Consider the following 68,735-nt stretch of genomic DNA (forward strand, 5'->3'; position numbering starts at 1 on the left):
CTGCTTTGCTCAAAGCTAGAGACATATCTGCTCTAATGGACATGATATTATCAGGGACCTGGGTCTGAGGGACCCAGGTCCCTGATCAGTTGGTGACTTATATTATATTTTGTGTTTTTGCTGCACTGTGCTGCTGTCCCTGTTTTCCAGGCTTATATGTATAGGCAGGTGTGTGTGTGTGTGTGTATGTGTGGGTGCGGCCCTGCCAGGTGACTGACCACACCTGAAAATTATGCCACGCACCTGCAGCTGATCAGCCTCGTCGGGGGAGCTATTTAAGAGTGTGATTGAGATCCCACCAACGCTGGATCATTGTGTGAGACTCCACGTCAGTTTTCCTAGTAAGCCAAGTTTTGTGAGTTTATGCCTGCTGTAGTTGAGTTTCTTGACAGCTGCCTTTGTTATTTCCTCCCAGAGGAGTGTGGAAAATGAGAAGGCAGCAAGCGCAGGGTGTGCGGACACACGGGAGCGGAGAACATGGAGCACGGACTTTGGGAGCAGAAAACACGACCCAGGAATCAGGGGAACGCACGGGGTTTTATTGGTGTTTATATTTACTTCACCGTAAATAAACGCACTGCTTTATCACAAGAGTGCAGCATTTGGGTCCTGCTTTCCCACTGTTTGCCATGAAAACCGTGAAAGAACGATCCAGCCAAACATGGACCCAGTGGACTCTGAGGAGAGACTCAGGAAATGGACAAAATTAACAAACTGTGTGATTTGTGGTTGGAGAAGCCTGGAGAAGGGCTGCGTCGTGCTGTGGAGAGGTGGCTGCAGGAAACGCTTTTTAAATTTTCCCTGACTAATAGACTGCCTCCACCCGATCGTCATGGATTTTCTGTTCATCACCCTCCATCTCCCTTCTCCTACCCAGGCTACTCACCAACCCAGGCGTGTGGTAGAGTCACAGCCTGGCATTCTGCCTGACATCTCTGGACCCCTGGAGATTGTTAAGCCTGCTATGCTTCCACCGTCTTTTCCACTGTCTGCAGCTGCCGTACCACTCTCTGTTTTACCATATGCAGCTGCTGCACCACCATCATCTGTTCCACTGCCACTCCACCACTCTAGTTGCCACTCCACCACCATCACAAACGCTTGTGGCAGCGATGTTGCTGCCAGGACCCGCTCAGTCCGAGTCAGACGCCAGTGCACTGGAGGGACCCGCTCAGTCCGAGTCGGGCGTCAGCGCGCCGGAGGGACCCGCTCAGTCTAAGCTGGAGGTCAGCGTGCCAGAGGGCCTGCACGTCCATGTCCAGCACATCCACGCTGCCACTGGACCCATGGCAGGCCACCCGAGCTATTTTCTTGCCGTCACCATCCACCAGGCCGACCGCCAGCACTGTGTTGTGCCACCGTCAGAACTGTGGTGTTTTTTGGGGGGTTTTTCTCTCTCTGTTTTTGGGACCGTTTTGGCCCCGCTGCTGGAGGTGTAGTTGGACTTTGGAACTGTTTGGGATAGGGCTCTTTTTGTTTGAAGATTTGTTTCGAGCCCGCCATACTGGACCTCCCACTGCCCGCCCGGGGTTGGTTGAACTTGGTTTTTGATTTATTGTTGTTTTTGGGCCGTTGGGAGCAGTAGTAGTAGTAGTAATAATAATAATAATTATAATAATAATGATAACAATAATAATAATACATTTATAGGCGTTTTAAGACCCTCATGATCACCTTACAATAACACAAGAGCAATAGCAGCAATATAATGAACATGGCAAAATAAAATTTAGACATAAGGTAAAACAAAACAAAACACAAGCATAAAAGTATAAAAGCTGAGCAAGGTAAAAATGGACTAAGACAGATCAGGTGTATGCAATTCTGAATAGATGGGTTTTGAGACGTGATTTAAAAGTGGTGAAAGAGTTTGTGGTCCGGCTAAAAGGGGGCAAAAACTTTTTAATGGCACAGAATGTGCTGCAGATCAGGAAGGTTGGACTTGATGATCCTCTCAGCTAAGTGGACCACCCTGCTAAGTTATTATATATGTTATTACACTAAGAATCTCTAGCACGTGTAGAAGTCTCCGAGTCCCACCCAACACAAGCGGAAGTTTCAAGTCTTTCAATCCACTGATAAGTAGAGCATGGCTATTCACCTAAAAAGTGAGTTGGGCCAGATTTTCAAACCGAGGAATTTATCTGGGCCAGATGTTTTTTTTGCAGCCAGTAAGCAGCAGATCATGATCAATTTCAAACCCACACAACTGTATTGAAAAACAAGTCATTTTTATTCTCTTTTCCCCTGTAAATCTGGTGACCTCACACAAATGTACACCAAAAGGTCCATTTAAAAAAAAAAGAAAAAAGAGGAGCTATAACCAAACTTTTTTTTTTTGCACATTTCAAATAATAACAAAAAAACATTTTTGATAATTCCCTTTCAAATTAAAATAAATATTTTGCTGACCACTCACTTTTCCTGCCATGGATGGAGCCCCATCCGTCACAAGTATACAGACACGCTTCATTTCCAGACCATTTTCCTCAAAAAAAAGCTGAAATCTTCTCAAACATTATTTCGCCAGCTGTGTGTCGCTGTAACGGTAGTAAGCCGACCAATTTGGTGTACAGGTCCTGCAGAGATGGGAGTCTGCAGCCAATCACCTTCTCAGCAGAGCGCACAACACGCTGCAGTCTCTGCTTGTCCTTGATAGTGGCTCCAGCGTACCACACGGTGATGGAGGAGGTGAGGATGGACTCGATGATTGCGGTGTAGAATTGCATCATCGTCCGTGTTGGCAGGTTGAATTTCTTCAGCTGCCTCAGGAAGTACATCCTCTGCTGGGCTTTCTTTATGACGGAGGTGATGGTGGGCTATAGACATTACATCAGTTTTCTTCAAGTCATCTAACAGCATTTCAAACTCGTCTGAAGCAAGAACTTCAACTCTACGAATATTTGAACTGTCTGACGGGTATGTTTTTAATAGCAGATGTCACACATACTTTAATTTTTTCGTGACATATCACCGCATCCACCTTGGCCAGCATGCAGTATTTCACTGTTTCAGAATCTGTGAAAGGCCTTTTCTTCTTCGCCAAGATCCAGCAAACAAGAAGGGAAGCTGCTGCAGCTCTCTCTTGGGCTGTAAATGACCCTCACCATGGTAGTACAACTCCGGTTGTAAGATTATTAAACTTGCAATTAAACTGTACTTTTGCAGCCCTCTCCTGAGATTGCTCTGGAAAGTTTGTGCAGGAAGTCTGCTGTTTGTCATTGTGGTGCCTTCGTAAGTACCGCAACACACTCACTGCAAATTAAACACATAGGTTTGGCATTTGGATTTGGCAGTAAAATTAATAAGTATTTGTCAGTCCAGGCAGGGTTAAACCGACGGTTTTCACTGTCAATTTTATGCTTTTGGACTGAGAAAGACATGCTGTTGTTGCATCATACATTACGATGATAGTTTAATATGTTTACATCACGGTGCATTGTGGGTTAAATATTGCTAGGCTACTAGGCGTGTTGTATTCACAGTCTACACTACGCTGTAGGAATTTTTAAGTTTTCTAATTTTTTTTAATTTATTAATTTTTTGCGTTTTCTCTGTGTTTCTGCCAGGACCACAGGCAGCATTCTGGGCCGCATGTGGCCCGCGGGCCGCCATTTGAATAGGTTTGCAGCAGAGTCTTGATGGGTTTTCTTCACCAGTGTGTTAACACAGTAGGACCATTTCATGTCCAGAAAGATGTAAGGAGCAGATTTTTAGTGCAAAGTTTTCCATGTTCCAGCAGGAAGTAATGTAGCGACTTATTCTGTTTTACAGCAGGAATTTTGAACTTAGATTTTACTTTAATTCATTTCAGCTGCAGTACACACAAAGGAAAATGAGTCCAGCAAGTTATATGGGAGCATTCATCTCATATTATTCTGTTCCTACTGGCTATAGGAACAGAATAATGTGAACACTGTGAAATGCATTCATATGCAACACCACATACTGTGGGTCAGTGAAACACAAATTGGGGGGGGGGGTTGTTTATTATATAGGAATTGTATCTGTGTTATCTGTCATGTAGAGAAATCATTTTTTCTTTGCTCTTGGAGAAATAAGCAGCACTTCAGCATTTTTATGCCTACAGATAAAAAATGAGTCAGTCACAGGTCTGGGCTGATATTTTCAGAATTGTTATTGGCCTGGATTTATCCATTAAATCCAACATCTGAATTTTTTTCTCTCCCCTGATTCATACACCAAACATTGTTGTATTAAATTCTTATCTTCTCTGTCACGGGGGGATAGAGTGCCTTGTATTAGTTAGGCACACAGATGGTAATTCTCTATTACTCTAGTTTAGATTTGTCTGTATTTTTGAGCCACTGTCGAGCTGCTGAGTTTCACAGACCTGCTTCACACAGACACCAGGAAGTGGTTTTCTTTTGTTGCAAGTCTGCAGGTAGCAATCTGGATGTGTGATGTTCTACGAACGAACTATAGTGTGGCTTTTTCCCTCCATTTCTTGAGGGGACGGTGTATTACATAGAGTGTGTTTTCACGGTTATTTAAATGAAACGTGGCAGAGACAAAGACCATTGCAGATCAGTTATTGTTTAAAAACACAGCTGGAAGGACAAGTACATAAAAGCTCCAGTGAAATGCTGAATAACAGTGACAATAATTAATCAGCATTAGCCACTGCAGAGGGTAAAAACACACAGAGTTTATCTGAAAAGGCCCGTTGATCAGCCTGTTTAATCATGCATACATTTATTATTATACTGCATCACAGTAAACTTGCATTTAGTATTTTTCCATATACAGCATGTGGCTTCATGTATGTGATAGTTTTGTACAACTTGTGGTTATATTTTGCAGTAAAATATGCACTTTTTAAAAATGTGAGTATTCTGATAGTGACAAAATGTGGAAAAAGGCATCGCTCCATCTTCATCAAGATGGACTTCTATAGATTATAGTCATTTGAATGTTTTGTAGCTTAGTATTTGCATGTGTATTATTTCCCCAACAGACACTAATGTGGTGAACATGGTGTTTGATCGTGAGGGCACTGTGAAGGGTCTCTGTGGAGCATCAGAACATTTTTTAGAAAAGACTAATGACTGGTTTGTTTCAGTGCTGCCTACAGGATGTTGACCTCTCTGGAGTGAGGCTGCAGTATTCTGAGGGTGACGATGAGTCTGATAGCTCTTCTAAACCAGGGGTAGAACAGAGCATAAATCACAGGGTTCACACAAGAGTTTGTCAGCATTATCCAAGAGAATAGAGCATAATAAGGCAAGCTCGTAGAGGTGTCCACACCTGCAAGGGAAGGATAATAATAAGGGCAGAAGCACATTAGAAACACAGCTATCACAATCCCGAGTGTCCTGGCTGCCTTCATCTCTGATTTTTTAGCAGCTGGAGCTGCTCTCACAGCCACCTGCGACCGAATGATTCGCACCTGAGAGACAGCAACCACAAACACCCTCATGTACAGAACAAACATTAAGGCACAGGGGCCGACAAATGACAAAAAGAGATCTATTGTTCCTGAAGTGTAGCTGATGAACACCACACACTCCCCATGACAGGAGCTGAACCTCTTCGGCCACCTTAAGTGCTCCATGAGAATGCAGCCATTGTAGAGAAGAGAGCAGACCCAGCAGACACAGACTGAAAGCTTCACTCTGTTCACTGTGATCTTTGAGGAATAGAGCAGAGGGTCACAGATGGCTATATAGCGATCTACAGATATGAGCACCATGCTGCCCAGAGAGACAGAGATAAGGCAGTAAGACAAATAAGGACTGAGAGCACACATCAGCCTCCCCAGCAGCCAGCACGTCTCGATGTAGTACAGGCCCTCGATGGGCATCACCAGCAACCCCACCAGCAAGTCGGACGCGGCCAGGGACAGGAGCAGGGTGTTGGTCGAGGTGTGAAGCTGTCTAAAGTGGGAGATGGAGACGACGACAAGCAGGTTGAGCACCACAGTGAGCAGGGAGATGAAGGCCAGCAGGGTGTAGAGAAGAGCGGCCTGGGAGGTGGGTCGCAGCAGCCGCCTGCAGGAGGAGTTGAGGTTGGGGAAGCAGAGGGGGGGACCTCCAGAGACGTCCATCAGGGAGGAGCGGTGCATGCATGTGCATGCAGTCAAAGGGAAGAGGTTCAACTATTTGCCAGGTTGCCCCTTTATCCTCTTCTAACACCACCCTGTAATTTTTACAGGGACCCAACAAGAGTGATGTAACTCCCCTGACTGAACATCATCATCTTCAACCTCATCTTCACCCCCCTCTGTTTTCTCTCTTGTTGTTACAGTTACAGTACACTTTCAAATAAACTGTACTTTACAAAGGCTTTAAAAGTTAAATTGTTTATGAGCTGTAGGTTAACAGGCCATTATAAGTACCCCAGGCAAAAATGCTCTAAAAGTTTAACAGGGACCTTCATCACTGTCTTAGAAGTTTAGTTTTAAACACTAAGAGGTCATTAAAGCCCTTTAATGTTTCACATAACCATCTGAAAAGACAGTTATGAACAGGATATAGGAAGCACTTCAAAGTACACTTGTACGCCAGGACTCAAAAGCGAATATTAGCATTATTGCTTCTGAAGCCACTATTACTACGTCTTTTTGAGCAGATTGAACTAATCTGTGTTAATTGGTGACTTCGACAGCATTTTATTACATTTTGGGGAGTCTAATCTAACCAAACCAGTGGCTAGCTTCTCATTTACTGTAAAGACGGCAGAGTGGGCTCAGGCTTTTCATCCAGCTATATGTCAGATGGCGTTTTTAGTAATATGAAGTTACTACTCACTGAAGAACAGTGTGAGACTGCACGCTTAGATCCTATATTATTCCAACAATCATGCACTGAGTGAAAACAATTTCCATCTGAGACTTCCTACACAATCAAGAGTGCAGCAGCCAAACCTGGCACACAGTTACATCTTAGGCCTCTGATGGTTCTTATCTATATCACATATTGCCAAGCAACCACCTACTGACCAAAATGAACCATTTGTCACTCTCATGCATTTATAACACCTAATAAAACACCTTTCTGCGTTTGTGTCTATATACCTAGTATATGTAGTATGATGTCATCACTTTACCTACCTAACAACAGACTAAAGCAACATTTATATAATACAGCAGGACAAGTAATACCAGGGACCCACAATAATAGGATTGTAATACAGTCAACCCCATATTTGTTTTCTATTTATGCATTAAAGAAAAAACAAAATCTGTGATTTTCCCTCTTTTGAATTCTTAGTTGTTGTGTATATTTGTCAGACTTAGAGGTTTCAGCTCATAATATACATTTTAATATTTTTTATATTAAACAAAGATAATCCTGAATTAATAGATGTTCAGCAAATTCAGCAAGTTTGACAGTTACCAAACTTGCTAGGGTGATTAATTATAATCACATTTATTCTGTGGGGGCTTTTTCACAAGTGCCAGATGTGTGTGTTTCTACCTATTTATAGATGGATACACACAAATGATTATAATTGATCACTTTTTTCATTTGTTCAAGAAGCTATATCAAAAAACCCAGAAACCTTCTTAGTAGAATAGATTTCACATATTAACATTGATCCACATAGTATTATTATTATTGTTAATAATAATAATAATAATGATAATAATAATGATAATAATATTGTCTAAATAAGAAGTGCAAAGAAACTCCAATAAAAAGCCAAATCATCACATTGATAAGAAAATCTGTTCCATGTGTTTACTATGCAGCTGTCCACCTTTAACCTCTAAATACTCGCTTATGTTGATAGTTAGCACTCAGACATGTGCTGGAAGTATCGTGGTATGAGTTAGTTTGTTGCTGTGTGCAGGTTGTATGGATTGTTGAGAAAGTACAGTGTGATACGAGTTTAGGTATTTCTATTTTTATTTTAAGGATAAATGTGGTTTGTTAGACATCATATTTAACATACTGAAAGATTTTCAGATTGAAAGAGTAAGACGGCTGCAGGTATTTCTCATACAATGACAATGTTTTTGATTCAGCAAAGTAAAGTCTGAAAGAGCCCTTTACAGTCAGACTGTGTGACAATAAATGACAACAAATAAGCAGACTTTAATACCTTCACAGAGATTATGAAGAAAAAAAGCCATTAACAGGAAGCAAACTGACTAACCTCTTTTATTGCAACTTAGCACATATTTATGAGGAGTTATATTAAAGGTCAGTGCATGCGTTTAATTCCTGCAATTTTCAGGTGCACAGGAGATCTGCATACAGGGGCACTACCTGCGCGGGTCTGCGCTGCTGCTCATTATGTACTGAACAAAAGGTGATGCTGGGCAGATGTACACCCACATTTAAAGGTGAAAATTTATCATGAAAGTTGAAAAATGATTAAGTTGTATTGCGCTGCCTACAGGATCTTGACCTCTCTGGAGTGAGGCTGCAGTATTCTGAGGGTGACGATGAATCTGATAGCTCTTCTAAACCAGGGGTAAAACAGAACATAAATCACAGGGTTCACACAAGCATTTATTAGCATGATCCAAAACAGCACAGCGTAATAAGGCAAGCTTGTAGAGGTGTCATCACCTGTAAAGGAAGGATAATAATAAGGGCAGAAGCACATTAGAAACACAGCTATCAAAATCCCGAGTGTCCTGGCTGCCTTCAACTCTGATGTTTTAGCAGCTGGAGCTGCTCTCACAGCCACCTGTGACTGAATGGCACGCACCTGAGAAACAGCAACCACAAACACCCTCATGTACAGAACAAACATTACAGCAAAGGGGGCAACAAATGACAAAAAGAGATCTACTGTGCCTGAAGTGTAGCTGATGAACACAACACACTCCCCGTGACAGGAGCTGAACCTGTCCGGCGACCCTAAGTGTTCCATGAGAATGCAGCCATTGTAGAGAAGAGAGCAGACCCAGCAGAAACAGACTGAAAGCTTCACTCTGTTCACTGTGATCTTTGAGGAATAGAGCAGAGGGTCACAGATGGCTATATAGCGATCTACAGATATGAGCACCATGCTGTCCAGAGAAAAAGAGAGGAAGCAGTAAGACAAATAAGGACTGAGAGCACACATCAGCCTCCCCAGCAGCCAGCACGTCTCGATGTAGCGCAGGCCCTCAATGGGCATCACCAGCAACCCCAAAAGCAGGTCGGACACGGCCAGGGACAGGAGCAGGGCATTGGTCGGGGTGTGGAGCTGCTTGAAGTGGGAGATGGAGATGACCACGAGCAGGTTGAGCACCACAGTGAGCAGTGAGACTGAAGCCAGCAGGGTGTAGAGAAGAGCGGCCTGGGAGGTGGGTCGCAGCAGCCGCCTGCAGGAGGAGTTGAGGTTGGGGAAGCAGAGGGGAGGACCTCCAGAGCCGTCCATCGTGGAGAAAGGGAAGACCTGCAACTATGCTTGAGAGTCTTCATTTATCTTCTTCAAACACACGCCCACCTTTTTCTTAAACATCCTATGAATGATGAAACTTCTTGTCTTAAACTTCATCACCTCTCCTTCTTCCTCTGTATAAATTCAGCAGGGATTTATTTTAGCTGAGCCTTGAAAAAGTTTCACAACTGTAGTATGTTGTACTCCCGAAGCCTTTCACAACTTGGACTTTGACTTGGACTTTGACTTGGGCTTATACTGATATACTAATGAAAAACACTAGAATGCTCCAAAACTGTAATTTGAGCTGTGATGTTGATTTTACACTAGCTTTGCATGATTATTGCAGAGTAGCTCTGCATAGTTGACGGTTAAAAAAATACCTTGTTTGTATCATGCTGGGCCATGCAGATGGGTCTGCTGGGCTTAAAGCTAGAGAATGAAACATCTGCTCTAATGGACATGATATAAATCTTTGATGATCTGAAACATGTAAGTGTGACAAATATGCAAAAACTTCTTCACAGCACTGAATGTGCTGCAGATCAGGAAGGTTGGACTTGATGGTCCTCTTGACTGAGTGGAACACCCTCCTAAGAGCCAAGAGGTCAGATCATGTGCAGCTTAGTACTCCCACTAAGAATCCTCTATAGAGCAAGTGTAGAAGTTCCTGAGTTCCCTCCAACACAAGCAGAAGTTTAAAGTCTTTCAATCCACTGATGCAGTAGAGTCTTGATGGGCTTTCTTCACCAGGGTGTTAACAGAATAGGACCATTTCATGTCCTGAGAGATGTAAGCAGCAGCTTTTTCTGTGGATTTTGGTGCAAAGTTTGCCACATACCAGCAGGCAAACGTGTATTAATGTAGTGACTTATTCTGTTTTATAGAAGGAATTTTGAACTTAGATTTTACTTTAGTTCATTTCAGCTGCAGTACACACAAAGGAAAAGGAGCCCACCGTGAAATGCATTCATATTAGTGCTGTCAATAGATTTTAAAAAATTAACTGTCACGGTTTGCCAGGGCAACCCATGGGGAATGTGGGGATGGAGGACTCAAACGCTGGATTCTAGAGATGAATGCAGTGCGTTTTATTCACAGTGAGTGACAACAATCCAACAATAATCCCCTGTGCGCTCCCGACTCCCGTGCAGTGTCCATTCCCCCGTGCTCCACGTCTCCACTCCCTTGTACTTGCTCCACTCTCCTCCTGGGGAAAACAACAGAGGCAGCCGTTAGTACAATCCCACGGTCGCGGTAAAGTCACACTAACTATAGCTGGGAAACTGACGGGTAGTCACGCGTATGATCCAGCTTCGAGGAGCTCTCAGCTACACTCCTATGTAGCTCCCCCGACGAGCCTGATCAGCTGCAGGTGTGTGTAATTCTCCTTCGCAGGTGTGGCCAGGCTCCAGGCAGACACATCCACACACACCCACCAAGATACACCACCATGGAAACAGGAGGCAGCAGCACCATAAAACACACATGTACACAACTTCTTACGGGTCCTGGGTCACCCAGACGCAAAACAAAATCTACCAGCAAAAAGGAAGCCCCACTTCAAACATTCCCAAAGTCCGACCGTGCCTCCAGCAGCAGTGTCACATTAGTCCCTAAAACAAAATTCAGGCGGCCTGCCACGGGTCCAATAGCCGCAGTAACATGGATCCAGCGGCCGGCCACGGGTCCAATGGCGGCGGCGTTGCAGCTCCGGTGGCCTGCTACCGGTCCAGTGGTGGCGGCGTTGCAGCTCCAGGGGCCTGCCATGAGTCCACTGGCGGCGAAGCAGAGTCCAGTGGCGGGGGTGTTGTGGTTCCAGTGAGTGCCGCCGCCGCAGCCTGACAGGCGATCCGTAATGTGCAGACCATGCTGTACGTGGATGTGGGCGTGTAGGCCATCCAGATCCCTCCGGCTCGCTGACCTCCTGCACGGGCAGCACGGGCCCCTCCGGCTCGCTGACCTGCTCGGGCAGCACGAGCCCCTCCAGCACGCTGACCTCCTGCTTCGACTGAGTGGGTCCTGGCGGTGGCCGCGGCGCTGCTACGAGCGTTTGTGATGGTGGTGGAATTGCGACCTCCAACACCTCGGCAGATGGTGAAGCCAAGAGTGGTGTGGCAGGTGCAGACAGATGAGATGATGGCGGTGTAGCAGCTGCGGGCAGGTGAGACGATGGCAGTGTAACAGCTGCAAACGGTGAAGCTGGTGACGGCTGAAGCGGCCCCTCGGACCCTCCAGCGAAGACAGATGCGTGACCAGCAGGTATGGAGACCTCTGGCCAAGGGAATACTGACTGTGACTGTACAGGGCACACAGCCAGCTCATGATGCTGCGGCTGGGGCTGTGCAGAGCAGACATTCTGTTCCAGCACCGGTCGCGCCCCGCAGTCCTCTGCTGGCAGAGTGAGCTTCTCTGAGCATTCAGCAGAGGATGGAAGCGGCAGTGTTGCCGGCTGAGTTCTCTTCTCCTCAGCCAGTACTTGCCCTTCCTGCCTTCTCTTTTCCATCTTAGCCCTCTCCACCTCTGCAAGCCTCTTCTTCTTTGCCTCTACTCTTATCCTTTCCTCCTCATCTGTTTTCTTCCTTTCTTCCTCCTTCATTTTAATAGTCACAGGGAGGGAATTTGCAAAATTAGCAGAGCCAATTTTACTCACCACAGCATCCAGGGCTGCTGGAGTGGGTAGCAGAGTGGAGGCTGCCATAGGTGGCTACTTTAGTGTTTGCAGTCTCACAGTCTTCTGTTAACAAACAAAAATACAGAGTGGGTGGAGGAAAATTATTAATTATTAAAAATTATTACTCACCACAGTCGGCAGTTGGAAAGTCCGGGAATCCGGCTGCGGTGAGGAGCCCCGGCGGCGCGAGCGTCACTTCCTTGACAATGCCGGGGCCGGCGTGTCAGGCTGAGGATCCGCCAGCTGGCCGGGCTGGAGAGCAGCCTGAGTTGGAGAGTGGAGGTGGAGGGTGTTAATTAAGAAGTCAGCGATAATCAGCTGCATCACTGCAGCCGCCGCACCAATCTGTGTATCGATCTCTTGCTCCCTTCTCCCATCACTCGTGAACAAGACCCCGAGATAGTTAAACTCCTCCACTTGCGGCAGGAACTCGTCCCTGACCCGGAGTGGGCACTCCACCCTTTTGTGGCTGAGGTCCATTGCCTCCGATTTGGAGGTGCTGATTCTCATTCGCACCGCTTCACACTCAGCTGCGAACTGTTCCAAGGCGAGCTGGAGGCCATTACCCGATGAAGCCAACAGAATCACATCATACGCAAAAAACAGAGATGAGATCCTGAAACCACCCAAGTGGAAGGCTTCCGCCACTTGGCTATGCCTAGAATTCTGTCCATAAAAAATATGAACAGAATCAGTGACAAAGGGCAGCCCTGGTGGAGCCCATCACCCACCAGGAATGAGTCCGACTTATTGCCGGCTATCCGGACGAAGCTCTTGCAACGGTTGTATAAGGACTGAATGGCCCGTACCAATGGGTCAGACACCCCATACTCCTGGAGCACCCCCCACAGGATCCCCCGAGGGACATGGTCGAATGCCTTCTCCAAGTCAGAGAAACACATGTAGACTGGTTGGGCAAACTCCCTTGCACCCTCAAGTATCCTTGAGAGGATGAAGAGCCTATCCAGTGTTCCACGACCAGGAAAAAAAACAGGAATAATTCTTCCTGTATCCAAGGTTCGACTAACGGACGGACTCTCCTCTCCAGCACCCTGGCATAGACTTTCCCAGGGAGGCTGAGGAGTGTGATTTGCCTGTAATTGGAACACAACCTCCCGTCCCCTTTCTTAAAGATGGGAACCACCACCCCGGTCTGCCAATCCAGGGGTACTACCCCTGATCTCCAAGCAACATTGTACAGGCGTGTCAACCAAGACAGCCCCACAACATCCAGAACCTTCAGGAACTCGGGGTGGACCTCATCCACTCCATGGGCTCTGCCACCAAGGAGTTGTTTAACTGCCTCAGTGACACCTCTGGTGTCCACCATTGGGTTCGGGGATTACCACCACGACAGTGGTAATCCCTGCACCAACTACCTTGCAACCGCAGCTCAGCACAGCATCTTCGGCAATGGGGATGCTGAACATGGTCCATTCGGGCTCAATGTCCCCAGTCTCCAATGCTGTTGAAGCTCTGTTCTTCCCAATCACACCCCTCCAGGTGTCGCTTTCATTGCCCATGTGAGCACTGAAGTCTCCCAGTAGGACAACGGAGTCCCCAGGAGGAGCACCCTCCAATACCCCACCCAGGGACTCCAAGAAGGCAGGGTACTCTGAACCGCCACTTGGCGCATAAACGCAGATGACGGTCAAGACCCGTTGCCTGACCCGGAGGTGAAGGGAACAAACCCTCTCGTCCACTGGGAGAAACCCCAACATACCGGCAGCAAGCCGAGGGGATACCAAGATACCCACCCGAGCCCGCTGCCTCTCACCAGGGGCAACTCCAGACTGAGACAGAGTCCAGCCCCTCTCCAGGAGGAATACCGGGACTGCAACAAGACTCAATTCAATTCAATTCAATTTTATTTATATAGCGCCAAATCACAACAAAAGTCACCTCAAGGCGCTTTATATTGTACAGTAGATAGCACAATAATAAATACAGAGAAAAACCCAACAATCATATGACCCCCTATGAGCAAGCACTTTGGCGACAGTGGGAAGGAAAAACTCCCTTTTAACAGGAAGAAACCAGGCTCAGGGAGGGGCGGCCATCTGCTGCGACCGGTTGGGGTGAAAGAAGGAAAACAGGATGAAAGACATGCTGTGGAAGAGAGACAGAGATTAATAACAGATATGATTCGATGCAGAGAGGTCTATTAGCACATAGTGAGTGAGAAAGGTGACTGGAAGGGAAAAACTCAATGCATCATGGGAATCCCCGGCAGCCTACGTCTATTGCAGCATAACTAAGGGAGGATTCAGGGTCACCTGGTCCAGCCCTAACTATATGCTTTAGCAAAAAGGAAAGTTTTAAGCCTAATCTTGAAAGTAGAGATAGTGTCTGTCTCCCGAATCCAAACTGGAAGTTGGTTCCACAGAAGAGGGGCCTGAAAACTGAAGGCTCTGCCTCCCATTCTACTTTTAAATACTCTAGGAACAACAAGTAGGCCTGCAGTGCAAGAGCGAAGTGCTCTAATAGGGTGATATGGTACTACAAGGTCATTAAGATAAGATGGGGCCTGATTATTTAAGACCTTGTATGTGAGGAGCAGGATTTTGAATTCAATTCTGGATTTAACAGGAAGCCAATGAAGGGAAGCCAAAACAGGAGAAATATGCTCTCTCTTTCTAGTCCCTGTCAGTACCCTTGCTGCAGCATTTTGGATTAGCTGAAGGCTTTTCAGTGAGTTTTTAGGACATCCTGATAATAAAGAATTACAGTAGTCCAGCCTGGAAGTAATAAATGCATGAACTAGTTTTTCAGCATCACTCTGAGACAGGATATTTCTAATTTTAGAGATGTTGCGCAAATGGAAGAAAGCAGTCTTACATATTTGTTTAATATGTGCGTTGAAGGACATGTCCTGGTCAAAAATGACTCCAAGGTTCCTCACAGCATTACTGGAGGCCGAGGTAATGCCATCCAGAGTAAGAATCTGCTTAGATACCATATTTCTAAGATTTTCAGGGCCGAGTACAATAACCTCAGTTTTATCTGAATTAAGAAGCAGAAAGTTAGCGGCCATCCAGGTCTTTATGTCTTTAAGACATTCCTGCAGTTTAACTAATTGGTCTGTGATACCTGGCTTCATGGATAGATAGAGCTGCGTGTCATCTGCATAGCAGTGAAAATTTATGCTATGTCTTCTAATGATGCTGCCTAAGGGAAGCATGTATAATGTAAATAGAATTGGTCCTAGCACTGAACCCTGTGGAACTCCATAATTGACCTTAGTGTGTGAAGAGGACTCTCCATTTACATGTACAAATTGGAGTCTATTAGATAGATATGATACAAACCACTGCAGTGCAGTACCTGTAATACCTACAGCATGTTCTAATCGCTCTAATAGGATATTATGGTCAACAGTATCAAACGCAGCACTGAGGTCTAGCAGGACAAGCACAGAGATGAGTCCACTGTCAGAGGCCATAAGAAGATCATTTGTAACCTTCACTAAAGCTGTTTCTGTGCTGTGCTGAGCTCTGAAACCTGACTGAAACTCTTCAAATAAGCCATTCCTCTGCAGATGATCAGTTAGCTGTTTGACAACTACTCTTTCAAGGATTTTTGATATGAAAGGAAGGTTGGAGATTGGCCTATAATTAGCTAAGACAGCTGGGTCTAGAGATGGCTTTTTAAGTAAAGGTTTAACTACAGCCACCTTGAAGGCCTGTGGTACATAGCCGATTATTAGAGATAGGTTGATCATATTTAAGATTGAAGCATTAATTAATGGCAGGACTTCTTTGAGCAGTTTTGTAGGAATGGGGTCTAAAAGACACGTTGATGGTTTGGAGGAATTAATTATTGAAGTTAACTCAGAAAGATCAATTGGAGAAAAAGAGTCTAACTTAACATCGATGGTACTAAAAGTAGCTGTAGATAATATTACATCTGTGGGATGATTATTGGTAATTTTTTCTCTAATGATAAAAATTTTATTTGTGAAGAAGTTCATGAAGTCATTACTAGTTAACGTTAAAGGGATTGTTGGCTCAGTAGAGCTCTGACTTTTTGTCAGCCTGGCTACAGTGCTGAAGAGAAACCTGGGGTTGTTCTTATTTTCTTCAATCAGTGACGAATAGTAAGATGTTCTGGCTTTGCGGAGGGCTTTCTTATAAAGCAGCAAACTATTTCTCCAGGCTAAATGATGATCCTCTAAATTTGTGACACGCCATTTCCTCTCCAGCTTACGAGTTATCTGCTTTAGGCAACGTGTTTGAGAATTATACCACGGAGTCAGGGACTTTGGATTTGAGGCCTTAGTTTTCACAGGAGCTACAGTATCCAGAGTCGTACGTAGTGAGGAGGTAAAATTATTAACAAGATAATCGACCTCTGTTGGAGTAGCGTTCAGATAGCTGCTCTGCTCTATGTTGGTACAGGGCATTGAAGATGATAACAGTGGGTGGATTATATTCTTAAACTTAGTTACAGCACTTTTGGAAAGACATCTACTTTGATAAAGTCTACTCTCCACTGCTGTGTAATCAATTATTGTAAATGTAAATGTTATCAGGAAATGATCAGACAGCAGAGGGTTTTCAGGAAACACTGTTAAATGTTCAGTTTCTATGCCATACGTTAAAACAAGATCTAGAGTGTGATTAAAGTGGTGGGTGGGTTCTTTTACATTTTGAGAGAAGCCAATTGAGTCTAATAACAGATTAAATGCGATGTTGAGGCTGTCATTTTTAGCATCTACATGGATGTTAAAATCACCCACAATAATTATTTTATCTGAGCTGAGCACTAAATCAGATAAAAAGTCTGAGAAATCAGAGAGAAACTTTGTGTAAGGCCCAGGTGGACGATAGATGATAACAAGTAAGACTGGTTTCTGAGTTTTACAGCTGGGGTGGACGAGGCTAAGCATCAGGCTTTCAAATGAATTAAAAGTCTGTCTTGGTCTTTCGTTAATTAATAGGCTGGTGTGAAAAATTGCTGCCACACCGCCCCCTCGGCCTGTGCTTCGAGATTTCTGGTAGTTAGAATGACTCGGGGGTGTTGATTCATTTAAACTAACATACTCATCCTGCTGCAACCAGGTTTCTGTAAGGCAGAGTAAATCGATTTGTTGATCAATTATTAAGTCATGTACTAACAGAGACTTGGAGGAGAGAGACCTAATATTTAATAATCCACATTTCACTGTTTTACTCTTTGGTTCAGATGTGGATACTGTATTGTTCTTTCTTTGTGATTTTTTATGTTTAAGTTGTTTATTGCTGGTTTTTGGTTTGTTTTTTGTCTTTTTGGGAGCTGACACAGTCTCAATGGAGATGGGTTTTTGGGGGGGTAGCAGGAGGAGAGAAGCTGCAGAGAGGTGTGTAAGACTGCAACTCTGCTTCCTGGTCCCAACTCTGGATAGTGATATTTTGGGGGGTTTAATAAATTTGTCCATATTTCTAGAAATGAGAGCTGCTCCATCCAAAGTGGGATGGATGCCGTCTCTCCTAACAAGACCAGGTTTCCTCCAGAAGGTTTGCCTATTATCTATGAAGCCCACATCGTTTCTGGGACACCACTCAGACAGCCAGCAATTTAAGGAGAACATGCGGCTAAACATGTCACTCCTGGTCTGATTGGGGAGGGGACCAGAGAAAACTACAGAGTCCGACATTGTTTTGGCAAAGTTACACACCGATTCAATATTGATTTTAGTGACCTCCGATTGGCGTAACCGGGTGTCATTACTGCCGACGTGAATTATGATCTTACTGTATTTACGTTTACCCTTAGCCAGCAGTTTTAAATTTCCTTCAATGTCGCCTGCTCTGGCCCCTGGAAGACAATTGACTATGGTTGCCGGTGTCTCTAGCTTCACATGTCTGAGAACAGAATCACCAATTACCAGAGTTTGACCCCCGGCGGGTGTGTCGCCGAGTGGGGAAAAACGGTTAGACACATGAACAGGTTGGTGGTGTACCTGGGGCTTCAGTTTAAGACTATGCTTCCTCCTCACCGTCACCCAGCCGCCCTCTTTCCCCAGCTGCTTGGGGTCTGCCGGGGAACAGCTAGCGGGGCCTATGCTATCTTCGGCTGCACCAGCTACAGGGGCCTGGCTAGCTACGGGTGAATGAAGGGTGCGAAGCCGAGTCTCCAATTCAGTAATCCTGGCCTCCAGAGCTGCAAATATGCTACATTTGTTACAGGTATCATTACTGCTAAAGGAGGCCGAGGAGTAACTAAACATCTGACACAATGAGCAGGAAAGTGCAGGAGGGACAGGTGAAGTAGCCATGGTGCTAACGAGTCGGCTACGAGCTAAGCTAGCGAAACAGTACAGAGACAGTGAGTGAATACTTTGGCTATAAATTAGGTAGTGAGTACACAGAAAGGGTGATTCAGATGAAGCACGTTAAGATTATACTATGAAAAAGGGATGTATCAAAAGATTTAAATTAAATTGCTAAGCAGAAAAGCTACTCAGAAACACCACTGTGTTTGAGCAGGAACAGGAAGTGATACTCTACCACAAAGCGAGCGAACACCAAGTGACAGCGCCACTGAAGCCATGCTGGATTTCCAGAAAAGAATTGAATGCGCCTGTAGCATTCAAAAGAATTGAATGCTACAAAAAGAGCTACCAGCCTCTGGACCCCGATCGATATGACAGGAATCTCTCCTTCATCAAGGTAATTGATGTGGGTCGCCGTTTTCTCGTCAACCGCAACCAGGATCACATTCAGAGCAAGATTGTTTACTACCTGATGAAGATCCACGTCCAGCCCTGAACCATCTACTTGTGTCGGCACGGGGAGAGCACAGACAATCTGAAGGGAAGGCTGGGGGGTGACACTGGCCTCTCACCTCATGGCAAGCAGTTCTCACCCACCCTGGCTTGATTTGTGGTGGAGCAGCAGCTGAAGGACCTGAAGGTCTGGACGAGCCAGCTGTGTATCCAGACTGCCGAGCACCTCGGAGTCCCGTACGAGCAGTGGAAGGCTCTTAATGAGATTGATGCAGGAATCTGTGATGAGATGACGTGTGAGGAAGTGAAGGAGAAATTCCCTGAGGAGTCTCCACTATGAAATGAAGATAAATATTATTACCACTACCCTGCTGGAGAGTCCTACCAGGACCTCGTGCAGCGGGTGGAGCCAGTCATCATGGAGCTGGAGAGGCAGGAGAACGTGTTGTTATTTGCCACCATGCACTGCCTGCTGGCCTACTTCCTGGATAAGAGTGCAGATGATCCCTCCACAAATCGCTACCTTATCATGGTGGAGGGGTTTGTGTCTCCCAGGGATCCCAGGGGCTATGTTGTCTGGGGGCTTTTGCTCCCTGGTAGGGATTTGCCATGGGAGACCATGGCAAATTGGTCCTGGGTGAGGGACCAGGCAAAGAGCGATTCAGAACACCCCTATGACAAGACCATCGGGGGAACAGTTCACCCTGCCCAGGATAGGGTTACCGGGGCCCCGCCATGAAGCCAGGCCCGGGGAGGGTGCCCGAGGGAGAGCGTCTGGTGGCTGGGCCTTAGTCCATGGGGCCCGGCCAGGCACAGCCCAAAAAAGGGACATGGGCCCATCTTCCTGCAGGCCCACCACCTGCAGGAGGCACCATAGGGGTCAGATGCATTGTGCATTGTGAGAATTTGAATAGTTTTCTTCAATCTTTTAGCACAGGTTCTCTCCTGTGAAATACAACTTTTAAAAAACAACAACAACAACAAAAAACCCTATATACTAATAGGTAAGTATACACTAATATATAATATATATTAGTGCTATCAAACAATTAAAATGTTTAATCTGATTCATCACAGGGTTACAGTGGATTAATTTTGATTAATCACATTTAAATACCATTAATTTTTATTCTATTTTAATCACATTTCATTTTGCATGAGCAAATAGACTCGGAAAAAAAGGGGAAAATATACGCACTTAACATGTTTATTGAACATCTTGCACATTCATGTTGACAAAAAACTCTTAGGAGAGGCACTTCAAGTCCTTGAAACAAGGAATCAAAGCTATGTAAAGCGGGTGTTCTTAACGATATTAATAGGTCTGCAGTTTGTTGCAATCCACTTGCAAATTGTGTAAGTCAGTGTTTCCGAGGTAGACTTACTGAGTCCCCGATGCTCCGTGAGTGGTTTGTCGCAAGTTGGGTGACATGTTAGCCAAAGTCCTAGCAGCATCCCAGACTAACGTATGCTTCACGTCAATGTGAAATTTTAAGCTGGAAGTACTTCGGTGATAAGAAAATTCCTTCTTGCACATTGTGCATAATACTTTATGTTGGTCGACTGTTCCGTCTTGTTATTTTTTTAATACTCAAATTTCCCATCGAGAGGGCCAATGTGCATTTATCATCTTCCATATTGAGTTGATTGGTTCAGCTGCCCGTCACTACCAGATCAACTGCCCATTTGCGCATGTGCGACGGTAACTCTACTTGGACAAACTGCCCGAAATGCATTGACAAAAAAATTGCAGTGATTTTGAGTCATTTTGCACTCGAGATGCGTTAATTGCTTAAAAATTTGAATTGTGTTAACCATGATGGCAGATTAATTTGCGTTAATTTTGACAGCACTAATTCATATGCAACAGCACATACTGTGGGTCCAGTAAAAAACAAACCTTCTCTTTCACGGGGGATAGAGTGCCTCGTATTAGTTAGGCACACAGACGGTAATTCTCTATTATTCCAGTTTAGATTTGTCTGTATTTTTGAGCCACTGTCGAGCTGCTGAGTTTCACAGGCCTGCTTCACACAGACACCAGGGAGTCGTTTCCTTTGTTGCAAGTCTGCAGGTAGCAATCTGGATGTGTGATGTTATATAAATGAACTATAGTGTTGCTTTTTCCCTCCATTTTTTGAAGGGACGGTGTATTACATAGAGTGTGTTTTCACGGTTATTTAAATGAAACATGGCAGAGACAAAGACCACTGCAGACCAGTTATTGTTTAAAAACACAGCTGGAAGGACAAGTACATAAAAGTTCCAGTGAAATGCTGAATAACAGTGACAATAATTAATTAGCATTAGCCACTGCAGAGGGTAAAAACACAGAGTTTATCTGAAAAGGCCCGCTGATCAGCCTGTTTAATCATGCATGCATTTATTGTATTGCATCACAGTAAACTTGCATTTACTATTACTGCATATACAGCATGTGACTGATATTTTTGTCCAACTTGTGGTTATATTTTGCAGTCAAATATGCACTTTTTAAAAATGTGAGTATTCTGGTAGTGACAAAATGCGGAAAAAGGCATCGCTCCATCTTCATCAAGATGGACTTCTATAGATTATAGTCATTTGAATGTTTTGTAGCTTAGTATTTGCATGTGTATTATTTCCCCAACAGACACTAATGTGGTGAACGTGGTGGTTGATCGTGAGGGCACTGTGAAGGATCTCTGTGGAGCATCAGAACATTTTTTAGAAAAGACTAATGACTGGTTTGTTTCAGTGCTGCCTACAGGATGTTGACCTCTCTGGAGTGAGGCTGCAGTATTCTGAGGGTGACGATGAATCTGATAGCTCTTCTAAACCAGAGGTAGAACAGTACATAAATCACAGGGTTCACACAAGAGTTTGTCAGCACCATCCAAAACAGCAAGGTGTAATAAGGCAAGCTCATAGAAGTGTCGTCACCTGCAAAGGAAGGATAATAATAAGGGCAGGAGCACATTAGAAAAACAACTATCACAATCCCGAGTGTCCTGGCTGCCTTCAACTCTGATTTTTTAGCAGCTGGAGCTGCTCTCACAGCCACCTGCGACTGAATGGCACGCACCTGAGAAACAGCAACCACAAACACCCTCATGTACAGAACAAACATTACGCCACAGGGGCCGACAAATGACAAAAAGAAATCTACTGTTCCTGAAGTTCGGCTGATGAACACAACACACTCCCCGTGACAGGAGCTGAACCTGTCCGGCCACCCTAAGTGTTCCATGAGAATGCAGCCATTGTAGAGAAGAGAGCAGGCCCAGCAGACACAGACTGAAAGCTTCACTCTGTTCACTGTGATCTTTGAGGAATAGAGCAGAGGGTCACAGATGGCTATATAGCGATCTACAGATATGAGCACCATGCTGCCCAGAGAGACAGAGAGGAGGCAGTAAGACAAATAAGGACTGAGAGCACACATCAGCCTCCCCAGCAGCCAGCACGTCTCGATGTAGCGCAGGCCCTCGATGGGCATCACCAGCAGCCCCACCAGCAGGTCGGACATGGCCAGGGACAGGAGCAGGGTGTTGGTCGGAGTGTGGAGCTGCTTGAAGTGGGAGATGGAGACAACCACGAGCAGGTTGAGCACCACAGTGAGCAGTGAGACTGAAGCCATCAGGGTGTAGAGAAGAGCGGCCTGGGAGGTGGGTCGCAGCAGCCGCCTGCAGGAGGAGTTGAGGTTGGGGAAGCAGAGGGGAGGACCTCCAGAGCCGTCCATTGGAGAGAAAGGGAAGACCTGCAACTGTGTTCGACAGTCTTCATTTATCTTCTTCAAACACACCCCCACCATTTCTCTCTCTCATTTTTTAAAAATCCCTAAATGATGAAACTTCTTGTCTTAAACTTCATCACCTCTCCTCCTTCCTCTGCATGAATTCAGCAGGGATTTATTTTAGTTGATCTTTGAAAAAAGTTTCAGAACTGCATTATATTGTATAAACCTTTCACAACTTGGAATTTGACCCATTGGGTTCATACTGATATATAAACAAATGAAAAACTTTAGAATGCTCCAAAACTGTAATTGGAGCTGTGATGTTGATTTTACAGTACCTTTGCATGATAATTCTAGAGTAGCTTTGCATAGTTCATGGTTAAAAAATACCTCATTTGTATCATGCTGTGCCTTGGTGCTGCCCTTCAGCCCAAGATGCTTTAGCTCCTCTCTCTTTAGGGTCACTATGTCTTTAAATCGACTGGTCTTCTTCTGATTGGCTGCCTCTCGCAATGTTTTAACTGCAGATGGGTCTGCTGTGCTCAAAACTAGTGATGGACATATCTGCTCTAATGGACATGATATATATCTTTGATGATCTGAAACATGTAAGTGAGACAAATATGTAAAAAATAAGAACTCAGGAAGGGGGCAAAAACTTTTTCACGGCGCTGAATGTGCTGCAGATCAGGAAGGTTGGACTTGATGGTCCTCTTGACTGAGTGGGCCACCCTCCTAAGAGCCATGAGGTCAGATCATGTGCAGCTCGGTACTCCCACTAAGAATCCTCTATAGAACAAGTGTAGAAGTTCCTGAGTTCCCTCCAACAAAAGCGGAAGTTTAAAGTTTTTCAATCCACTGATGCAGTAGAGTCTTGATGGGCTTTCTTCACCAGGGTGTTAACAGTAGGGATGGGTATCGTTTAGGTTTTATCCGATACCGGTGCCAAACCAGTACTTTTGAAACGGTGCCGGTGCTTAAACGGTGCTCGAACGGTGCTCGAACCGGTGCTTAAAGAATGGAGAACACAAACTTTGTCCAAAAACCTGTTATGTTTTTATTTTGTAGCAGTCTCTTTTTTTCTGCAAAATGATAACCAAGTTAGCCTTTTCTGCTGATACAACATACCTCCTTTGGTTGTAACCGGTGCTTAAACAATGGAAAACACAAACATTGTCCTAAAACCTCTCATGTTTAGCTGGGGTTTTTTGTAAAAAGATAACAATGTTAGCCTTTTCTGCAGCTATAGGGCATATATGGTATCACTCTATCAAACAAGAAGACAGCCGCATGTAACTACGACGGTGTTGGCTAGTTCACCTTACATGCATTAATTTAATAATGTTGTTAGCCTCAGACAAAAACCTCAATCTCTGACTGAAAGCGCTAATTCGTCATCGAAAACAACCAGGAGAATCCCTGTGAAGCAGCAACAGTCAATTGAGTTGGCTTTTGCCAGCGTCTTACCATATGACAAAAAAGGTAAGAGCCATAGCAACATAACGAATGCCATAGCTTACTTTCTTGCTAAGGGACATGCTACCAATAAACACGGTCGAAAATGAAGGATTCAAGCAGCTAATTAAGGTAATGGATCCTCGTTACCAACTCCCTGGACACAAACATTTCTCTCAGACAGCGCTTCCAAAGCAATATTATATAAGTTGGTCAATTTTGTCTCTTTTTCTGTAAAATAAACTAAGATTTATTTTTAGAATTAATATTTTGTTTCTAAGTGGAACTCACAATTTAGTAGTCTGTTTTGTTTGTTCTATTTTGAAACTTAAATGCTTTAGCGGCTACCTTTTGTGTAGTTTGCAATATTTGCCTTTATTTTGCGTAAAACTGAAGCCTCATTTTAAGTACATCTGCCCTGTTGAACTTATTATGGGAAATAAATATTTAAATCAAAACAAGCTGATGATTATTTCACATTTTACTTGTGAGTGACATCACATTTAAATCTTACATATATAGTTATTTGGCTTATATCGTGATATATATCGTTATCGCCTGAAATGAAAAAAACATATCGTGATATGAAAAAATCTTATATCGCCCAGCTCTACCGTGAAATTATTTCATATGCAACAGCACATAGTTTGGTTACAGTAAAACACAAATTGGGGCTTTACTTTATTATTTAGGTATTGTATCTGTATTATTTGTCATGTAGAGAAGTTATTTTTTCTTTGCTGTTGTGGAAATAACCAGCACCTTGAGCATTTTTGTGCCTACGGATAAAAAATGACTCAGTCACAGGTCACAGAATTTGGCTATATGGTGATCTACAGCTATGAGAGCCATGCTGCCCAACGAGACAGAGATAAGGCAGTAAGACAAATAAGGACTGAGAGCACACATCAGCCTCCCCAGCAGCCAACAAGTCTTGATGTTGTTCAGGCCTAGGTCAGACATGGCCAGGGACAGGAGCAGCGCATTGGTCGAGGTGTGGAGCTGCTGGAAGTGGGAGATGAGGATGACAACGAGCAGGTTGACCACCACAGTGAGCAGTGAGATGGGGGCCAGCAGGGTGTAGGGATGAGTGCTCTCTGAGGTGGGTCACAGCAGGTGGGTCACAGTTGAGGTTGGGGAAGCAGAGGGGAGGACCCACAGAGCCACCCGGGGGGGAGCGGTGCATGCATGTGCATGCAGTCAAAGGGAAGAGGTTCAACTATTTGCCAGGTTGCCCCTTTCTCCTCTTCAAACACCACTCTGTAATTTTTTACAGGGACCCAACAAGAGTGATGTAACACCCCTGACTGAGCATCATCATCTTCAACCTCATTTTTCTCCCCTACCGTTTTCTCTCTTGTCGTTACAGTTTTCAGCTTTTGAGTACACTTTCAAATAAACTGTACTTTACAAAGGCTTTAAAAGTTAAATTGTTTATGAGCTGAAGGTTAACAGGCCATTATAAGTACCCCAGGCAAAAATGCTCTAAAAGTTAAACAGGGACCTTCATCACTGTCTTAGAAGTTTAGTTTTAAACATTAAGAGGTCATTAAAGCCCTTTAATGTTTCACATAACCATCTGAAAAGACATAGTTATGAACAGGATATAGGAAGCACTTCAAAGTACACTTGTTATCATGCTTGCCAGGACTTAAAAGCAAATATTGACGTCATTGCTTCTGAAGCCACTATTACTATGTCTTTTTGAGCAGATTGAACTAATCTGTGTTAATTGGTGACTTCGACAGAATTTTATTACCGTACGTTTTGGGGAGCCTAATCTAACCAAACCAGTGGCTAGCTTCTCATTTACTGTAAAGACGGCAGAGTGGGCTCAGGCTTTTCATCCAGCTATATGTCAGATGGTGTTTTTAGTAATATGAAGTTACTACTCACTGAAGAATAGTGTGAGACTGCATGCTTAGATCCTATATTATTCCAACAATTATGCACTGAGTGAAATCAATTTCCATCTGAGACCTCCTACACAATCAAGAGTGCAGAAGCCAAAACTGGCACACAGTTACATCTTAGGCCTCTGATGGTTCTTATCTATATCACATATTGCCAAGCAACCACCTACTGACCAAAATGAACCATTTGTCACTCTCATGCACTTCTAACACTTTTGTATTTGTATGTCTATATACCTATACATGTAGTATGATGTCATCACGTTACCTACCTAACAACAGACTAATGCAACATTTACAGTTGAGGCCAAAATTATTAGCTCTCCAGGAATTATGGAACATTTTCCTAAACTTCTTCCCAGTGTTTGCAGCATTGATGAAACTTGATATAATCAAACATTCACCAGTACTATTTCCCACATAGCAAAATTGGTATGGCGCGCATCTTGCCTACACAATGTGATTACACATGGCCCACATACTGCAAAGAATGACGGCCCTTTGGTGGCCCAGACCTGGTTTGCCAGAGGTGGCCCACATATGGGCCAGCACAAGGCCAGTTGTATTCACACTGGTGGTCCTGTGCTGGCCCATGTGTGGATTACCTCTGGCAAACCTGATCTGGGCCACCAAAGGGCCATCATTCTTTGCAGTATGTGGGCCATCTGTAAGTGGTGTGGAGCCACGGGCCAGTTGTAGACACACTGCTGGCCCTGTGCTGGCCCAGAACAGTTTCAGCTCTGGCCCCAGATGTCAGCCTAATGTGTACCTTAATCAAGCCATGTAATAACAACATGTGCCAGAACATGCAAAGGAGTGCAAAAGTAACACGACGAAACTCTGTTCAGACAGTGAATGGACTGATTCTTATATAGTGCTTTTCTAGTCTCCTGGATTACTCAAAGTGCTCTATGCAACACGCCACATTCAGCCAATCACGCACTTTCTCTTAACTGAGTGCTTCCTAACTACATTCATACGTTCGCCATGCAGACTGGAGGAACCAGGGATCAAACCACTAACCTTCCAATCAGTAGGTGACCTGCTCTACCGCCTGAGCTACAGCCACTCACTGGCAAAGACACTCACGTGTACACTCATAAACCTGTCAAACCTGCATTTGAAACATTGGCTACCATAGCAGTATAGTATTGCAACATGGCATTTGGGTCTTCTAACTAAAATAGGAAAATAGGAACATAAATAGTGCCATCATTGCCAGACCTGGCCCACATCTGGTTGACATACACTCTGCCATGACACCAGTCAGTCAGAAGTGCCAGCCCGATGCCAGATCCGGGCCAGACCTGTTTTCTATGTGGGTTAGTAGCTTTCTGTACATTTTGCAGTGGAAAATACATTTTTCGGTTTGCTTTATATTAAATACAGTAAAAAATGGTGTGGTTTAAAATATTAGCCCCATGTGAATGCTTGCTTTCAAAACACACCTACAGTAATTAACCAATCTGCTTTGAAACCACACCTGTGCAGTCAATTGGCTTCCTAACACCATTCAATAAGCATAAAAAGACTGCAAGGAACAGGGCACTCAAACACATGAGAGGGATTACTGTTACAAACCATGTCAAAGACAAACGAAATCAGTCTTGAGCTCAGAAAGAAGATAGTACAGGCTCATGATAAGGGGGAAGACTGCCATTTCCAAGCGATTCACAGTGTCTAGAAACGCTGTACGTTGCATCATTGTCAAGTACAATGAGACAAATTCTGTAAGAAACACACCTGGCCGTGGCCATAAGCGCAAGATTTCAAGAACTCTGGAGAGGAAAATAGTCAGAGATGTCAGCAAGGAACCCCAGACATCTGTCAAGACAATTGTTGCTGACCTGGCCTCTTCTGGAATTGATGTTTCAAGGAACACAGTTGTTACAGCTCTTCATCATGGTGGGCTTCAGGTCCATCGTCCCAGAAGAACCCCTTTACTCAAATAGCGGCACATCACAACCCGACTGAGGTTTGCCCGTGAACATTTGAAAGGTAAACATGAGTTTTGGAAGTCTGTGTTGTGGTCTGATAAGACTAAACTGGAACTGTTTGGGCACATGTATGTTGCTTATGTTTGGAGAATAAAGGGACAGGCTTTCAACCCTGGAACACTGTTCCCACAGTTAAACATGGTTTGGGGCTATTTTGCAGCCTCAGGCAAAGGAAGCCTTGTTCGGGTGGATGCCATCATGAAAAAAGAAAATTATGTTGACATTTTGAGGGGGGATATGCAAAAATCTTCTTGTAGTCTAGGCTTAGGTCATTGCTGGGTCTTCAAACAAGACAATGACCCAAAGCATATATTGAAATTAGTCCAACAGTTCCTCAAGGATACCAAAACCAAAATCCTGGAGTGGCCTACACAGAGCCCAGACCTCAGTCCTATTGAGAATTTGTGGCAAGTGCTCAAAGTGAATGTCCATGATCGGAAACCGTGCAATTTAGACCAGCTAGAACAATTTGCAATGGAGGAATGGGCCAAAATCCCTCAGGAGACCTGTGCCAACCTAGTAAAGACCTACTTTAAGAGATTATTGTTGATTGTGGTTCCGAAAGTGTACAGTATTGTCTATTAATGGCCATAGGGCTAATAATTTTGGATGTCTCATTTTTGCCCTTTCTTGTTTCAACTCGGTGTATCATAAAATATCCTAATTAAACTTAGTGGACATTGTTATCTTGGAAACAGATACACTATAAAAACAAACACTTGTTGTTAATGGTCATTTTTATATTGAAATCAAGAGTGTTGTCTAATTTCACAAGGGCTAATAATTTGGGCCTAAACTGTATATAGTACAGCAGGACAAGTATTGCCAGGGACGTTAATACAACCCCATATTTGTCTTCTATTTATGCATAAAACAATAACATCTGTGATTGGCCCTCTTTTGATTTCTTAGTTGTTTTGTGTATTAGTCAGACTTAGAAGTTTCAGATCGTCATACAAATTTTAATATATTTTTATATTAAACAAAGATAATCCTGAGATTAGGGACAAAACAGGTTTTAATTTTCTAAAATATATTTTTTGATTTTTCAAAAACATATTTACATATAATTGTTACACAAAGTTTTGGCTGTCTCACCATGTTTTGGTACAATCTCCCAGGTGTAACATGTTTTAATAATTTATGTTTATGCTGGAGAAGTGCAAGGTTTTTGTCAACACTGTCAGACACAAAGGAATGCAAAATATATATATTTTAAATTAAATTGTTTTGGCTATTTTGGCTATTAGCAGCTTCTCTGTTTGACTGTTTATGCACATATGTTTTCAAACTAATTATACCACGTTTAAAAGTAAGATTGTTTTGGCTTTTTATTATTAGAGTTACAGTCATACATATTTTCAGAAGCTTGTATTTAATCTCTATAAGAAACAATCATATTTAGCAGCATGCAAATTACACATTTATTGAGAAAATTACGTATTTTTATTGGAAGATCATGAGGGAGGAAAATATATGGTTCTTCAAAAGAGAAAAATAAACAAAAACTCCATATTATGGAGTTGACAAGGTGCTGACGGTGGTGACACAAATCTGACGGTGGTGACACACTAGTAGAAAACAAGATATTATTTCTTTCAAAATGACCACTAAACCTTAACAACTTATGTAATATCACAAGACACATCATAACAATTCTGTTTTTGCACATGTCAAGTTCTACATCTTAATAGTTCACCAGCAAGTAGCTACCTACTACTCCTTGATTCCTAAAGTACTCTGTGGTTGTGTGTTTAGACCCTGCTGTACTTTCTCTCCTTTTGTCTCTCCGTGCTTGTTTCCAAAACCTTCTCTTCTGCCTTTTTTTCTCTTTCTTTCAGATCACTGATGTTCTTTATTTTTCCCTCTTTCACTCTATTTCTCCATCTTTCCCTTTCCTTTATGAGAAACTCTTTCTTCATCTCAGGCTGGCTGTTAATTTTTATCTCCTTTTTTGACACTCCATGTTCCTTCTCTTTCATTCCTCTACTGACAGGTTCCCCTTTGCCATTCTAGCCTGAACTGTACCATCTTGTAATTACTATAGTTTTTCTGAACCTTATGCTTTTTTACAGATTAAGGATGAATATTCACAACACAATTATGCATTAAGCAATAGAAATGCTATCCGGCCTTTAAGTCTGATGTCATTAGCCATTTCCAGGTCCAAACTCCGCTGCAGATCCCAAAGTCAAAGGAACTCTGCAGCATCACTGAGAGTTACAAATTGTCTAAATTCTTTCATCTTTAATAAAATGATCAGTGTGGCTGAGTTAGAAGTTAGCTCGCTGGTTTCCACCTACATTCCAACATAAATGAAGACAGAAAACTAAACAGCAGTGACTTTTGTCAGGTTACTGAAGTTGGACTAGCTGGTATATAATGATGTGCTAGGTGATCGCTAGTGACACAGCTATGTTAGCATAACATAAACACAGTGAAGCTGGAGGATGAACGCTAACTTTTTTCACTTGATAAAAGTTAATGCAAGGGTTTCTGATGGTTAGGCCAACAGTGATCACTGACTGTTTTTAGGGGCTTGTTCAGATTAAACAGAACAAGATAAAAACCATTAAAACATTTTAACAGCACAACAGGCTTAATAAACACAGAGTAGTTTGGGCCCGGAAGCAGGATTCATACATCATCACTTAAAGACCAGCTCTTGGGGCAGAGATAGCTCAGTAGATGCCACATGATCGGAAGGTTGGGCATTCAAATCCAACGAACAGCGGCTATCCTGGATTTGTAGCTGCCCACTGCATCACTGAGTGAATGGGTTAAATGCAGAGGACTAAGCATTTTCCTAAAGGATTAATAATGTATACATAAACAATGAGATTCAAGATAAGGCAAATTCGATAATATTTGACACATCTGTAAAGCAGAAATATCAGTAAAATACACAGGAAGTAATATGACTGAAATATTAATAAAAATGACTTAATATAATTGATGAATAGCACACTTTTGTGGCATTTGTCAACATCATTAGAAAAATGGTCAACACCGTCAGACAAAAATCCTGATGGTGAAGGACAAGCTGGAGAACTCTGGAGTGGACCATCACCTCACTACCTGGATTCTGGACTACCTCACCGACCGACCACAGTATGTGAGGACTCAGGGCTGTGTGTCGGACAGGGTCGTCTGCAGTACGGGGGCCCCACAGGGAACGGTTCTGGCACCGTTCCTCTTCACCATCTACACTGCAGACTTCTCCCACAACTCCACCCAGTGCTTCCTGCAGAAGTTCTCTGATGACTCTGCAATAGTCGGCCTCATCACTGATGGGGACGACAAGGAGTACAGAGGACTATCCCAAGACTTTGTGGACTGGTGCCAACTGAACTACCTCCAGATCAACGCCAGTAAAACCAAGGAGCTGGTGGTAGACTTCCGCAGGCACAAACATCCTCCTCTGCAACCACTGAACATCCAAGGTGTGGACATTGAGGCTGTGGACAGCTACAGGTACCTTGGTGTTCATCTGAACAACAAACTGGACTGGACTCATAACTCAGACGCCCTCTACAGGAAAGGGCAGAGCAGGCTGTACCTGCTGCGGAGACTCAGGTCGTTTGGAGTGGAGGGCCCACTCCTGAAGACCTTCTATGACTCTGTGGTGGCCTCAGCCATCTTTTACGGTGTGGTCTGCTGGGGCGGCAACATCTCTGCTGGGGACAGGAAGAGACTGAACAGGCTGATCAGAAGGGCCAGCTCTGTTCTAGGATGCCCTCTGGACCCAGTGGAGGTGGTGAGTGACAGGAGAATGGCGGCTAAGCTGTCATCACTGTTGGACAACATCTCCCACCCCATGCATGAGACTGTGACAGCACTGAGCAGCTCCTTCAGTGGGAGACTACGGCACCCACGGTGTGGGACGGAGAGATTTCGCAGGTCTTTCCTCCCCACTGCTGTCAGACTCCACAATAAAGACTTTTGCAGCTGATCAAACCCTCACACGTGCAATAAGACTGCTATATGTGCAATTCTTTCTCTGACAAAGTTGTACTTTTGTATTTTCTTACTCAGTTGTATATAGTATTTGTATTCTATTTTATTCTATTGTATATATTATTCTATTTTTATTCTATTGTATATGGCATTTTATTTTATTTTATTGCATTCCAGTGTTTCTAATTTCTGCTACATAACTTTGCACTTTTGCTGTAACAAAACAAATTTCCCACCTGTGGGACTAATAAAGGTCATCTTTATCTTATCTTTAAAATACCCTACTTTCTTTCATAACACGTGTTTTTCTTACAGAAGCCATCTTGTTTTTCATCAGTTGCTTATGGCCTCTACAATCAACCTAAATTAAGCTCTTTTTACAAAAAAAAAAAATTAAATCTTGCATTACATCGACTTTGGTGTTGATGCACTATGGTTGTGACACAGAGTTTTATCAGAAAGGTATGCCACAGGAAGTGGTAAAGGGGTCCTCAGGGTGTAAGCTACCCACAATAATTCCTGATTTTTTCTGTACTTTAAAAAAATCTCATGGTGACAAAAACTCTGGACACGATTTTAATCACTTAAAAAATGTGTAAAAATAAATTTTCAGTTGCATATTTTGATATTATATAAGGTATTGACTTAAATACTTAGTGACGAGAGCCATGATGTTTAATTTTACATTACTTTTAATTTTTTTTCTGTATTTTAATATTATCACACCTGCTTCTGGACAATGGATTTTTAAGGTACTGGTAATGTATTGTACCATTTAAAATAAATATATATGTATAAAAAAATGCAAAATCATAAATTTGTTGCATAAACATTGCCTTGGTTTGTCTTTTAGTCAGTTGGGTTAACACTTGTATGCATATTTTTAACCCCAAAATTGGGTTTTATCTGGCAGACATGTTTTGTCCCTTATCTCAAGAATCACTGTAATACAAGTTCAGCAATTTTGGCAGCTACTAAATACACACAAATGATTATAGGGCTGTCAACCTTAATGCGTTAACGCGGATTAATCAGTCATCACGATTAATGCAATTACATTTTTTAATGCAATTAACGTATCTGGAGTGCAGAAAGACTCAAAATCCCTGAAATGTCTCTTTCAACGCATTTTGGGCAGTTTGTCCAAAGTTTGTCCATTTTGCGCTCCAGATGGGTGAAATGCATTAAAAATTTTAATCACGTTAATCATGATGACACGCTAACGCGTTAACGTTGACAGCCCTAATTATTACTGATCACTTTTTTTCAATTTCACTAGTCACACTCAGGCCTTATAACTGGCAAACTTGCTCAATCAAGAAATCACTTGAATAGAGCCTGTCTGACAAAGTGAATTAGGCTAACAGATCTCAAAAAGCAACACATCATGGCACAATCTAAATACAGCTGAGAAACTAAGTCATTGACATCTATAATTCTGGAAATGTTTACAAAGCCATTTCTAAAGCTTTGGGACTTGGGGAAATGTAGAAAACTTGGAACAGTGGTGAAGCTTCCCAGGAGTGACTGGCGCACAAAAATTACTCCAATAGTGCAAAAACGATTCATCCATGAGGCCACAAAAAAACCCCCAGAACAACATTTACAGAACCACAGGCCTCTGTTGCCTCTCACTTAAGGTCAGAGTTTAGAAAGAGACTGGACAAAAATGACATCCATTAAGGAGTACAAGGAAAAAACCACTGCTGACAAAAAGTTAAAAAAATAAATAAATAAATAAAAATTGATGATGCCCAAGACTTTTGGGAAAATATTCTGTAGACTGATGAGACTTAGTCTCATCACTCTTTGGAATGTTTGAGTCCCGTTGCATGTGATATAAAACTAATATCAGATTGAGATGCTGAGGCATGACCTTAAACAGGCAGTTCATGCTGGAAAACCCTGCAATGTGTCTGAGTTACAACAATTCTGCAAAGAAGAGTGGACCAAAATTCCTCCACAACTATGTGAAAGGCTCATTGCCACAAATGCTTGATTACAGTTCTTGCTGCCAAGGTTGGCCCAAACAGTTTTTAGGTTTAGAGGACAATTACTTTTAACACACGGCCATGGAGGTTTGGATAACTGCCTTCCTTTAATAAATGAAACTGTCATTTAAAAACTGCATTTTTTATTTACTTCGGTTATCTTTGTGTAAAATTAAAATACGTTTGATGATCTAATACTGGCTTATAAATGTTGAGAGACTGAGTTGGACTTCAACAGATTTATCACAGTAGTTACATGACTGCCACTTCTGTAGAAATGGATGACATTGGGTTTAGCATTTACCTTCAGGATGATTTTGAAACGGTTTCATACAGGAATGATCCCATATCCACGTGGTGCATAGGAAAGGGGAACATTGACAGTGCTTTTACTTTGTCATGTTTCAAGGAAGACATGAAGCTGGAGGCGAGGCGCAGTGAAGACGTGTAACAGGAACACTAAAACAACAAATTATGGCAACCAAACAGGTCATAGTATTATACTGGAAAGCTTGTATTCTATACAGAGCAGTAAAATAAACTGTTGTAAATGTCAGTAGGCACACTGTAAACAGATGGCAAGTCTAGCTGCTAAGGTTTTACTGTAATCTAACAATGACACTTATTGCAGTGCTGAAAAAAAACACCTACTGTGCAGGATTATGGTTGGTGAGGGATTTTAAGCACATTTTTCTCCACAGTATGATTAGAAGTGGGTATTACATGTAAAGCCTGCACAGACCATCCAAACTTTCTGACTGTTTAAACAGGCGATCACAAAAAAAAATGTTTACCTGTCCTTTTGTGTTGTGTTGCATCATTACAGTATATTTGTTTTAACACCTCAGATTGGCCCAGTGCCTCAGTGGCAAAGAAGTGCTACCTAACAGCGTCATGATGAAACAAGCAAGCTTGCTAATGAGACGCACCTCACTGGTATTAACCACGGAAGGCAGTTGTTTTGCTGATGGGTGAGAAGCTATAATTTGATCTCAAAGGTATTATTATTTGTGTGTATTAGTTTAATGAGTTTGCTGGATGTTTTGGGGGATTAGTTGATGGAGGGGTCTGGGGGCCAAGTGAAGGTACTGTTGTAGTACCTTCACTTGGCCCCCAGATTAATAAAGATTCAGGATTAATAAAGTATTCTGATTCTGATTCTGATTGTGATTACAAACCCAATTCTGAAAAACACTCATATTTCCCTAAGAGAACATAGAAAACATAAAATTTTGAATTCTGTGGCAGCAACACACTTCAAAACATTGAGATTAGGGGGGTGGGGCAACAAAAGGTTGGAAAAGTAAATTGTACTAAGAGGAAACAGATGGAGGAACATTTTCTAACCAGATTGATTAATAGGCAACTGATCAGTATAAAAGGAGCATCTTAGAGAGGCAGAGTTTCTCAGACGTTGGGATTCATCAAGTTGCAGTAAATGTTTCTAATATGTGAAATTGTGAGGACTTTGAATAATTCATTTCCTACAGACCATAATTTAATCAAATGATTCAGAAAATTTGGAGAAATCTCTGTGTGTAAGGTATGAAGCCAAAGATCAGTACTGCATGCTTGTGATCTTTTGGCCTTCAGGCAACAAACTAAATGATTTTGTGAACCTGGAAAAAGTAACTAAAATAAAACAAAAATATTGAATAAATATCTTTAGTTTTAGTATTTGTTAGTTTGGTAAAAACAAAGCTAAAAAACAATTTGCCTGATTTGGGATGTTTATTGAGACTGATATCTACTGAGCTGATTGAGTCAGCTGCTTTCAAAATTTTATTTTAATACCTGTACTAATTTTCTTGTTTCCTTGTCTCTGACATATGCCCTCCGTAATATAATAATTATAAAGACTAAAACTAACACTGAAACTAATAAAAACTGAACTAGACATAATAAAAAAATAAACTGAAATAAGAAAATCAGCTCTGGAAACTAACTGGAACTAAATTGAATTGAAACCAAAAACTCAAAATAAAATAATAAATACAAAAAAAAAATGCTAATAAGAAAAAAACAAAACTATAACTCTGTACAAAATTTGTTTTGTACATTTCAACAAATTGAAATTTTAATTTTATTAATTCATTTTATTTATTTATTTATTTAACTTTTTCAGACTAAAAGAAAACAATGATGTATTGCTGTCAAAATATTACACTGGCTTCTCCATAAATTTTTTATTTTAGTAGATTAAAAAAATGTAATATGCCTGTAAACACGTAATTCCAAAATGCAAATGATCCTGTTTTGGCACTAAAAATGTTTTAAATAAGTTTAAAAACAACAACAACAACAATACATTGTTTTAATGTTGTTTGTTGTATAAATTATTAAAATCATCTTTTGTTTGATGTTTATTTTGGTTAGGAGTGACGTCACCGTGACGTTGTTCTATACAAGGAAGTACAGCAAGAACGTGCTAGCTAGTGCTGTAGTCTCCGGGGCTGAGCTAGCTTTATTTTTAGCATGGGTTTGGGCATATTGTCCTCAAACATTAAACAGTGGCTCTGCCGACCTTGATTCCTTAGTGTGAGGCAGCAGATGGAGGAGTGGGTAGTTAGTGAGCTGTAGAGTGAGCATGAGCACGAGCTACCCCACGCCGCTTTATTCCCACGCTGGACAAGGAGACTTCCGAGAGGTTTACGAGCCGGCGGAGGACTCCTTCCTCCTGATTGATGCTCTGGAGAAAGATGCAGACCGGCTACAGCGGATGAGGTTAGCCATAGATCGAGTATTATTTCCAGTAGACACACACACACATTTTTATCAAAGTCTTTTAAGTGCCTCTTCTCCGTTTTCAGCCCGTGTGTATGTTTGGAGGTGGGCAGTGGCTCAGGAGTGGTGTCTGCATTCCTGGCGTCGGTGGTGGGACCTTCGGCTTTATATATGTGAGCCATTCTGGTTCCTAGCAGCAATGTCCAGCCAATGGGACTTACTGATGTAGAACATAGCATCCAGTGTCATGTACGCATGCATTTCTGTTTCAGTTGCACTGATGTGAATCCTGCAGCAGCACAATGCACAGCAGAGACTGCTTCCTGTAACAGGGTGTCCCTGCAGCCGCTGATCACAGACCTGGTAATAGTCACCTGCTATTATGGGTTGGGGTTTTCAAAACCTGCATATCTGAATGTTGTTCCTCCTGCAGGCTGACTCTCTTCTGCCCCAGCTGTGTGGGAAAGTGGACATACTCCTCTTTAACCCTCCCTACGTGGTTACGCCTTCAGAAGAGGTGCCTCACACAGTTCAGCAGGCTTAATGAAGTTCTGGCATGTCCATTAACCTCCACAGCTACACAGTGGGTTTTCTTTTTCAGGTGGGCAGCACAGGCATCGAGGCCGCCTGGGCTGGAGGGGAGAGAGGGCGAGAGGTGACCGACAGATTTCTGCCAGCTGTGGTGCAGCTGCTGTCCAATAAAGGGCTGTTTTACCTCATCACAATTGCTGAGAATGATCCAGGTTGGTTGACTTTATTCATGGCAAATTATTCATTGTAAGGAATTGAAGTTTGAATAGTCTTTTTTTCCTTTCTTAACCAGAGGAGATCATCCGCCTACTGGGCCAAAGTGGCTTGAAGGGAGAGTCGTGCTTGTCTACGAGAGCGAGAAACGAGAGGCTGTCCGTCCTGCGTTTCCACAGGAACCAACAAACATGACTTCCTTGGACATGTTTGTCCAGGATGCATTTCTTTTAGCCCCTGAGGCAGAATTCAACAAGAGCAAATCATGGACAACTGGACAGCTGTTGAATCTCTGCAGGACGAACAGCATGGGAAAACTGTGCAAGGAATTGGATCAGTCAAAGGATATTTGTAATCCAAGCTGGATACGTGGAACGACATTTAGGACTCTGGACAAAAAACAGCCACTATCAAAAATAAATGATTGAAATCCTTACAATGACTGTTTGCATTCAATCCCAGTTTTTATTATCAAGTCACCAATGACAACATTCAAAACCTCATAATCAAGCATTCAGATACTTTAACAAGAAGGCTCATCATGCTAAATCTGTTATTTAGTGATCCAGCAGAGTCCAGTGCAAATCTACAAGGTATAAGTGGAATGTAGTTAATGCAGTCATTTCTTATCTGGGTTTGTTCAAAAGTTTTAAGTGACCCTAAAGCACATGATGTGTTCAAAGGTCAGCTGAAGGTTCAAAATAAAAGTAAACTTTTTTCTACTCATCACTCTGCTGTGTTAGTGTCTCCATTTCTCCAAAACCATTTTTGTGTAACAGAAGTAAACTGGAATTGCTGTAAACGGCACATTATTATTATTATTATTATTTATTTTTAACTTGAGTGAGACTTCCAGCTGATGCGTCCATCCTCTCCAAGGCTCACAGCGCCGCTCGCCACCAGCTCCAGCGCTGCGGGGAAGGCTCGGTGCTCGGCCTCTCTGATTCTGTCGGAGAGACTCTCCTCTGTGTCGCTACCCAGCACGGGCACCGCCTCCTGCACGATGATGGCTCCTGCGTCCACCTCCTCCTGATCAAGTACAGACGCCACAGCAAAATGTTAAACTTTCCCGCCTCCCACAACTCTGCTCCTTAGTTTTCATATCTGAACTTAAAACAAGCTCCTACTTACTGCTACAAAGTGGACCGTGCAGCCGGTGACCCTCACACCAGCCTGCAGAGCCTGTTTCTGGGCATTCACACCCTTGAACGAGGGCAGCAGAGATGGATGGATGTTCAGCAGCTTACCTGGGACAACAAACACAGTGAAACCGTAAGAAAACTTACTCCGACACCTCTGTGATATTTCACAGAAGAAAAGATGCGCTTCAGGGAGCTTACCATTCCATTTCTTGACAAAAGTTCCAGTGAGGATCCTCATGAACCCAGCCAGACACACCAGCTCCACCCCAAATTCTTCCAGCACGCGATCAATGGTGCCATCGAACTCTGCGCGGCTGCCGAATAGTTTGTGGTCCACCACCTATTCAGAGCCAGACAGACAGGTTTTTCCCCAGAAAGTGTGCACACATGGATCAGACCACTGCTTAAGGTGTATTTATTTATTCATTTAATTCCAAACTCACATCAGTGAGCTCATCCAGACTTTTTAAATCTCCAAAACCCCACTCAAAGAAGTGGGTGTTATCATAAATGCATTTTTTTCCCCCATATTATGTGAAAAGCTACTTCAGGTTGTTACCCGGGTCTGGATACCAGCCAGCGATGCTCTTTTCAGGCCCTGAACTCCCGGTTTGTTGGAAATCACCACCACAATCTCAGCTGAGCTGCATGGACGCTTGGCCTGCTCTATGAGGGCCTGCAGGTTTGTGCCTAGGAGAACAGAATAATTGCTCATTTTTAGACACCGGTTTAAAAAAATATGATCCTTCATATCTTGAGTCTGAAGGTGCAGACATACAAGGATACAGCTTCTTTTCTCCTTCGCTTTTTCCGCACTACATGTACGACCTCTCTCCAGCCACATACATTTAAAACAGTTAGTCAGAAGGAAGACGTCCTCACCTGACACTGTACTTCAGTATTTTGGAAAATAAAATGGCTTTCACAAACTGCAAATAACTTGTCTAGATGATATTTTGCCACCATAGGGCGCAATGTTTCAGTGACAATGTTAGACTTAAAAACTCTTCTGTTGCTTTTATGTGACACACACACACAGATTTCCTAAACAGCTTTTCAAAGGTACTTGCATGAACTCATTTCACCATTATTAGAAACACACCTGTGCCAGAGATGAGAACCCCTACTTTTGTCCTCTTGCGTGGTACTATGCTGTTGTCGTGACAACCCTGATTTGCCTCGACTGCCACCTCTTTGCTGGATGCCTGTCCCGCATTGAGTAGGCTGTTTTTCAGGTTGCGGACCACCACAGGTTCGGCCCCTGCGTGAACACAAAGTTCATTTTTAGTCTCTTTGTTTCTGTCCCGCCAGCCTGTTTTTAAAGCATCAGCATTTCACAGTCTCACCGGGCTGCTTGTGGGCCAGCGAACCGACAATCCAGGCCTCCTCGTGGGCTTGAAGCTGGCTCAGGACCCTCTGAGCGTCCACTGGGGCGACCACCAGCACCGCTCCCAGGCCGCAGTTGAAGGTGCGGGCCATCTCCTCCTCGCTCAGACCTCCTTCCTTGTGGAGCCAGGAGAACACGGGGGGGATGGTCCACTGAGAGGCATCTGTACCATGCATAAACCGCGTAAATAATCAATGAGGTGTAACTGTGCTAAATATAAAAACACTTCTGTTAAATGTTTTTATACATTCTTATTCTTCCTCTCCACATTGTTCCTATGCTACAGTTTGCGTTTGTGCTTTCGTCTCACCCAAATCCACGGCCAGCTCCTGTGGCAGCACCCGTGTGATGTTCTCCAGGAGGCCCCCACCTGTGATGTGAGCATAAGCTTTGACAGCTCCGCTGCGCAGGATCGGCAGGAGCAGGCGGCTGTAGATCTTCGTTGGAGTCAGCAGAACCTCCCCTGGAGTCAGAATTACAAACAATTGAGTTCAACTGTTAAGGGTAACTTGGAGCAAAGGCACACTTCATCTCCGTGACTCACCAATAGTCTGTCCTGACTCGCCAAACGGAGCAGGGGAACTGTAGCTGAGCTTCGCCTTCTCCAGGACTTTGCGGACAAGACTGAAGCCGTTGCTGTGAACCCCAGAGGAGGCCACTCCGACCAGCAGGTCCCCCTCGGAGATATCCCCCAGTCTGGGCAGCAGGGCTCCTCGTTCCACTGCACCGACACAGAACCCGGCCAGGTCGTACTCTCCTGGAGGATAGACGCCCGGCATTTCAGCCGTCTCACCACCTGCATGCAGTAGCAGATGACATGAACTCAACATAACATCAAGACCAGATCTACCTTACCTCATAATCCTCAAATGGTACGTCTCGTTTCTCACCTAGCAGAGCGCAGCCGGCCGTTTTGCAGGCCTTTGCGATGCCTCCGACCACCGAGGCGGCCACGTCCACATCCAGGCTACCACAGGAGAAGTAGTCGAGGAAGAAGAGTGGCTCAGCACCCTGGGCCAGCACATCGTTTACACACATGGCCACCAGGTCCTGACCCAGGCTGCCATGCTGCCTGCACGCCTGGGCAATCTGATGATTTAAATAAAAAAAAAAAAAAAGTAAAGAAAATCCAAACACCGAAGGTTTAAAGGTGACTACCTTTACTCCATTCTCCTTCAAGGACTAAAATCTCACCTTGAGCTTAGTCCCAACTCCGTCTGTTCCAGATACGAGGATCGGGTCCACAAATCCAGCCGCCTTCAGGTCAAAGAGCCCAGCGAAGCCCCCGAGTTCTGCATTACATCCTGGCAAAGACAGAAAAACAAGTGACTCATTCGTTCTAGTTTGTTGTTTAGACTACGGCTGCTTTATCTGAACAAAACAGATGTAATAAAAATCACAGCATTTAATGACTACAATTACTGAAAATGCGTTTTCTAATTAGAAAAAAGGTTTCCATCAGCAGAAAAAGAAGAAAATAAAATGAGGTTTGCAAAGTGGCATTTAAACAATTTCCCCCTGATGTTCTGTGTTTGACATTCAATCACAGATACAAGCGCATAAGCTGTGCGTAAACACAATACAAAGCTTTTCTTCCTTTTGTGTTCAGTTTCTGCAGTTAAGAACAAAATTACCAGAACGGGAAGTTGCCTTGGCCAGGGGTTTGATCATGTCCACCAGCCTGTTTCCGGCAGCAATGTCCACACCGCTGTCCTTATAGGTCAGACCTCTGTCAGAGACAACTGATCAGCACTCACTGAACTGTGACAGTCGGTAATATCATGTTGGTCTACAGCTGCTGTCACAGTGAGGCTAATGAAAGAGGCTGAAAATCAGTCGGGAATTCCTCACTGTGAATTAGATCAGCTACAGGAAAACTTAATTAGCTGAAGATGAAAATTTATACACGCGGAAAGAAGAACAAGGACGCAGTTTATTATTCAAATACATGATATCCAGCAAAGGAGTGAGCAAAAGCACAACAGGATTTTTAACCACACACACACACCTGTGCTGTTTCAGGTGAGCAATGGCTCGGTGACCGATGTCGCGCCTGTACACTGCGCCTGGGAAGCCAACTGCCACCACCCCCTGATTGGCTGCCTGCAGGGCCAGCTCCAGAGACGACCTCACTGCCGTGACAGTCAAGACCCGCCCACCGCTGGAGACCACGCCTCCTTCTTTCAAGGCTGTACCGGCATGGAAAATCTGCAGCCCCATGTCCTGAACCAGGGACAACCCTGAGGAGGAGCCGAGGTGTTACACTGACAGTTCCAAGCACTATAACGTGCACACACAGTATATATCCCAAAAATCTAGATGTAGTGTTTTCAATAAAGCACTTGCAGAAATTAATGCATTACATTTATAACTTCATCATTTTTTGCAATAAAGTGTGTATCTTTTTGTTTTGGATTACAGATTAAATCTACAGAAGCACAGACTGAAACATTAACATGAAGGAAAAAGAAACTACAGTTTTGCACATGCACAGACTGAGAGGCTCACAGAAAAAGTGAAGCCACACTCCACCATCTTCACTCAGCACAGACGAGTTTAAACAAGACTCCGCAGATTTCCCGTACCTGTGATTTCGACTCCTTTCTTGTAGGAGCCGGGGTAACCGCCGCTGGCCATGACCACAGTGACTGCAGAGCTGTCCTGGTGCCACACGGGGGCGTTGGAGGCCAGTTTGCCATTCATGGTGTTCATGATCACTTCATACAGGTCGCTCTGCAACAGCGGCAGCAGCACCTGGAGGAAAACAGCAAGAGCGGAGAGAAACGCTTAGTTTTAAAGAGAGGAGATGCAAAGGTGGACGTCTGCCTGTGAAACACACACCTGACATTCGGGGTCTCCGAAGCGGCAGTTGAACTCTAGCACCTTCGGGCCCTGCTCTGTCAGCATCAGGCCTGCGTACAGCACACCTGAAAGACAAGAGCATAAACGATAAGTGAAAATAAATGAAGGCTGCTGCAGCACACAGTGAATAAAGATGGTACTCACCCACATAGGGTGTTCCCTCCTCGCGCATCCCATCCACGGTCTTCTGCAGAACAGTCTCTGTGATCTGCTGCAGCAGCTCCTGACTCACCTGTGCCACAGTGACAGAAAGCAGCTTAACCATTAAAGAGCCAGCAAAAACTAAAATAGAGCACAAACAGGGTGGTGCAGCACGAATAAAGTTAACGTTACCTGAGGGGTGGGACAGTAGGCTCCCATGCCGCCTGTGTTTGGGCCCAGGTCACCGTCCTGCAGCCGCTTGTGATCCTGTGCAGGGGGCATCTGTGACACCGAGTGGCCGTCGCTGAAACACAGGCACTACAAAACCAGAGCACGCGGGATAAGCAGTTTACCAATTTTGATGGGGGAAAAAATATATACACATGTATATAAAAAAATTCTTAAGTTTAAGTTTGCTTAAGCTTAAGTTTGCTCAGACTAAGTTAAACTATTGCACTCACAGATACTTCCTCTCCCTCCAGAAGTTCCTCCACCACCACCGTCTCCCCCGCAGATCCAAAGGCTCCGTCCTTGAGCGCACAGTAAACACAGCAAACTGTTGACACTGGCAGATCCAATTACCTCCCCAAAAATTCTTCAACAGCTCAATATATCGGGTAAAAAAAAACAAAAAAAAAAACAAAACTTCTGAGACTCCACCAGCGATTATTCTACTGACTAACCAGGCGACTCGGCACCTGAGGCTGCTGTGCAGCTTTAAAGGGAAACAGTCTGAGAGAGAAGAAGAAAGGCGTTTAAAGGCTTCTGCAGTTCCATTTCTTTTGGGAGGATACAGAGCGGAGAAGCAGCTTTGCACAAACAAGGCACAACAAAGTCTAGAAAAATGAGGAGCTGCCTACAAAAATATAATTCACTGCAGGATTTGTTTAGCACGCAAAATAATGGCAACAGATAACGACAGCTGTGTAGCAGTGGATGAGGGGTTCAAAGTGGCATGTTTCTGCCATAACTTTGAAGAAAGAAAAAGAAAAAAGTAGCATGTTATAATTCACTTCACTGCAGCACTTCTGGATGCTCGCAACAGGAAACACGATGCAGCAGATCAAAGCAGACGACTTTGACCTGGAAGAAACGTGTTCGAATACTCAGGGAAGCCGACTTTAGTGGTGCTTTCCTGAGTAGGTTGGAATTCCAGAGTTTCCAGCTGGAATTGCAGGTTTTTTTTGTTATTTTTGATGAGTAAATACTCTAAATGATGTTAACACTAACGAGCAGTCATCTGTGTCTGCACTGCTACACTCTACTGATGCTCAATGCTAACTAGAATAGCACTTTACCCTCTCGTCCAAACATGGTCACCGCCCCAATGCCAAACTCCAGACTTTAAAACGGGATTTCACAAACTAACAGTTTTATGTGTACTGAGGTGTTTTCTGTGTTTTATTGCAGGAAAAGTTTGAAAAATTCCTCCGACATTCCTCATACTAATAGTAAATAACTCAACAATATAGTAACATACTGTTTTAGACTTCCCAATACTTCCGAATCAGAAAAACACCTGAAAGCTTGTTTCTGCCACATTTCTCCTCTCCCTGTTTTTTGGCAACTGAAACTTCAACTTAGCTCAAAACTGACAAAAACATGTTATTTTCACAGCGTGTCAAGTTAGTAAACTAAAACTGTGATTTTGAATTATTACATTGAAATTTAAATGAGGTAACACGAAATTTTGAATTACGGATGGCAAATTATTCTCTTTTTTTCCCTTAAGTGGCAGAAAGTTAAAGTTTCAGCTCACGGTAGCAACGGTCAACGTTATACTTCATCAGGAAATACACGTTAGCTTTCTGTTTGAGACAGCTGGCACTGCTGGTGCCAAATCAGTTTTGCTCCTTAGGCCAAAGGTTTTGAAACGGCTAACGTTAAGCAGTTTTGCTAACATCACGTAAGATAATCGGCAACCACAATCTGTGTCTCATCAACAAAATACAATGTTAACATCATATTTAATTCCAGGCTGTCACTGGGTATCGAGAATTGGTTAATTCTCCTCGTATTAATTCTGTTGTTGTGAAATCCTTACATGTTATTGATTCTGGTGTCTATACAGTCAGACAGCAGAGTCGCCCCCTGCTGACCACTAAAAAACGAAAATAAGCTCACTTTTGAGACCTGAGTCATGTCCTTCTCAAAAATAAATAAATAAAATAAGGTCCATTGTCTGCAAATGGTGTAAAATTTGCATCTGAAGACATTAAAAAGACTGAAGCGTGCACCATAACAGCACAGCCAATTAAACCACAACATAAAGGTGAAATTAAGAGGAAGAGCAGAGTTGGAGCTAATTCCCACCCTTTTCATACACACACAGCAGTTTGGTCCAACATTCATATAAAAATAATGATTACAGCAGCTTTAAGTAGCCCAGAAATGTGCTGGGAAATTAGCATTGAGAACATTACATACATCACTGATCTAGGAGGACTGCTCAGTGGGCAGCCGTGACTGAATATTCAGAAAGGAAGCTTTTACAACACTCATTTATCTATTTTCAATTAAAAATTTTAGCCAAATACTGCTGCCCGTTTTCCCCTCTTTCCCCTCCTTGCTATAACATCAGGCCAGGGATTAATGAAGAGCTGCAGTACTGCTTAATAGCCTAATAGTCTCACACCTTCATAATGTCCATCACGGCCTGACAGGCCTCGTCCTGATCTCGCGCCACGATCACTCCCTTCCCTGCAGCCAGACCGCTGGCCTTCACCACCAGAGCTGGAAAGTCGGCCCTGGAGAATCAAAGAGATGAAATAAACCTGAGTAACGTGCAACAGGAATCTTTTCTCTGCCCCCCCCCGCTGACGCCACAGACACACAGATATACACTGAACAGATGCTGATACTGAGCATAAAATGTTTTTTTTGTGCACCATTTAACATTTGCAGTGTGCGCTGCTGTTGGGGAATGGGTTTGCGATCCGTATGGATGAAGGCTGTCAGAATATGGCAGCTGTTGTTCTGCCCAAGATGCTTTACACGACCAGAGAAACGACTCTCAGCGAGCGCAAGACATTTTTTTCCCTTTTACCCTCCCCTTTGTCGATAAAAGTAACAAATCTGTTTATGCCGGATCGCTCCGTGCGGCTTCGCTCATCAGAAAGGCGGTCATTACATCTTAGATCATTAACTCATGAAGCCATCTGAGGAAGGAAACTTCCATTTTCTTTCACGGTGTCGCTTTTTATGCGTTTCACGGCTCTAAAAACAAAACTTCGCAGCCATAAACAGTCTTTTACCATAAACAGAAAACCCCATCTCCATCCTAACTACTTCTTCAATTAAGCCGGACCAAGCCGAGTTTTCAACAGTCCAAAACCAGAACTGTAACTTTAATGAAGTAAATGCCTCACATATCCTTCTATAGTACTGACGTGCGGATGTAGTCACAGGCCTTCTGGGGGTCGGTGAAGGACCCGTAGCGAGCTGTGGGGATGCCGTGACGTTCCATGAAGGCCTTGGAAAAGCTCTTACTGGCCTCCAGCTGAGCTGCTTTGGCTGAAGGACCGAAACATGGAACTCCTGCGGCCGTCAGATCATCCACAATACCTGAAAGAGAAGCAACAGGTGCGTTTAATATAAAAATCATACCCATCATACAAGTTTAAACAGACGATCGGCATTTACCTGCTGCCAGCGGAACTTCAGGTCCGACCACAACCAGCCCCACATGGTGATCCTTGCAGAACTGAGCCAGGATGGTGTGGTTGCTCACCGATACCTCTGCACAGAGTGTGAGCACTTAGACATCATTCATTCTTCAGCTGCTTGACGGTGTAATCACCATGGCATACCGAGCATATCTCATTAAGCTAATTATGTCATTAACTCAATCAGTGCATTAATTAACACATATCTGTGCGAGCGTCCTCATCGTCACCTTAAACAGAGGTGCCTTAAAAGTTTGTGCTATATTTATTAAAGCTCTTAATGAGTAACGCTAATGATGAAGGATACGAAACGCAAAGAAGTTCATCTGTAAGATTAGAAACTTAGAATGTTGGCAAAGTGCAAAAACGTGTCACATCGCAGCTTTAGTGTGAAATCTGTGCAGCTACTTTTGCACAAAGCAGGCGAGCCATTTACTCCAATTTACAGGTTTGATGCTTTGCAGCTGCTGGTTTATGTGATGTGCATAAGTCATCCCCATAAGTCATCTTGAGTCATCCCTCATTTCTTTTCATTTTGTTAGGAACATGGGTAATAGGTGCAGTGATTTACGCCACAGCAAGACCTTTAAAAAACTGTCTGAACACTTGTGTCTCAGAGGGACACCTGATCTTCGCAAAGCTGCCCGTCAGTCGAGTATTAATATCTAAAACACTTCCCACTTACCCGAATTGCTGATTTTTCCACAGCCGGCCGTGCCCGCATTACCCGGGGCTACCAGGACCTGCTGGACCTGTGGCGACTGGGCCAGCTTCCACGCCAGCGCGTGTTCCCGTCCACCGCCGCCAACCACCAGCACCCGCTCTGCCATGACACCTGAGCAGCAAAAGAAGAACAACACCATCAAAACTCATCTTCTCGTCCACCTTTAATTGCCGGCACTCTCGCCCATTTAATTGCATGCAAACGGTGACCTATAACTGCACAGCTGCGAGGAAGCGGTGACCTTTTCAGTCAGTCCGCTGCTCTCATTTTATCTTGTATCCCCACAATAACAAGGATCCAATCAAGTAGAACATAAACACAAGTCAACAATTACACAGAATGGTCACCAGGCAAGGCTAAATCAGCAACAAGTGGAAACACAGGCTCAATTTGCATAGAAAAATAAAACTGTAACAGCCACAGTGTGGCTGGGCAGTTATTCAGCAGTCCCTCCATCTTTGGAGTATTCATCCAACGCATTTTTTTTTATCCTTGTCGTGGAAATTTAATTAACAAAGCCCGCAGACACTGTAGTAGCAGTAGCAACACCTTTAATTCTTCTATCGCATGCATGAGGAGAGGCATCAGTCAGGGGACACAAAGCAGTCTCTGACAATGAACAGTACTGGCCTCTTTTTAATACGGTCAACAGAACAAACAAAGGCCTTAAACAGCTGTTGCTTACACATTTGTTCTTCCCCAAGGAAAGAGTTTACAATCCTTTATCACCTCAGACTGCTCTTGTAAAGTCAAAGTACTGTTACTAAGACAACGTGACCAATACATCAAAAAAATTCCAACATATCCCTTTTACTTCAAACTATTGGGAATCTATTAGAAAGCAGGATGTGGATATAAAACAGCTGAAAGGGACTACAAAGTTGTTTGTTGGCCCTTGAAATCAAACAAACTGGGGTCAGAGTTTAAACCATCCCCATGTGCGCTGACCTGAAACCCATTCCTTGAACCCTGGGAGGTTGTGCAACTGCATGGTTTGCTATAGTAAAGGCCAGTTTTTGCACATACACTGCATCAGTGCAGTGACTTCAGGGATAAGACACAACACAAAGGCGTGTGTGTTGCACAGTGGTCGCGCATGCTCAACAATTAACCAAATCGCCGGGTTTGATTGAAATCACTCCGCTCATGTGACTCGCTTTTGAGATGCATGAGTCCAATAAGAATTTAAGAAAGCTATTTTTTTTTTTTTGAGAACCTTCACAGACAAAGCTGTTTTTACACTGTTACACAACATGCTGCGCTAAATGATGCCTTTAAAACTGGTATTACTGCACTGGCATGTGCCAGAATGTATATGACTGAATTTCACTGCTTTATTCTGAGAAAGCAGTGAAAAGGTGGCAGCATGTACACAGAATTCCATGCATTTACTCTAGAATAGCAAACAAACATCCACTGAATCTCTAATAAACTTTCTTGGATCGTCTGTGCAATGCATTCAATCCCATCCTCTTCCACTAAAAGTACATTCAGCGACATTACCGCGTTAAACTGGGTAGGGTGAGCATGTCGCGTGCTGTTTTAACACTTACCTGCGCGTGTTAAGTGTATGTGGGAAGCAGGAATTAGCCGGAGCCCAGTCCAGGACAGCAGTCAGATGTGTAGCCTCTACTCTCAGCCCGCTGACTGACTGAGGGGATGCAAAGTATGTCATCACACACACACACACAACACACCACGTGGATCCAATGCAACATATATATATTCACTATACGTTAGCAAACGCTACGAAAAGTTAGCTTAAAGTGCTACGAAGCATAACAAAGTCCAAACGTATCGGCGTTTGTGTTCGCTGCTTACCTTATGTGTTGTACAAACTAATCTGGGGCACTTTTTTGGGGAATTCTACAACTTCCTTGGGATGTAACTGGCAAGTGCATCATGGGAATTGTAGTTTGTGCGCCATCTCGTGCTAGTGTGGCGGCGCGAATTAGGAAAACCGGTGATTGCCTGCCAAAAACTGATTTCCAATGTTTCCGTGTGTTTTTTATGTGTAATATCGTAACATATGTTGCTAAATAGACTTTGGTGAACAGGTATTACAAAGGGGTTATATATAAAATTAAAAAATTACCTGTTTCTCAAGTATCTTTGTAACTGGTTACATTATAACCAATCAGCTCCCCTTTGTCACTTAAAATATGTTTACAGAACTATTTTTGCTTTTGTTGCAATTTCAGCTGTCCTCTTGGCCAGATTACTCTTAAAAGAGACATTTTTAAAGTGAACAGGAATTTTTTTAAGTGCATAAATAAAGGTTATATAAAAGTCACTGCCAAAAACTGATTACGGCTTCTACCTTCTTACAGGAATGTTGTTTGTTGCTCAAGATGACTTGATATCATTGATGAGGGATACATTTGACATATGTTTCACATATTATAGACCAATAAGTTATTTATAGCAGTTTAAATACAAGCAATCAGTTTTTGGCAAATACCGGAAATCAGTTTTTGGCAGACAATCACTTTTTGGCACAACACCGGTAAAGGTAACTAGATGGTGATGACAGCGCCACCTGGGGAAGAAGTTACGCCCCAGGAGAGATTACAATAGGAGGCGCAAACGTTGTAACAGTTATAAAAGGCACACAGGCTTGTTATTATCGAGCAGAGACAAGGCAGGTCAAGTTCATAAAACAAAGCTTATTGGACAAAACTACTAAAAGTGTAGAGCTAAATAACTTCTTAAGTAGCAGGGCTGGGAATACCGAACCGTTAAGTAAGACACGTTATTTACAAACGTTACTTAAATAACAAGGTTCAGTAAAATGATCCAGTGTAGTCTGTCTGCCATCCTCACTGCAACTTAAATTATGCGTAATACCCATTTCCCGGTGTGTACGCTCACATGCATCAGAGGGAATCCACCACACGTGCCTAGCCCCCACAACAAGCGCAGTGGAGCAACCCTCCACTAAAGCAAAATAAACCTATAAATCAAGACATATAAAAGACAAAACAACTCAGTAAACGAGATACAAAAGAAACACGAACCAACAAACACAATTAACCAATACTCAGAACAATGTGCAAGTCCTGGAACTCAGTGAAGATTAAGGAGAACGACAACTGCAAGACAACAGTATCATCACTTGTATGTAAATGCACATTATTCACACGTGTCACTACTTTGCCAAGATCTGGAAGAAACCCTAAACTGTTACCCTCAGGAGAGGAAATTTGTTTCTGGTGCGACAGCGTCACTCCACACAGTGTAGAGTGATGCTGCCAGAGCTTTACATCTGCTCCAAAATTTACACCTTCAAGCTTGACTGAAATTTGCAGCTGCTCACGTGGACAAGTTACATGCCCTCTCGGGAAAGGTTTTATGGTCAGATCAGACAAAGACTGAGCTTTTCAGCCACAGTGACAAGTGGTATGTTTAGAGTAGTAAAGGTGAAGCTTTCAAACCTAAAAACACTGTACCAACTGTCGAGCACAGCGATGGAAGCATCTTGCTGTGGGGCTGTTTTGCTGCCAGTTGTACATTGCACAAAGTAGATGGAATAATGAAGGGCTACTTCCAAATTCTTTAACTTCACACGTCTGTCTGCTTCCCAGGTGTTTTTGGTGACTAAAGCTTAAGCTTTACATCACTTCCACTTTCGTGAGATCACCGCTCGAGTCCAATCATCTTTCTGCCGACCTTCTTTAGGCCAATCAACCTTCACTCCGCGTACTTTAAATCTCACTGCACATCTGTCATTCTTCTTTGCAGACGCCTTTTTGCAACCCACCTCCTCCCCATCACCACCTCTCACGCATCATTCAAGCCTCCATCTATCTCTACCATCAGCGTCTAGACTCCAGGGATGTCCTGCTCTAATCCCTTTCACAGATGGGGTTCTGTTCTGCTGTGCTGGGCCATTGGAGTCTAATCGCCAAATACCTGAAATTGAATTCTGTACATCTATTAATTATGCTCAATTCCTTCTAGAACTGCTAGAAGGCTGAAATGTGGGCATTCCAACAGGTAAATGATGTCAAATACATGAAATGTGCATTTTGAATAGGTAACGCAGACTACCATTAAGCTTCTGAAAGTCTTCCCAAAGCCTTGTCCTTAACCCTGCTGAAAATTTGTGGACAAGGATTAAAACCTGTGCTTTGCCAACAAGCAAGCCACTTTAACTGAACTCAATTCAATACCAATTCTGCCAAAAAGAGTGGTCATAAATTTACCCAAAATTATGCCAGAAGATTGTTGATGGCTACCAAAAGCATCTGGCTGAGGTGCAACTTGCTTAGGGACATTTAACCAAATATTAGCGGAGGTATATGCATGTTGTTAGCCCGTGTGGATTAGAGAAAATCCAAAAGAAATTCAAACTTGTGCAAGTTACTAAAGATGTATACTGTACAATCATTCCACTCTGGAAAAAGAACAGTTTAAATAAATACTTAAAAGCCCCAAATTACCATGACATTCATCCTCATGTTTAGTTTATGCAACAAATTCTTTAATTTTGATCATAGTTTCTAAAAACTGATTCAGGAAACACTGAAAAACTTTAGGAAAGACCACAGCCATATCAAGCTGGGATAACAAACACAACATAATAAGTTACACAAAAGAATCCACTTTTCATGCAAGTGTGACAGTTTTTTCCTTCTCGACTGTAGCGATTTGTAGCACCCTGACTGCAGCGACTCCATCACTTTTAATGTGGCTTTGGAAGCAATCACGGCAGATTAACCTGCTGATAGAAGCTTCTTCACAAAAGCACATAACAGCTCTGAAATATACTCTGGAGAGGTGCCATTTATTGCTTTTCGCAAGCGATCAATAAATTTTGAAAGTCAATCCTGAAGTTAACATGGAGATGTGTAAAGTTAGCAAATAAGGGCTGAGAGCAGGGTGGGGGGCGGGGGCTTTTAATAATGTTGTCTTTAAAACAATGATACAAACACGTTTATCTCTTAAAATGTGATTTCTAATCAATATTTCCACAGAAAAATGAACAGAAAGTCAGAGTTCAGTTTGAGCTTTGATTTAAATCTGCTGATCTTAAACATTTGGATCAATACAAGGTGTTATTGATAGTATGAATAGATCTTCAAGCTTTAAGTCCATCCACATGTGGCAGTGCGGTCACAGCAGAGGGAGTTCAGGAGCATCGAGGAGTTCTTGTCCCAATTCTGACTCTCTTATGGCAAAGAATGTGACACCTGAGCTGTACGCTGCAGGGATCCTGATGTGAGTCATCTTGGGTCGATTGATTTCTTCTTCTTCTTCTTCTTCTTCTTCCTCCTCCGTGGCCATCTGCCTCACCTGACCTGAGGAAAACAGGAAAAACAGTGTCAAATATCACATCGGGCACAAAATGTAAAGGAAAGTCTTCACAAGCAGATGCTTTACCCTCGACATCCAGAGCCTTCCACCGTGGGTCAGACTGGCTCTCCGAGAGGCCCGACAGAGAGCAGTCGGGCGTCAGTCGCTGCAGCACGTCTTCTCGACGAATCAGCAACACGGATTCACTGCAGAGTCGCTGGTGCACCTCTCCCTCGCTTACTACAATGCACAATAACCAACACCAGCATGAGGAGATGATTCCTCTTCCCTATAAGCAGCTATTTCCTTTCCCTTACTCACCTACATCTAAAGGATTGGTCATAAAGACAGCGTTGGATGCGACCCCAAATATGAGCTGGTGGTGCCAGGCGTCGGGCACCTCCTCGCCCTCGGGTACAGCCAGCTGCATGTTCATGGTCGCCACGGGAACTGCGCCTTTTCGGATCCAACGGGCGAGCCAGGGGACTAGTCTGACTCGCCTGCGAGGGTGGAGGTGGAAGAATCGGCCCGTCACCTTGCCTCCGCTGGCCTCCTGCGCTCCCTGGATGAGCTGGATGTGAGTCGCACCTGAAAGAGCGGGATGAAACGGGACGCCGACATTTATCACATCTGACTCATAACAGTTAAACAAAAAGTCTGTGTCACGTCCGCTCAGAAGCTGAAATCTCAGTGTAAAAACTGTGTAGCAGAGCTGAGAAAGTCAATTACAGCCTCTCCTGCGAGAGACATCAAACTCTTTGTCTAATTCAAGAGGGTACTTTTGAATTCGCCTGGTTGGCAGTGCAGCCAGCTGTCACACTTGTGGGAAGCAGCACTTATGGGTTCAAGACATTACAGAGCAGGGCAGTTATAGTCCCTGTTAGCATCTGTGACACCCCAGATATTACTGTCTGTGGAGCTAAATTAAGATATGCACCTATACCGCACTTTATGTATTAACATTTCATTACCTGAAATGTCATGGAACAGCTTGCCGAGAGAGTGAGAAATTTTGAGATTGAGCCAACGGCTTACAGTGTAATACCTGCCAATTTAGGGGGAGGCTTTTAAATTGCACGAAAACACACATTTTTAGGGAATTGTAAATGCTAAAGAGACTGCATTTATGTGGCTTTTCTAGTCTTAACAGCCACTCAAAGTGCTTTAACACCAGAAGCCACGCTCGCCCGTTCAGGCAGAGGTTTATAGTCTAGATCGATTCTGTTTGAGCTGTGTAACCTTCTCGGTCCCCTGGGTTCTTGAAGCAAATGGCCAAAAGCAGCCCTTGGGATCATTTTATGCAGCCCGTGGAGCAGAAAAAGGAAAGAAGGCAGTACTGTATGCACAGGTATAGCCAAAAGACATTTTTTTTAACACCTGCGGTAATTTTTATTTAACAATATCAGTAACAGCTCTGTGTTGGTACCTCATCACTGCTTTCATTTGAATGTGAGATGGATATAGAGCTGACCCCCTACCGCCAGCACCAATGCCATGCAGAAGAGAGCAGGCATCACTAAAAACAGATATGAAATGGTATAGTTAAAAAAACAACATGAAAGGAAGAGCTGGGTTGTAAAGAGGCTTGCAGGGCAGCTTAAATAGGTGCCTTTAAGCTGCTCACTTATTTGGCAAGGGGTCGCCACAGCGGATGGATCCACAGATTTGACATCAGATGCCCATCCTGATACAACCTTCCCCGACTGGAACTCAGAATTCAGTAGCATGTGACCTCTTCAGGCTGGGTTTGTTTCTCCTTTTGGCAAATGTTTTCACCACTATACTGAGGGGCACTACAAGAGATTTTTCAATGGGATGTGAGACATGTGACGTAGGCCAACACTGAGCTCAGCCGATCTGCAATCAAGACAAATCACAGTTTAATTCCATCTCTCCAAGCTGTCCACCTGACAGCTTTCGTTCAAATTTCTTCATTGTCTATGTCACTTCTGCAAGAACTCAGAGGACCACGTGCATTGTTATTACATCAACTTGTCAGCAGTCAGGACTGAGATTTGTTTAATAAGGCTCAGCAAAGAAAAAAAAATTTCCTCTTATCTTGAAAGAACTTAATAAAGCAAAGTAAGAAAATAGACCCTCGTGTTTTGCATCAACTACTCGTTGCTACGTTCTTATTAAGGATGAATCAAGACTCATTAGGGTTTACACAAAAACATATTCCAGTATGGAAAGAGGGATTCTGACCACTTTAAGTGCACACACATCAGACACATTCAGTTAACGCTAAAGACTTCCTGTCAGATGGCACTCAGACAGTTAGAGTGCACCCCACATCTCCACCACCCTCAGCCTCAGTATGGGCTCCCTACAGGGTTGTATGCCGTGACCCCTGCTCTATTCCACGATTGCACCCCATCCACCACAGCAACACCATCAGTAAATTCACAGACGACACCACGGTGATGGGGTTCATGTCTGTGCGAGATGAATCGGCCTGCAGGGACGAGGTGGTGCAGATGACTGTGAGGTGCAGAGACAACAACTTGTCTTCTTTTGATCAATAGGAAAGTCTACTGACGTACTGTCTACGTGTGTGGTCCAGCTGCACGTCAGTAGACCTTCCTATTGATCAAAAGAAGACAAGTTGTTGTCTCTGCACCTCACCGTCATCTGCACCACCTGCTGCACAGTGGCAAAAAGCCATCTCTAGAGGAACTCTACAACACCCGCTGTCTCAGGAAATCGCAAAAACATTTTGTCTGACTCATCACACCCAGACGATGCAGCACAATAAAATCAAGGACAATGTTACTTCCCCACAACTATTTCAGCATAGTTTTAATTTATTTTGTATATATTATTTATATCCTCTTTAGCACTAAATGCTGAACTTAGTTTTGCTGAACTTGTAACATAGTAATTTTAATCATTATTTAGGGGTCTGGAAGCCATGTTAACTTGTCACGGGGAAGGTTTAGTCTGTTACGCTGGCTGGAAAAGACGCTCACCTTCTAACTTTTTTTTGCAGTGTTAGAGCATAGCAATATCTATGGCTGGATTAAGTGCACGCAAATGCCTTTTTTTCTCCACACACTTTTACACTTACAAGACGCATAAAGTGTTCCAGAGGGCTGTCACTGGCCTGCAGCTTTCACTTGGAGAGCCCCAGCCCTTGAAGGTTAAACAGGAACTCCAAGAGAATCGATCTAAAGCCACTGTCACCTGCTTGTGCTGAAATAATTCATTTACTTGTCATTTGGCTTTCTGTTTTGTCATCTTGTATATGCTTAATCCAGTTAACGACAGTCTGCTGAGCTTGCTTTCATTTTTATGGAAGGTTGAAGCATCTAAAATCTGTCCAAATCCTCATGGAAAAAGAGCATTTGCAGACCTTCAAATGTAAGCTTTTTACATGTATAGATAATAAAGCAGTTATGATGTGCTTATAGAACATATGCGTCTACTTTCCCTCTCCCTCCCCTTAGGGAATCCACAATGAAACAGGACCTACACCCTATAATTGTTGCAGTAGGCAAAAATTCATGAGAATAAAAGTTACCTGGCAATAAAAATATATATTATGCACAGACAGATAAGAATGGACTTATCCATTCTTATCTGTCTGAAAAAAAAATAGTGGAAAGTTGGATATAAGAAAAAGAAATGCAATTTCAACGGTAGTCTCTGTTTTTCCACGTGACAAAGAAACAGTAATGTAGGAAATGAAAGAAACCTGTCAGCACAATGATTTGGGTTTAAACTTTGAAAAAATGAATGTGTAAAATTACAGATAAAATTCTGATAGCTCATTGCTCGGACTCTCCTGTAGTTTCTGTTGGTTCATGGAAAATGTCTTTTTTGTGAACGCATTGCAAAAAAATAAAATAAAAGACTTCTATAGTCAATAGTGGAAAAACTGTTGTTTTCCTGTTATTTCACTGCATCTATTACTAAATTATTTTGGTGTAATCTGAATGGCCGTGGGGTCGGTCTTTATCACAAAGAAAAGCTTAAAATACATTTCATATTTTCCAAAGCCATCCAATGGGTCAGATTGGAGTCTCTGCCAGTCGATTCTGGCCCCCAGGCCTTATGTATGACCCCCCTGATTTAGACTTAATACTTAAACATAGCTAAATGATCAGCAACAACAGAGGATAAAAGGTGCACACGGCATTTATGTGCACTTTTTGCGTAAAACAAGCACACCCCTCTCCCTCCCTTTAGCTATGTTTAGTGTTCTCACCAGCTTCACTGCGGGACAGCAGGTAGTCCGGCAACGGTGACTCGTTCCTCCGCAGACGCGTTTGGACGCAGCGGTCAGCTTCCTCCGGGGTCACGTCTACTCCGAGCGCCTTCAGCACGTCCACCACAGCCGTGGCCCCGCAGGCGGACGCTCCGATCTGCAGGGTCTGCATCTCCAGAGCCTCCTGGACGGACCACAGCATGGCTTCATCGGCCCCTGCCTCCTCATCATCCTCACGACCTCCCCGGACCTCCTCACACACAGCCGCCTCCATCTGAGAGCCTCACCTGGAATCATTAGTAAACGCACAAAGTGAAAGTAAAGCACCTGCAGCCATTAACCATGTAGTCCATGAATACAGAGGGGAGAGCTTAACGAGATCCAACACATATGTGCACCGAAGTTACTCCTCATAGTCCACTCGGATGTTTGCCAGTCATAACAACGGATTTATTTACGTTTATTATACGTGTCCTCACCATTTCTCACGCTGTCAGACACAAACCGACAGCTGTAGCCATAACAGCAGTGTGCGCATGCCCGAACTGCGCGTGTTCAGCTCTTCACCGCTTTCTTTACCAGCAGGGTAGAGGAGGAATGAGGCGACTGGCGCCCCTGCTGGCCACTTTCAGCTCTGACCCACGACCACTACAAGTGCAGCTCTGCAGGCTGAAGGCATTTACACCGAAAATAATTCAGTTTGCATATCAGTCTACAAACCGTCTTTATAAAGTAGTACTGCTGCATTTTAATGCATTTGAAGATCTGCAAAAGGGGCATTTAAACATGTTTTCAGTTTGAGAAGACAGGACTTTTTAAGAGAAAACTTCGACAATCATATGAACCCCTACGAGCAGGTTCTTTGGCAACAGTGGGAAGGAAAAACTCCCTTTTAACAGGAAGAAACCTCCAGCAGAACCGGGCACAGGGAGGAGCGACCAATAGTCGGGACTGGTTGGGGATGAGCGGATGAAGACAGGACAAAGACGCACAGTGGAAGAGAGCTAGACTCACTGCATTTAACTAGTAGTTAAATGCAGAGAGTTGTATAAACACATAGGGAGTGAAAAAAGAAGAAGCAGAAACACTCAGTGCATCATGGGAATCCTCTATCAGTCTATATCTATTGCAGTGTAACCAAGGGAAGACTATATACTTTATCCTCCCCTAACTGTATGATTTATCAAAACAATGCTTTAAGCCAAATCTTAAAATAGGGTGTCTGTTTCCTGAATCCAGAAAAGTTTGTTGGTTGTTTTTGGTCTTCGAAGCCACATTTTGCTTTCAAAGTCACGGCTCCTGATCTTTGGATCTCTGGGTCGAGCTTTAAGCCATGTAGCCACCTTTAACAAGCAGCTTAAGGTGTTTGTGATATCATAAGTCACTCTGTGTAATCTCTATAAGCAGTCCAGACTGACATCAGTAAAAATGATGTCACAATCAAATCGTTCTTCACAAATAAATTGTAAAAGATGCAGAAGAACAGAAGTATATCTTGCTTCACTGTGATTACACATTATACTACATCATACACAGATCTGTGTGTGTGACTTAGGATTTACATTTTTCTTACGTTGATACATAAAAAACAGCATATCTGCTACGTGTGGAAGTTATTATATATATCACAGTATATATTTTAGTGATAAATGACTTTGCTCACAACAGTCTGGGCATGCAGTTAGGTCCACAGTTAGGTGTAGTTTGTCTCTTTTTTGGATTTCAATCAAACAATAAAGATTTATTCAATTGTGATTGACATGCAGAATTTCAGCTTTAATTCAAGGGGTTTATTGAGAGTATTACATTCTGTTTAAGAATAACAGCCATTTTCAGACACAAAAGTAACTGGATAGTGTTTCATAATTTTTAAATATTTTAAAGGATGGTTTTTAACATTTGGAGGAAAATGCCTGGTAAGTCGATGGCCTAAAGACTAGAACTCATGGACATCTGAGCAGAGATTATATCCCTGCACACGTCAGAATTCATCAAACACCAGTGACATTGGCATGTATAGCAGCCATACTTTTCTCTTCACATAATTCTTGTATTAAATCATTGTGGTGTGTGCCCAAATAATTGTTTTTCAAGAACTGCGCATGCTCGTTTAGATCTATTTATTCATTTATTTATTGGTAAAGTCTAATCTGGTTTTATTGTACTTGAGTGTAACCAGATGTTTGTAGCTTGGAGTAAACTCTCTGTTTACATCCATGAAGGCATTGCTTATAGATTTTAATGAGTCTCCTACCTTTCTGAAAGTGTATTTGACTTGGTTTGATGCTGTGAAGTTGCTCTGTTTAACCACCGAATAATAATTTTGTCATAATCCACTTTATTTGTCTTCTGTGCTCTTTCAGGCCTTTGTTTGTAGCTGGACATCATTCTTTTAATAATGCACAAGATTATTGATCTAGCCACTCATAAAGTTGTTGCTTTCTCTCTGGTTTTTCTTTGGTTTCACTGCCTAATATGGTCTCTCTCACTTGCACCGACGTCTTTTTGTACTTTACAGTGTAGAGCATGAAATAACAGGAGAGCAGGCCTCACCTGGCCACGAAACTACTTGTCAGTCAATTGTCCAATTATTTCTGAGCCTTAGAAAATGGGGGTTTGTGTATAAAAATGGCTGTAATTCCTAAACACTCAGCACAAAACTTTTGTTAAACCCCTTGAATTAAAGCTGAAAGCCTGCACTTCGGTCACATCTTGATTGTTTGATTTGAAATCCACTGCGATGGCGTACAGAGGCAAAACTACAAAACTGAAGCCTTTGTCTAACAAGTTATGGACCTGACTGCATGACCACAAAGCCCGGACAGTTTTCCATCAAGCCAAAAGATGTCAGTGTGGCTACATGTAACTGCAGCAGGCAGGAGAGCAGCATGTGTGGTAACAGCAGATATGTACGTGGTGTCACAATGTTTGATGCTTTGTGAAAGAGCCCGAGGCGTGCAGCATGTCGCCGACGGCCGCGTCCTTCTTTTTGCCGTGCACGGTTATCACAGGAGGAGGAGGGCATCAGGGTGAAATGTACAGAGAGCAGACAATCTGAGGCATTGAAGGAAATAGTGTAACAAGGCTACTGTAATGAAGATTGTCTTTTTCTTTTTTAATGTGCTAAATATTTTTTCTTGTTGAGCTAAATTTTGAGCCAACCTGATTGCACGCAGCACAAATGAAAAGCACAACAGAACAGTTCAGGATACTCAGCTCAGAATCATCCAAACAGGAAGTCCCACGGGACGTCACTGTTCTCCCAATTATTTCTGACTTAAATTCTACAAACAGCCAACACTGGCTTTGCCTCAGAAACACACGAGAAGCACATGGAAATAAAGTAAGCCAGCTCTCTGCTCAATGCCATCTGGTGGCTGGAAAAGAGAATCAGAGTTTGTAACCCAAAATGACCTGCGCTGGAAAAAAAGAAAGAAAAAAACACAGACTTTAAGATTTGTATGTGATTAAGAAAGCCTCACTTTTATTCCCCTTGCCCACCTTGCTTTGATCTCTCCTACAGTAACTTTATCTGTACTGATCCAGGATCACCCGTCAGCATGTGTAATCATGAACACCGAAATCCTTGTTGGTATTCGCCTCACCCTTTACTTTCGCCAGGTTTTCTCTCAGTTACAGCAACTGGCTGCTGGAAACACTACAAGCAAAGTGTGATTAAAACTGACGGGCTTGACCAACGTGATCCGGCTGCCGATAAGCCAGTCAGGAGATGAGGTAGATGGGATGGGATGAAAGACAGAAGCAACCTCGGCGTCACCATTTTTTTTTTCCACTTGCAGATGTAATAGAAGCTGAAAGGGAGTTTCCTTCTAAGCTGTCTAAGCTTTAGCTCTTCGTTATCAAGCTTGCCAACAGATATGCAGATCAATATTTTCCTGAAGTGGGCTATGAATAATATGAATACTGTGGGGGTAAAATGTGGGATGTGCTAGTCATTTTTGCAGATAATTCGGAAGCTGCGGCGACTCTACAGAATCAATAGCTTTTTCCTGTGAAAGCATTAAACAGTGTGGATATGCAGCAGGTGTAATATGATAATGCTGTGCTCCCAGCAGACTGTAATTTTGTGCAGTCGTGAATCCAAACGGGTGACCAAGTGCCCAAGACCAAGCCAGGCACATTCAGTCGAACTCCAGTATCGGGACTAATGCGGCTGTTTACACTAGTTCCCAAGTGGCTCACGCACTCTTTATCTGAATCCTGCTTTACTTGTTACATAACCGCTCCCAATGCAGAGACCATCAAAAGTAGATCCTTCATGCACTTTCAGTTGAAACCATTAAAGAGATTAAATGAGTGGGATTTAGAAACCGTGCTTAATGGGCCCAGTTTTTCATTGAAACACCGAAACGGTTTGATTTAGCAAACAGCTGGATGGAAACACTTTCTTTTAGAGGTCTGCTGTTCCCCTGAACTTTCCTGCCAGTGATGTCCTCTGGATGACCTTTTGGGTGCTCCTCCATCCACTCACTTATTTTTGATTTTATTTTCCAGATTTCTGAAGTATGAAACACATTTGTGAATATAAACAGCACCCAAGCCTGTACCTACTGACACGTCATTCATATTTAATGATGCATTTCTGTTGTTGTTGACTTTGCCTTTCATGAGTAAACTGCAAATCGCTGAGGCTGGAGGAGGCTAGCTAGCTAGAGTTTTTTCCTCTGTGAATACAGACCATTAATATAGAGACACATACAAGCTGAAGATGCAGCTGTGTGCCCGGCTCATAAATGAATAGGTAAAATAAACGAATGCACTGATCACAAATTAACAGTGACTGCTGCTAGGCAGGCTAATGCAGATTCATGCATCTAATGAAATAGAGGTGCAGGTTAAAAAAGTAAAAATACCGCATCTTTGGCTTCACATTTGTTAAAAGTTAACTTGTTTCAAATGATGGGGGGGAAATAAGGAATTAAGACGGCACCTTGTTAACTTTCTGTTTTAATGCAAAAGTTTCCCCCAAAAGGTCAGACCACAGACCACAGTGCCCAACAACAAATGCTTTAAGTCAAGGACACACACAGCCCAATTTAATCTTAAAACTCACTTTTCTGTCCACACAAAGATGTTTAAGGACACTTTTAGCTGAGACGTCTTAATATAAAAGAACATATAATTTTAACAGTAGTTCTTAGTTATTCTGTAGGATCATGAATCGCTGCTTTAATTAATAGAAAAGAAATGTGTCAGTCTGCATAAATTGTAAGAAATAAAATCGTAAAATGACAGAAAACGACAAAGAGAAAGCTTGTGTAAATTCAATTCAGTTCAACTTTATTTATATGGCACCAGGTCAAAGCCATTGTTGATGATTTCCTAACTATATGAAGAAAAACACAGCCTTCATTTTCACTGCTGTGCAGATAATTGTGGTCAGACGTTTACATCCACTCAGTAATTTGAGGCTTTTAATAATTTCTTTGAACTCATGACTGTACAACACACGTCTTTAATGACTTAATGAGTGGATTAGATTCGATTCTACTGTATTTTATTTGCTGTTATTGTAAAAGTACATTATTCAAACAATGAAAGGAAGTTTGGAAACCAGTTCAAAGTGCAAACAATATATACATATGTATATACAACATATGCCTGAGCCTGGTTCTGCCGGAGGTTTCTTCCTGTTAAAAGGGAGTTTTTCCTTCCCACTGTCGCCAAAGTGCTTGCTCATAGGGGGTCATATGATTGTTGGGTTTTTCTTTGTATTTATTATTGTGCTATCTACTGTACAATATAAAGCGCCTTGAGGCGACTTTTGTTGTGATTTGGCGCTATATAAATAAAATTGAATTGAATTGAATTGAATTGAATATGCACACATCATACATGCACATAAGTAGCCTATAGAGTAATTACAATATGTACAGTTTTGACCTGTACAATGTTTAAGTGTGCAATGCGTGTATGTGACGTGCATGAAACTGTGTGGCGTGCATATGTGTGCGTTGCTATCAGTGACCAGAGTTTAGCAGGCTGACAGCAGTGTGGAAGAAAGTGTTCTTCAGTCTGCTGGTTTGGGAGCAGAGGATCCTGTACTCCTTCCAGAGCGAAGCAGAGTGAACAGTTTGTGGTGTGGATGTGAGGAGTCTTTATGATGTTGTGAGCAGTCTTCAGACTGTGATTCCAGACTATGTTGGCAAAGGAGGGGAGCTGAGTCCCAATGATGTTTTGGGCAGTTTTCTCTACTCACTGTAGAGCTGCTGTTAAACCACAGTACAATGCAGCTGATCAGGATGCTCTCAGAGGTGCATCTGTAGAAGTTCAGGAGACATTTGAGGGTTTTCTTTATCAGGCTAATTGTATTGGTGTGCCAAGTGAGGTCATCGCTGATGTGGACTCCCAGAAGCTCAAAGAGACACGCTGCCACCTCACTCCCTAAGATGTTAAATGGAGCGTGTGATGTGTCCCTGTATCATCTGAAGTCCAAAATAAGCTCCTTGTTCTTCTTGGTGTTAAAGGTAAGATTGTTAACTCCACACCAGTGAGCCAGATGTTCCACCTCCTTCCTGTAAGCCTCCTTGTTGTTCCCACTGATCAACCCCACCACTGCGATGTCATTTGCAAACTTCACAGTGGTGTTTTATACACGCACAGGAATGCAGTGATAGATGAGCAGTGACTAGATGAGTGGATTGAGTATGCCGTCTTGTGGGATACCGTGGTTAGCATCAGGGTAGAGACGATGTGGCCGTCTACTCTAACAGGCTGGAGTGTGTTGGGTGGAAAGTCCAGAGTCCAGTTGCAGAGTGCTGATGCCCAGGTGTCTGAGTTTGGATGGTACAACTGTGTTGAATTCTACAGTTAATCCTGTTAAAACTAAAGCTGAATTTAAAACCCTCCTCCTCACATACAAAGTCTTAAATAATCAGACTGGATCACAGCTCGAAGATTTCATATCATCCCAACAGACCACTTAGCTCTCTCACCGCAGGCTTGTGTGGTTCCTCGAGTTTTTAAAAGTAGAATGGGAGGCAGAGGGTTTGGCTTTCAGGCCCGTTTTCTGTGGAAACCTCTCCCAGTTTGGATTCAGGAGAAAGACACCATCTCTACCTTTAGGATTAGATACAAAACTTTCCTTTTTGATAAAGTTTAAAGTTAGAGGTGGATCAGGTGACCCTGAACCCTCTCTTGGTGTGTGGGGAACTTCTCATGATGCACTGAACACTTCCTCCTACTCTTGCCACTACTGCATATAACTGAATTTTACCTTCTCTCTCTATGTAGTGGGACTTTCTCCATTTTTCCCACATTCACCAAGTCCTTGCATATTGGAAATATATCCTAAATGTTGAGGTTTTTTTCTCCAATATTGTCGTTCATAAAGCACCTTAAGTCGATTGTTGTTGTTAATTGTTGCCATGTAAACAAAATAAAACTGAATTAAATGGAACATAGAGTTGGGTTGGGGTACTTGACTAGCGTGCTTAGACCTCACAGGGTCTATAACTCTCCTCCTGGTGGCTGACACTGTAAAAGTCACTGCTGAGAATCAGTTGTTACCATTTCAACATTGCATCTCTTTCTGACTTTCAAGACAGTTGTTGGTATGTAAACAGCTACATACATTTTCCAGTAGCTTAATGTCTATTAAAGTGAACAGCTGGAGGGCACTTGAGATTGTTTTCTCCTCTATTACACAGTGTCCACATTTGATTTTGCTGATTCAAACCCACGAAGAGCCAATGTCGGCGACAGCTCAGTGCGAGCCTCCAGGTTATGACTGAAAACGAGGTGCAGAGCTCACAGAGATGCTTTGTGCTACAGCAGAAATAAAGAAACAGTCAGTTCTGTGATCTTTGCCTCTTTTGTGCACGCTAAATGTGCAGGAAAAACGGAAGAAACTGCATATCTGTCAGCTGTTTACAGACCTGTGGTCGTCCCCTTGGAAAAATACGTTAAACAGAGTCTATTTAAACACTATCTCCATGACCCCTTGGTACAGAGCAGCTCTGCAGGGATCTACAGGATTAACCAGCGCCTCTGAGGTAAGCTGAATCATAATAAACAGCAGCAACGCTTTGAAAATACCCATAACGGCACATTAGCATTGAAATGAGGTGGCACTTTTGTCAGTAGGTAGTTCTGGGTCACGGATACAAACGCTGAATACTGCCGCGGGGACGACGGCACACACTCAGTTGTCCTCTCCACGGCCCAGTATGCCTACATCGCTAATGTCAATAGTGTTAACATGGTGGCTCGTTTGCAGAGGAGCACGGGATGAATTTGCTCAAAGCGCTGGAAGCCATCCATTTTTTGGAGAGAATTCACATCAACCCTGCTTCGTACTACGGGTTACATCCGTGGCACTTCTACTCATACGCTGTAAAATTTTAAGGGTCCGCACAAAGCCACGGGGTCTATGAGATTTGCTCCTTATATTCTTCACTTCAACTGGCTGTAAAACATCTCCCGCTGTTAACTTACCTTTATATAGGCCATTATGGCAGGCGAGCGCCTGCCCTCTCCGGCATGTCCCCCTCGTCTCCTGCAGTAAAAGTTCTCTGGATTTCAAAAAGGCAAGTGCATAAATAATGAGACAGGGCATTTAGTCTCCACGAAGACAGCATTCCTTGTCTTTTGTCAAACGCATAATGTGGATTTTGCACTCCAGGAAACACTTAAGTGGCAGCTCTACGGGATTGTATTCAGAGTCCAAGTCACATAAGAGCAAAATCACAGTCTGCCACTAATTAAAATGATAGAGGGAAACAGAGCTGAATCGGAGACACACACGGTCCTATAACTGCCAAGCTCAGCTGTCACAAACCTGTGATTTTTTTTAATGGTTTATTCAAAAGCCTGTGCTGTGGAGCGGATACTGTATAGCACAGGTTGTTCTTTCAGTGGCAAATAAAAGGTTTCCTTTCTTTTATTACTGTTCTTTTATTTAGGAGCCTATTACAGCGTGTTCAGCCACTCGGAGCAACTGGAGTCGCCATGCTGCGTGTCAGCCCCTCCTTAGTGAAATTTAATCGCTCAGGCTAAGTCATACCTTCACATATTTAGAACAGTTAAATTACATACATCCATGGACAATTAACTCAACCGGTTGTAGAGAATACTCTCGACACTTCCTGATTGATGTGGACAAAGTGTAGCGATTAAACCGCAATGTAAAGCATTTGCCGAGGAAACGGAAGGCACTTCCTGTTGTCCGTCCAAACAGCCGATGTGAAGTTTGCAAGAACAGCAACGGCAACAGCTTGACAAGCGAGCGGCAACAGCTGCACGGCTCGTTCATGAATACAAATCAAACCATGTGCCACTTTCAATTAGGCCTTCGAGGGGTACTTGTGGGAAACAATTCACAAAGGAGAAGATGTGACATGTTTCATCGCTGCGTCGTGTTTCACATGCGCTACATGCAGGAAAACAACGTGGAGTCATTATTTATGACTGTCTGATGCGCCTAAAAGTTGTTGTTTGGGCATTTGTGCAGTGTTGCAAAAAAGAGAAAAGAAAGAAAGAAAAGGTTTACAGCCCATTATCACATCTAACCAGGATCAGATTCAGCTTAGCCTGACGACCAGAGGAACACACGCCTAAGCTAGATGTGCAAAAGCTGTACATCATCACCTTACTGCAAAAACAAACTGTCCTTGGCAGATAATGTTCCATAAAGTTTCTCGAGCTGGCTGATTTTCCTCTCTGTGAGACATTTGTCAGGTTTCCCTGACACCGGGACAATTTCTGCTCCTCGCTCGTACATCACGGCGCAAAAGGCTGATGAGTTCTTTTCTGAAGATGTCAGCCTAAAATAGCCGCGCTGACATTCCTAATCACACACATGACATTCACGAGGCGAGAGGAAAACTTTCCATCTGCTACCCCGCCGTCAACTCTTAACGGACCAAGCTCTCACACGCCGATGTGACTGAAAGGTGCTCTTCAGGTTCAGACACCTGCATCAAGGCAGCCTGGCATTAGCTTATGATGCGCGCTGTGGTAGCTGTCACTATAGCTGAGTGTCTCCACAACAGATTGCCATTTTCTTTTGCTTTGTTTCTCCAGACCCCCCGCCGCTCGGCCCACCGTTTAGCTATCAACTTCTGACATTTGTCAGCTTCCCTCCAAAACACCCTTTTCACTACACGGGAAGAAGTAGTAAATGTTCAGGGTGGCCTCAGACAGGTTTACAGGAGTATGAAACACTTTGTGTTGTGCTTTTTTCCCTGCATTAGCCGGGAGAATCTTGTCAGTTCTGCGTGACGAATGTAGTAGATGAAGGACATTTTTCAAAAGTTGACAAAAAACCCCCCACTGAGCATCTACTCAGTCCTCCATGGACTTATGTCAAAAGTGGTAACCATATGGTGCATTATATTATAACGATTTTCAATTTCTACCAGCCTATCTGAAAGTACTGGAATACAACACAAGGACAGGGATATTGATGTGAGGGAAATGAAAGGCTGCATACTGAGCTGGTTAGCTTACTGACCGATGTAGCCCTTAGTTGTGTATGTTTTTCCTTTCATTGACCCAAACTGTGGATTGACACAATGGGAAAGCCGTAGGACAGCGCCCTGCCACGGGACAAGGCCATAGAAAGTCCTTACTCCATCAGTAGGACCGGTATCAGCTTCTTTTGGGCAAAAGGATGAGGAGAGCCACAGGAGAGCTACAAAATTATCTCCAGCAGGACACTGGCCTGAATGTCTCTGACCAAGCAACCAGAAATAAACTTCATGAGGGTGGCCAGAGGGCCCGATGTCCTCTAGTGGGCCCACTGCTCACTGGCTGGCACCGTGGAGCCCGATTGGCATTTGCCATAGAATAACATATATGGCAGGTCTGCCACTGGTGCCCTGTGAGAAGAGAGTATAGCTCTCCAGCATGACTTTTTTCCCTATTGAGATCTGATGTGTTTTCTCAATTCCTTTATGTTTTTGCATGAGTGTATCATTTAAAACCTTTGTTTTCCCCTGATTAGCATCACTGAGAAATATAGATACTTCAATATAACTTTACAACAATTTTATTGCTGGTTAAGTATTAATACACATTTGTAAAATAGAGTACCCGTTTGTACTTTGTAGCCAAATTTGCACATAGACTCAGCCTTCATTACCTACTCTCAGACCCTGAAACACCACCAGGGCTGTGGCTGAAAGAATAGAAATACAATCAGATTCTCCCGCGTCTTAATCATAGAGTTGTGATATTCATAATCACATAACCACTTCCTACCATAAAAGACATCTACAGGAAGCGGTGTCTGAAAAGGGCTGGGAAAATCATCAGAGACCCCAGTCACCCATCACATGGACTCTTCACCCTCCTGCCCTCTGGGAGGCGCTACAGGAGCCTCCGGACTAAGACCACCAGGTACCGGAACAGCTTCTTCCCCACAGCTGTCAGACTCCTGAACTCTGCCTCCTGACATCTGACAGCCTCTGTAGAAATTATCCACACCCTCACTTATCTTAACTGCACTACTGTATAGCTCTGTGTAAATAATCATTCTGTACATACAATAATTTTTAACCTTACAACTGTTTACAACTTGCATAGTTCCCATTTCTGTATAACTGTATATCTCATATTTCTGTAAAGTTATTTATTTCATATTCTGTATAGTTTTTCATATTTATATCCTGTTCATAGCCTGTACATAGCTTGTACTCACTACAGCCTGTACATACCTATAGTTATAGAATATTCACAACATACTTCATACCGTGTACATTATAACATACCACAATAGACCCATTTCTGTAATATACTTGCATATCTATATTATTGCTAATATATATTGTAATATATCTATATCACTAAAGCACTTCTGGATGGATGCAAACTGCATTTCGTTGCCCTGTGCCTGTGCATGTGCAGTGACAATAAAGTTGAATTCTATTCTATTCTATTCTATTCTATAAGTCCATTAACTTACAGTCAGCATTTTTCGTTTGTTTTTGTTTTGCTGTCTTTCCTTCCTGGCTTCAAATAGCTCAGACTTTATTAATATATAATCTTACTGACCAAAGCACTTATAGTGCTCACACGTTCATGCAGTACACTGCCTTTTCTTCTCAGACACGCTTACACCACTGCTTCG

General features: G+C 43.1%; 6 protein-coding genes and 1 pseudogene across 8 annotated transcripts; 2 read left to right on the plus strand and 5 right to left on the minus strand.

Moving 5' to 3' along the window:
• Positions 1 to 5,089: 5,089 nt before the first annotated feature.
• Positions 5,090 to 6,067, minus strand: LOC109196918 (trace amine-associated receptor 13c-like). The gene has a single exon (XM_019351475.1). It carries the CDS (start codon positions 6,065 to 6,067, stop codon positions 5,090 to 5,092), a length of 978 nt encoding a protein of 325 aa, XP_019207020.1.
• A 1,821-nt stretch (positions 6,068 to 7,888) lies between these two features.
• Positions 7,889 to 9,477, minus strand: LOC100706960 (trace amine-associated receptor 13c-like). The gene has a single exon (XM_003455992.5). It carries the CDS (start codon positions 9,337 to 9,339, stop codon positions 8,362 to 8,364), a length of 978 nt encoding a protein of 325 aa, XP_003456040.2. The 5' UTR covers positions 9,340 to 9,477; the 3' UTR covers positions 7,889 to 8,361.
• Positions 9,478 to 18,594: 9,117 nt separating this feature from the next.
• LOC100710351 (6-phosphofructo-2-kinase/fructose-2,6-bisphosphatase 3 pseudogene) lies at positions 18,595 to 19,272 on the plus strand (annotated as a pseudogene).
• Positions 19,273 to 21,465: 2,193 nt separating this feature from the next.
• Positions 21,466 to 22,443, minus strand: LOC100706689 (trace amine-associated receptor 13c-like). The gene has a single exon (XM_003455991.4). It carries the CDS (start codon positions 22,441 to 22,443, stop codon positions 21,466 to 21,468), a length of 978 nt encoding a protein of 325 aa, XP_003456039.4.
• Positions 22,444 to 36,142: 13,699 nt separating this feature from the next.
• On the plus strand, positions 36,143 to 37,781 carry hemk2 (HemK methyltransferase 2, ETF1 glutamine and histone H4 lysine). The gene is made up of 6 exons (XM_003456002.5): positions 36,143 to 36,477; positions 36,564 to 36,650; positions 36,750 to 36,840; positions 36,911 to 36,994; positions 37,079 to 37,220; positions 37,301 to 37,781. Exons 1-6 carry the CDS (start codon positions 36,341 to 36,343, stop codon positions 37,414 to 37,416), a joined length of 657 nt encoding a protein of 218 aa, XP_003456050.1. The 5' UTR covers positions 36,143 to 36,340; the 3' UTR covers positions 37,417 to 37,781.
• A 27-nt stretch (positions 37,782 to 37,808) lies between these two features.
• On the minus strand, positions 37,809 to 49,107 carry gart (phosphoribosylglycinamide formyltransferase). Its single transcript, XM_003455990.5, has 23 exons — positions 48,964 to 49,107; positions 48,696 to 48,793; positions 47,104 to 47,253; positions 46,396 to 46,491; positions 46,143 to 46,317; positions 45,389 to 45,500; positions 43,215 to 43,283; positions 42,946 to 43,071; positions 42,757 to 42,844; positions 42,592 to 42,677; positions 42,336 to 42,504; positions 41,759 to 41,990; positions 41,385 to 41,479; positions 40,945 to 41,054; positions 40,641 to 40,839; positions 40,295 to 40,546; positions 40,061 to 40,213; positions 39,710 to 39,913; positions 39,466 to 39,624; positions 38,923 to 39,053; positions 38,562 to 38,703; positions 38,353 to 38,468; positions 37,809 to 38,250 (listed from the first exon to the last, which is right to left on the minus strand). Exons 3-23 carry the CDS (start codon positions 47,246 to 47,248, stop codon positions 38,056 to 38,058), a joined length of 3,054 nt encoding a protein of 1,017 aa, XP_003456038.1. The 5' UTR covers positions 47,249 to 47,253; positions 48,696 to 48,793; positions 48,964 to 49,107; the 3' UTR covers positions 37,809 to 38,055.
• Positions 49,108 to 51,603: 2,496 nt separating this feature from the next.
• LOC100709818 (uncharacterized) lies at positions 51,604 to 65,337 on the minus strand. Of its 3 annotated transcripts, none has more exons than XM_019352217.2 (5): positions 65,102 to 65,337; positions 56,645 to 56,931; positions 52,759 to 53,025; positions 52,525 to 52,677; positions 51,604 to 52,442 (listed from the first exon to the last, which is right to left on the minus strand). In XM_019352217.2, the coding sequence occupies exons 2-5, from the start codon at positions 56,916 to 56,918 to the stop codon at positions 52,258 to 52,260; spliced, it is 879 nt and encodes a 292-aa protein (XP_019207762.1). In that variant the 5' UTR covers positions 56,919 to 56,931; positions 65,102 to 65,337; the 3' UTR covers positions 51,604 to 52,257. The 3 variants fall into 3 exon arrangements, with proteins under 3 accessions (XP_019207762.1, XP_003456049.1, XP_019207764.1); XM_003456001.5 differs by lacking the exon at positions 65,102 to 65,337 and adding an exon at positions 57,124 to 57,240; XM_019352219.2 differs by lacking the exon at positions 65,102 to 65,337 and adding an exon at positions 57,103 to 57,181.
• Between the last annotated feature and the right edge of the window lie 3,398 nt (positions 65,338 to 68,735).

This window comes from Oreochromis niloticus, linkage group LG23 (assembly GCF_001858045.2).
Source record: "Oreochromis niloticus isolate F11D_XX linkage group LG23, O_niloticus_UMD_NMBU, whole genome shotgun sequence".
NCBI lineage: Eukaryota > Metazoa > Chordata > Actinopteri > Cichliformes > Cichlidae > Oreochromis > Oreochromis niloticus.

Excerpts from the sequence above, each read along its gene's own strand:
- LOC100709818 (XM_019352217.2), bottom strand. The coding sequence starts at position 56,918 with ATGGAGGCGGCTGTGTGTGAGGAGGTCCGGGGAGGTCGTGAGGATGAT. Across the intron at positions 53,026-56,644 it reads GCTGTCCCGCAGTGAAGCTG|GTGCGACTCACATCCAGCTC; the intron begins GTGAGAACACTA and ends CCGCTCTTTCAG. Across the intron at positions 52,678-52,758 it reads GACCAATCCTTTAGATGTAG|TAAGCGAGGGAGAGGTGCAC; the intron begins GTGAGTAAGGGA and ends TGTGCATTGTAG.
- LOC100706689 (XM_003455991.4), bottom strand. The coding sequence starts at position 22,443 with ATGGACGGCTCTGGAGGTCCTCCCCTCTGCTTCCCCAACCTCAACTCC.
- LOC100706960 (XM_003455992.5), bottom strand. The coding sequence starts at position 9,339 with ATGGACGGCTCTGGAGGTCCTCCCCTCTGCTTCCCCAACCTCAACTCC.
- gart (XM_003455990.5), bottom strand. The coding sequence starts at position 47,248 with ATGGCAGAGCGGGTGCTGGTGGTTGGCGGCGGTGGACGGGAACACGCG. Across the intron at positions 46,492-47,103 it reads TGGAAAAATCAGCAATTCGG|AGGTATCGGTGAGCAACCAC; the intron begins GTAAGTGGGAAG and ends CACTCTGTGCAG. Across the intron at positions 39,625-39,709 it reads GCTGGCCCACAAGCAGCCCG|GGGCCGAACCTGTGGTGGTC; the intron begins GTGAGACTGTGA and ends GTGTTCACGCAG.
- hemk2 (XM_003456002.5), top strand. The coding sequence starts at position 36,341 with ATGAGCACGAGCTACCCCACGCCGCTTTATTCCCACGCTGGACAAGGA. Across the intron at positions 36,478-36,563 it reads GACCGGCTACAGCGGATGAG|CCCGTGTGTATGTTTGGAGG; the intron begins GTTAGCCATAGA and ends CTCCGTTTTCAG. Across the intron at positions 36,995-37,078 it reads TGGTTACGCCTTCAGAAGAG|GTGGGCAGCACAGGCATCGA; the intron begins GTGCCTCACACA and ends TTTCTTTTTCAG.
- LOC109196918 (XM_019351475.1), bottom strand. The coding sequence starts at position 6,067 with ATGGACGTCTCTGGAGGTCCCCCCCTCTGCTTCCCCAACCTCAACTCC.